General features: G+C 47.1%; 1 non-coding gene and 30 pseudogenes across 1 annotated transcript; all 31 read left to right on the top strand.

The window, feature by feature from the left end:
* Positions 1 to 17833: 17833 nt before the first annotated feature.
* LOC141120675 (5S ribosomal RNA) lies at positions 17834 to 17952 on the top strand (annotated as a pseudogene).
* A 1546-nt stretch (positions 17953 to 19498) lies between these two features.
* LOC141120678 (5S ribosomal RNA) lies at positions 19499 to 19607 on the top strand (annotated as a pseudogene).
* Positions 19608 to 19710: 103 nt separating this feature from the next.
* Positions 19711 to 19819, top strand: LOC141120689 (5S ribosomal RNA; annotated as a pseudogene).
* A 92-nt stretch (positions 19820 to 19911) lies between these two features.
* LOC141120697 (5S ribosomal RNA) lies at positions 19912 to 20030 on the top strand (annotated as a pseudogene).
* A 1919-nt stretch (positions 20031 to 21949) lies between these two features.
* On the top strand, positions 21950 to 22068 carry LOC141120666 (5S ribosomal RNA; annotated as a pseudogene).
* A 99-nt stretch (positions 22069 to 22167) lies between these two features.
* On the top strand, positions 22168 to 22276 carry LOC141120711 (5S ribosomal RNA; annotated as a pseudogene).
* Positions 22277 to 22373: 97 nt separating this feature from the next.
* Positions 22374 to 22492, top strand: LOC141120671 (5S ribosomal RNA; annotated as a pseudogene).
* A 105-nt stretch (positions 22493 to 22597) lies between these two features.
* On the top strand, positions 22598 to 22716 carry LOC141120696 (5S ribosomal RNA; annotated as a pseudogene).
* A 91-nt stretch (positions 22717 to 22807) lies between these two features.
* On the top strand, positions 22808 to 22926 carry LOC141120710 (5S ribosomal RNA; annotated as a pseudogene).
* Positions 22927 to 23236: 310 nt separating this feature from the next.
* On the top strand, positions 23237 to 23355 carry LOC141120687 (5S ribosomal RNA; annotated as a pseudogene).
* Positions 23356 to 24090: 735 nt separating this feature from the next.
* LOC141120685 (5S ribosomal RNA) lies at positions 24091 to 24209 on the top strand (annotated as a pseudogene).
* A 101-nt stretch (positions 24210 to 24310) lies between these two features.
* Positions 24311 to 24429, top strand: LOC141120692 (5S ribosomal RNA; annotated as a pseudogene).
* Positions 24430 to 25674: 1245 nt separating this feature from the next.
* LOC141120632 (5S ribosomal RNA) lies at positions 25675 to 25793 on the top strand (annotated as a pseudogene).
* Positions 25794 to 28525: 2732 nt separating this feature from the next.
* On the top strand, positions 28526 to 28644 carry LOC141120669 (5S ribosomal RNA; annotated as a pseudogene).
* A 580-nt stretch (positions 28645 to 29224) lies between these two features.
* LOC141120708 (5S ribosomal RNA) lies at positions 29225 to 29343 on the top strand (annotated as a pseudogene).
* An 892-nt stretch (positions 29344 to 30235) lies between these two features.
* LOC141120673 (5S ribosomal RNA) lies at positions 30236 to 30354 on the top strand (annotated as a pseudogene).
* A 3094-nt stretch (positions 30355 to 33448) lies between these two features.
* Positions 33449 to 33567, top strand: LOC141120633 (5S ribosomal RNA; annotated as a pseudogene).
* A 409-nt stretch (positions 33568 to 33976) lies between these two features.
* On the top strand, positions 33977 to 34095 carry LOC141120628 (5S ribosomal RNA; annotated as a pseudogene).
* Positions 34096 to 34815: 720 nt separating this feature from the next.
* On the top strand, positions 34816 to 34924 carry LOC141120691 (5S ribosomal RNA; annotated as a pseudogene).
* Positions 34925 to 35407: 483 nt separating this feature from the next.
* On the top strand, positions 35408 to 35526 carry LOC141120569 (5S ribosomal RNA). Its single transcript, XR_012239884.1, has one exon. It is a non-coding gene; the product is annotated as a 5S ribosomal RNA (ribosomal RNA).
* A 1125-nt stretch (positions 35527 to 36651) lies between these two features.
* Positions 36652 to 36770, top strand: LOC141120702 (5S ribosomal RNA; annotated as a pseudogene).
* Positions 36771 to 37694: 924 nt separating this feature from the next.
* On the top strand, positions 37695 to 37813 carry LOC141120700 (5S ribosomal RNA; annotated as a pseudogene).
* A 1231-nt stretch (positions 37814 to 39044) lies between these two features.
* Positions 39045 to 39163, top strand: LOC141120699 (5S ribosomal RNA; annotated as a pseudogene).
* A 1405-nt stretch (positions 39164 to 40568) lies between these two features.
* On the top strand, positions 40569 to 40687 carry LOC141120648 (5S ribosomal RNA; annotated as a pseudogene).
* A 97-nt stretch (positions 40688 to 40784) lies between these two features.
* Positions 40785 to 40903, top strand: LOC141120680 (5S ribosomal RNA; annotated as a pseudogene).
* Positions 40904 to 41584: 681 nt separating this feature from the next.
* Positions 41585 to 41703, top strand: LOC141120695 (5S ribosomal RNA; annotated as a pseudogene).
* Positions 41704 to 42805: 1102 nt separating this feature from the next.
* On the top strand, positions 42806 to 42924 carry LOC141120694 (5S ribosomal RNA; annotated as a pseudogene).
* A 3058-nt stretch (positions 42925 to 45982) lies between these two features.
* LOC141120677 (5S ribosomal RNA) lies at positions 45983 to 46101 on the top strand (annotated as a pseudogene).
* A 678-nt stretch (positions 46102 to 46779) lies between these two features.
* LOC141120693 (5S ribosomal RNA) lies at positions 46780 to 46898 on the top strand (annotated as a pseudogene).
* A 208-nt stretch (positions 46899 to 47106) lies between these two features.
* Positions 47107 to 47225, top strand: LOC141120627 (5S ribosomal RNA; annotated as a pseudogene).
* Positions 47226 to 47331: 106 nt separating this feature from the next.
* On the top strand, positions 47332 to 47450 carry LOC141120645 (5S ribosomal RNA; annotated as a pseudogene).
* Positions 47451 to 65649: the final 18199 nt, after the last annotated feature.

Genomic DNA, 65649 nt, shown 5'->3' with positions numbered 1-65649 from the left:
CTGTCTTAAGTAAAATATGTAATCTTGAAGTCTTCTACACCACGTGCACTTGGTGATTCCACTCCCCTCTGGATAAGCACTCACCAGATGAAGATGCCTTGCACTCTCATGTTCGGCAAAACAGCATCAGCTCTCACAGGGTTAAATATCCACTGATATCCAATCGTGAACCAGATGTCATTAGACTCTCCACATATAATAAAACAAAGTGCTCCAATAGTGCAGTAACGTTGTGGTAAATTTATTAATTAAAACAAAAAACTTCAAACATGGCACACACATGAGAACAGGTAAGTAAATAAGCATGGATATATATCCACTTGCAGCAACAGGTACTGACATGGTATGTGGTATGGTATCGTCACAGCGGACCCAGCATGTGTCATCTGTATCTCACCCACACGAGAACCTCGGAACGCCATCGATATGACATTCGCGGTGATACCTCGCATTGTGCAATTGCTGTTTACATATGACAAAAAGGCCAATGCTTGCGTTTGCCTTTGTGCTCGAGCACGGGGGGACAGGGGTGTTTTAATTTTTATTTTATTTTTAATTATTTATTTTGCTTTTTTATTTTATTTTTACACTGTCTCTTTCATTTTTTTTTCTTTTATTGTTCTCACAGGGAATGTAAATATCCCCCTTTTTTCCCTTTCTTTCTTTTGTTGCTATTTTATTAAAAATTTTCTATTTTTAGTTCTTTTATTCTGTGTGACAGTGGGGGTTATTTACTAAAGGCAAATCCACTTAGCACTACAAGTGCAAAGTGCACTTGATATTGCACTGAAAGTGCACTTGGAAGTGCAGTCGCTGTAGATCCGAGGGGGGCATGCAAGAAATATAAAAAACAGCATTTTAGCTTGCAAATGATTGGATAATAAAATCAGCAGAGCTTCCCCTCATTTCAAATCTACCCCTCAGATTTACAGCGACTGCACTTCCAAGTGCACTTCCAGTGCAATTTTAAGTGCATTTGTAGTGCAAAGTGGATTTGCCTTTCGTAAATAACCCCCAGTGTGTCTCTATGTTATTCTGTACTTGTAAATAAAAAAATCTTAAAAAAAAAAAAAAAATCCCCTATGATAGCAATACGTAGTGACAGGTACACTTTTTGAAAAATTTGGGGTCAATTAGACTCTAGATCTCTCCTCTGCCCTTAAAGCATCTGTCCACATTAAGATAGGTGTGATAAGATGCTTTCCCAATGTAAAAATGGCAAAACCAAAGTCATGAAATGCTCATAGCTTCTGGTTTCTTAGGCCATAGAGATGATTGGAGCCATTCCGGTCTCTGATCAGCTCTATGGTAAGCTGGCATAAGCACTGGCTGCATTCTCGTGTTCCCCGGTGGGAAAGGAGAAAACCTTGGACGTCCCCTCCCACTACTTGCATAAACAGTTTAGCTGCTTATTAGCTGTGTTATGGAATTATTTCTGATTGGGACTCTAAAAACAGAAGTTAATACTGTAGCTACAGGAACAGATTCACTGCATGCAATCACTGTGTTTAAAATGTCCATTCAGTGCCAAAATGTATTATTACATGTTATTTTATACATAGATAAGAAAGGGGTGGTGTGAGATGTTATTAAAAGCTAACAAATAGAAATAATGTTATTAAAAGCTAACAAATAGAAATATATTATTAAAAGCTAGTGAATAGAACAATTGCAAAAGTAAAACCTTGAGAGGGGAGGGGGGAGTAGAGACAGGGAGAGCTTCTAGCAGAAGATGTGTCTGTGTGTTAAGTGAAGGTTACAGAACACATTTCAACAGTGCGAACAAAATGGAGTCTTTTCTGCTTAAATGAACAATATAGTGAATGTCTTTTCCCTCCTTTTGTTTATTTGACACCATTCTTCTCCATGTTACATTCAGCCGATTGCTGGTAACTCCTGTTACATTGGCGCAGAGAGACGGCATCCTGTTCAGCTCTCTCCTAGTTTTTTCACAATATTGGGTTCATGTGGGCTGGTGGACCATTTGTTGGTACAGCGGGTAGTCACACAGAGGCATAGCCTGGTGAGGAAGTAAATAACAAATATGAGAAATAGGAACATCACAATGTAAGCGCCTAGTTTCTGTAACCATGTTGCTGCTATGCCGTATAAAAAGTCACCAAAACCTCTTAAACCCTTAAAGGGGTTCCATCCATCTTTAGCAATATCTCTGGCCATATTCTGTAGTTCTGTTATCCTAGCAAGATGCCCTTTACTAATGTCCTCATTATCAGAAATGCATATACAAGTCAGTGTGAAATACCTTACACATCCCACCTTGAGCTGCAGTGAGATAGTTTAGCGTTAATCTGTGCTCTATTACTACTTTTTTAAGCTGAGCTATTTCTTCACTTAAAGCGGGGTTCCGGCCAGGAAAAAAAAAATGTAAAAGTCAGCAGCTACAAACACTGTAGCTGCTGACTTTAAATAAGCACACTTACATGTCCTGGGTGCCCGCAATGTCGGCTGCCCGAGGCTGACCCGTCCCTCGGCTCTCGGGTCCCGGCACCGCCATCCTAAGGGAAACAGGCAGTGGAGCCTTACGGCTTCGCTGCCCGTTTCCTACTGCGCATGCACGAGTCGCGCAGCGCTTTGTGAATGGGACGCAATGTGTTGTGGGACACACACAGTTCCCATAACACATCGTGTACCATTCCCCAGAAGACAACGCGGGGAGGAGAAGACTGAACATCACTGCTGAGTAGGAAGAGGCAGATGAGGAAGACTGCCTAGCAACAGCCATTCCAGGTGAGTTAATTTTTTTTTTTTTCCTCCATTTTTTTAGAGATTTTTTGATACAATGCAATTTTTTTTTGTGGTGGACCTCCACTTTAATAAACCTTTATCAGTGGTAGTAATGTTAATAATCTCATCTACAATTCTAGTGTAGTTATTTATTCTTTTCATTGCTTCAATTCTTCATCCTGTCCAGGAAGGGAACCATGCCATGTCACCTTCAGTGAACAGCTCTCTTTTGTACACTAAAGGGTATTCTGGACTTTGATCTGGTCGCACTGTATCTTTGCGAACAGCCAAAGCAGGTGCTAACTTCCCAATATAACATGTACCTGTAACATTAGTAGGAAGCCAGGCGTAAACTTTATTTCCACATATATAATATAACCCTCTACGTATGGATGGTATACCTGCTCCTGAAAAACTAGAAGCAATAACAAGGAATCTCAGGTAACCGATATTTTCACATATTAGGAACGGTGAGCAATTTGTACTATAAAGGGTTCTATTTAGTTCTGGATCTGGGATATAATAATATTGACCACAGTTTCCTCCATAAACTGTAATCTTTGCTCAAGTGCAATCTGAATTGCCCAACCGTGTACATTTAGTGTTAAATGGGTATATAATGTTTAAACAAATCTGTGGAGTGTCTATCTGTTTTGAAACCATCAAAGTTACTGTTCTGTAGATTCTTCTCCAAGGTAGCTTTCTTTGAGGAGGGTGAAAACACGGGTCACCTTTTGGCTAAAATAGCAAACTCACAACAGCGATCTCCGGTAATAGGAGCAATTAAAACTGCGGAAGGGAAAATGGTGAGCTCCCCTGATCTGATTTTACAGGAACTGGCAGGATTTTATGAGAACCTGTATCTTCATACTGGACAGCATACTGGGGAGGAACTTATGGGGTATCTACAGGGCATTAATTTCCCGCAGATCACCAATGAGCATAGGAAGGCCCTAGACGCTCCACTTACTGTGGAGGAGTTACAATTGGCGTTGGCTGCATTCCCAAACTGTAAGGCCCCCGGGTCAGATGGGCTCCCCATGGAAATCTATAAGCAGTATGCGGCAGTTCTCCTTCCTAAGCTCCTGGCGCTGTTTAATGCAGCCAGGGAAAAAAGAACTCTGCCCCCCTCCATGTCCACAGCCAATATTGTTCTGAAACTAAAGCCTGGGAAGGACCCTGTCGACCCTGGATCATATAGACCCATTTCCCTGTTACAGAGCGATATTAAGTTACTGGCAAAAGTCCTAGCACTTAGGTTAAATAAAGTCATTATGTCAATAGTACATCCAGACCAGGCAGGGTTTATGCCAAATAAATCAACGGCAGTGAATCTCAGGAGACTTTATTTGAACATTCAGTCTTAGGCTGATAATAAGGGACAGAGGGCTCTGCTCTCGTTGGATGCTATGAAGGCCTTCGATAGCATCGAATGGGAGTATTTATGGGGTGTTCTCCAGAGGTTTGGATTTGGGGAAACATACATCTCCTGGGTCCATTTACTTTACTGCTGCCCGCAGGCAGCCATTAGAGCGTTGGGCAGAATGTCTCCTACCTTTGCATTGGGTAGGGGTACAAGACAGGGGTGCCCTTTGTCTCCCCTGCTCTTTGCGCTAGCCATTGAGCCCCTGGCTATCACAATTAGAGATCACTCGGGTATCACAGGCTTTCGTTATGGGGACAGGCATGAGAAACTGATGCTTTATGCGGATGACACTATGATTTTGCTGGGGGACGTTGATTCTCTTCGGGAAACCATGTCAACCATAACAGAATTTGGTACTTACTCGGGACTCCGGATCAACTAGACAAAATCCTCCCTAATGTTAATAGATGAAGGGGGCAGGCCTCCCATCAACAACTCCATACCCCTGTCTACATTCTTTAGGTATCTGGGAGTCCAAGTGACGCCTATTGTGAGAGAGTACGGGAGATTGAATATCTCCCCATTACTACAGAAATTCCGAGACATGGAACTCACTATGTCTATCGATAGCTGGTAGGGTAAATCTGATCAAGATGATCCTCATGCCCCAGCTATTATATATATATATATTTTTTTAATCCAACAAGATTTGATTAAGTTTGCAGGAAGAACATTACAAAAACATTGTAAGCAGATTTACATATCTCCTCTTATGCAATACATAATCCAGTAAACAATCAACGGTCTCAATATAACACGGCTAAGACCTTGTTCCAATTACAGTCAACCACTATCCATGTCTCACCCGGCATTGATTCCTAGCAACCTGTCATATACCAACTCCATAGGTGCTAATCCCGGTACATCCAACCATGGACCCCATATTTTTTCTCCCAGCTATTATATATACTTCACAACTCTCCAGTGGTGGTCCCTTTGAAAACATTCAGAATTGTAAACTCCCTTTTCCGTCTGTTAATTTGGAAGAATCGCCCTCCCAGAATCAAGCTTCAACACCTACAGCGCCCTAAAGTACCATTTGTTGCATCTTCCTCAATTATAGAAAGAAGAGTAGCTGGATTTAAAGTAACACATCGTTTGATTGTTAAATTGGATGGAGCAAAAAGAGCAGACTGGTACTTGTCAAATCTACTGGCAGGCACATGTCTGGTATTTACTTGATTCCTGATTTCCTGTACTGCATGTGGCACATACAGGATCAGAGCAGAATCTAGTAAAAGCTCAGTTACTTTGTCTAGCAGCAAAATGCAGGATCCTATGGCTCGCATACAACTGGGGGAGCCTTTAATGACAGGGTCTAATGAGGCTGATAAATACATCACAGGCCTCTGTTTGTCTCCATGTAGCTGGGTGAGTACACCTGCAGCAAATCCATTGACTTCATCACAGAACTATGAGAAAGTCTTAGTACAGTCAGGAAGTACAATGGCAGGAGCTTCAGACAAAATTTTAATAAGCTCCTTCATCTGCAATTCATTGTCCCATGTTTGAAAGGGTTTCTAGTGGTAACCTTATATAGAGGAGCCATAAGTTCTGATGCATTTGGAATCCAGTACCCACACTATCCCACTAACCCCAGTAAGGCACGTAGTTGCCGTACATTTCTTGGCTTTTCAAATTTTTGTAGAGTTTTAACTCGATCTGGGGTTAGGTGATGGATTCCATGTGAAATGCAGTGACCCAGTAAGATCACTTTCTCTTGGCAGGGATTGGGAGATTCGTATTAACTAAACTTCTGTCTTTGTCCAAAACCTTCTATCAGTGCAAAAATCTTGGCAGTATTGTAGCTTATGCTAACTTTGTTGTTACTATTATAGAGAAACATGAGAAGGCTTACTGTTTCTCTGTTACAAATGTCCTTTGTATCAGAACAAATAAGCAAATCATCTATGTACTGAAGCAAAACTGTGTTAGGATGTGAGGGGGAAAATTGGTCCAATACTTGCTTTAACACAGTATTATATTCAGAGGGGCTACTCACACAGCCTTGGGGCAATCTTGTCCATGCTAACTTTTGGGCATCATGGGTAAATGAAAAAAGATGCCAGTTATCTGGGTGCGGGGGCACAGAAAAGAAAGCATTTGCAAGATCAATCTCTGTAAAGCAGGTGCTGGAGGCAGGAATTCCACTTAGTAAAGTGCAGGGGTTGGACACCATTGGGGTATCTGCCTCAATTATATTGTTATTGGCTCTCAAATCATGCACCATGCGGTATGTCATCTGCCCACCCTTCTTGTCTGGCTTCTTTGCAATTGGGAACAGGGGTGTATTGGCTTGGGACTTAATTGGTACAACAACCTGTGCTGCTTTCAGTTGAGTGATTTGATCCCTTATCCCCTCAGTCATAGCAATACTTAGTGGGTACTGTTTAATCTGTGGGAGATGGGCTCCTGGTTTAATTTTCATCATGACTGGGATGCAATTCAGCAGACCTACATCATATTTGCTGGTGGACCATAAATCAGCGGGAATCACTTTCAGTTCTGGTGGAAATGGCGGAGTGGAGTCTTGGATTAAAAATACTCCACAGGCAGAATTTAAAACTTCTCCTGACAGACTACTGACCACTTGGACTCCTGTCGGAGTGTAGTCTATGTTTGTTAAAATTTGGTTCAAAATGTCACCTCCAAAAGATTGGTAGGAACTGTGTCTGAAACTAACACTTTAGTGACAATTTCTGTTTGCTGTCCTAGCCTGAGTTTAGGTGGCTTGGACTCAACCAAATCAGTAGAGGTCCCAGTTAGGCCAACACATGAGATAACATTTGTAGATAATAATCCTGGAAGTAAGTCCTCTATATTAAAAACACTTCGGCTTGCACCAGTATCTATTAAACAGGTTAATTCTGTTTCTCAGGATAGGGGAGTTCTTGTAAAAATACTTTTACTCTGGCATCAGGACCATTGTCTCCCCTATTTAACATGATTGATACTGGCATGCCATTTTCCTATGCCTGATCCACTGCTTTTGGCAGAGAACTGGGATCAGCATGAGGTGCCTCTAAGCTCCTTTCTAGTCTACAGTCAGGAAGATGGCAGAGTTTGGCTATGTGTCCTTCCCCATTACAATTGTAGCATATCCCCGATTGCCATGATTTCTGAAATTGCCTTTGCCTCTTCCTCTCTGCTTCTCCATGTACATAACCTTGGGTTTGCTTTTTGGTTAATCCTGTTTTCTATGAATAACAAGATAGGTAGGAGGTCTTGAATAGAAATATTGCCTGCCTCAGGACTTGCTATGAACAACTTTACTTTCAACTGGGGTATTAAACCATCAAGAAACCTTTGTCTCACCAGTTGTGTAGGTGGACTTGCAGTTTCTCTCACCTTCTCTTCCTCTATTATAAGGCCTGCTTCCTCAGCCATATCGCTTAACGGCCTCCACTAAGCCCCTGTGGCTTCCTCTTTCTCTTGCTTAGCATTAATAAATTCAGCATGTCTGGTTTGTCCATATATTTGGAGCAATTTTTCCTTTAATTTCTCACAAACCTCCCATCCACTAGCCATCCTATCTAGATTTTTGATGTCTACACCACATACTTTAAGTATATAGCCAGACACGTTGCTTCCAACTGCTTTAATAAGAAGCTGATGAATGTCAGTAGCAGAAGCCTCTAATGCTTCCTGTGCAGCACTAAGTTTGTTTGCAAACCCAATTGGATTCTTTCTAGGATCTCCCAATCCATCTAATATGGCTCTCATTTCTTGGGGACTAAAAGGTACATGCCATTTAGTTTGAGACTTACTGGAGCATTACCTTCAAAAACTAATTTGGTTCTGACAGGATAAACTGCAACAGTTTGCTCTGTGACAGGGGCAGAAGGGGTGGCGTCTCCCTTCCTTCTCTCTTCATCTTGCTGCCACAATTTGGAAATTATGGTTTGCTCTGGAAGTTCAGACTCTATCTCTCTTTCTCTGGCCAAAGCCTTAAGTTCAGAGAGATCTAGCTTTGCATGTGTGCCTTTTGATTTATGACAATCATCTGTTTCTAGTATACGAGCCAAATCCCTCTTTGTAGATTGATATGTGGCTGTTAAACCTCTGTTCTCTACTATATTGCCCAGCTCATCTTTTGTGTGTTCTATGTAATCTATTTTTTTCTTCTTTTGTGGTTGGACCCCTTAAAGCCAATCTGGCAGCCCCATAAGGTGGGGGGGGGGGTCCTCCTCTACAGAGTCTTCTGGCCAAACGTAGTAAATTTGGGTAGTACTTTTATTAAACATCTCCGTTAAGCCAGTTTAATTTGCTACTTTAGCTTCTGTCTCCCATGTGCAAGCTATTCTCCACGTTCCTTCACTGCACAGTAGTGGGCCATAATCGTGCAGAAAAGTTTGTCATACTTTTAAATCATACTTCAGATTTTACAGGTTTAGCTGTTCCCTTTGTCCATTCTACCCATTTCTCTAGGGGCTCAGTATAGGCGGAACCGTACCTTCGGTTCATATATTCTCTAGCGCTCATCTTGCGCTGGGCATTTTCTGAAGGCCTCTCACCCTTCATTCCCTTATTTAATTTAATGCCCATAATGACTGGCCAGTCTTCTCTACTATGCCTATACCCTCTTGCCTCTAAAACAAATAGTACAGCAAATCTGCAGATTTACAAGAATAGTCTCCACTTATCTACGTGGATAGAAGGGGTTTATGACAATAGACAAAACACTCATTAAGAGACCCTCTTTGTCGCTTTTCTTCTCTGTGGGTTTTATCTGACCCTATCATGCGCCTCTGACCCAGGTCGCCCACAAGGAGTCAATGCAGGGAACTGCAGAGGATTCTCCCTATCCATACACAGTCCAACCCGTGAAGGGGGACACAAACACATTCACGCACACACGTTACCCAACCAGAAAGGTCAGAGAGTGGTCTGGTTTCCTTGAGAACCGACAGATAGGATACATAGGAAAGGCAGAAATATAGCAAGCTTAAGGACAGCTTACCTAGCCGGTATTTAGAGGTCTGCGTTCCTGATGATCCCCATCAAGGCGCGGTTCCTTCTGGAGACTCTGCCAAACTCCTGATATGACTCGCCAACTGTTATGAAATTATTTCTGATTGGGACTCTAAAAACAGAAGTTAATACTGCAGCTACAGGAACAGATTCACAGGACGCAATCACTGAGTTTAAAATGTATGTTCAGTGCCAAAATTTATTATTACATGTTATTTTATACATAGATAAGAAAGAGGTGGTGTGAGATGTTATTAAAACCTAACAAATAGAAATATGTTATCAAAAGCTAACAAATAGAAATATATTATTAAAAGCTAGCGAATAGAACAAGTGCAAAAGTAAGCCCTTGAGAGGGGGGAGTAGAGACAGGGAGAGCTTCTAGCAGAAGATGTGTCTATGTGTTAGGTGAAGGTTACAGAACACATTTCAACAGTGCAAACAAAATGGAGTCTCTTGTGCCTAAATGAACAATACAGTGAATGTCCATGTCATCTACTAGAATTGCTTTTACATGAAAGCCGACCGCCAACTGAAAAAACAATACCAAGATGATGCCAAAACCTGCAGGCATCATCCCGGTATAAGCACTTAGGTCCAGCGATGTACCAGTACATTGCTGGTCCTTGTTGGGTATATATTGCAATGTTCTTTTTTTATGCAGCCTGTGGGCTGAATGAAAAAAGAGAACCTAACAGATTCCTCCATTCACATCAATCGATGTGGACGAAGAAATCTCTGCCAAGAAAAGTGAAAAAAATATAAGCCAAAGCATGGGGGCGATCTGCCCTCTGATCACCCCAGCCCCCATGTTTCGGCATATATGCTATTTTTTTTTAGCTGCGGTGGTGAAATCACATCCTACAGCGCTGTGGTCATGGATTTATGTATTCTGCAAGCAAACCCTGTTGCTGTCAGAATAAACAGATCAGTGCTATACCTGCAAAGCAAACTATGGTTAACAATAAAACATAGTAACAATAAAACATTAACTCAATAAAACAATCCCTTTTTTTTGCAATCTGTGCCAAAAAAGAATAAAAAATACAGTATATACCAAAGCATAGGGGAGATTCACCCTCTGTCCACCCCAGCCCCTATTTATGTATGCTGAAAGCAAACTCTGTCAGAATAAACAGATCAGTGCTGCAGCTAAATGGCGTACCTGCAAAGCAAACAATGGTTAACAGTAAAAATAAAACATTACAGTATATCAGTATAGTATACAGTACAGTAAAACAGTAAGAACAGAACATTACCTCAGTAAAACGACAACTATTTTTGGCTTTTTTTTTAAAAAAAAAATATTTTTTTAAACCTTTTTTACACTTTTTTGTAACTATAAAAACTTAAAAAGTTCCAGGGTAGGGTCTCTCAAAATGCGTCAGTTTCCTAACTATCTAACATCTTTCAAGACCCTGTGTGAATGTGTGCACTAGACCAGTGGTCATCAACCCTGTCCTCAGGGCCCACTAACAGGCCAAGTTTGCAAGATAACTGAAATACAGCACAGGTGATATCATTTGCTGCTCAGTGATTGCAGTGTTCTAGTCTGCACCTCCCCAAGGTAATACATAAAACCTGGCCTGTGACTGTGCCGCGCTGTACCCTATACTAATAATCCACTAGTGTGTGGTAGCCATGGAAACAGTCCTGGATGGAGAGACCAGGTTGGCCAGGACAGGAGGGACAAAAATAGTGGGTGTCTATATCCACGTTTACTACAGGCACAACATCTTTTTTGGGGTGCTCTTTGGGTAGGGGTACCAGGGAGTACTTTCAGAAAACACCACTCATGTAGCCGGCTCACTGCATCTGGATTGGGAAATAGGACACAGCACCTTCTGGAAACAAAAGGGCTATGATGATCTCTTCCTTAAATTTTAGGAAGGATCCAATTTTTCCTGACGCTTTGTGTAGTATATAATCGTTGTACAGAGCCAACTGAAGTAACTATACAGACACTTTCTTGTACCAGTGTCTAGTACAAATCGTATTAAGTATGGCCCCATCATCTGGTCCTTGAAGTCCACCCCTCCCATGTTAAGGTTGTAGTCATGGAGAGAGAGGGGCTTCTCAACAACACCAGTTGCCGTTGCAGTTTCGACTTCATATGCGTGAATGGAAGACAGAACGAAAGTGCTACGTTTGTCCTTCCACTTCACTGCAAGCAATTCATTACATTTTAAACAGGCTCTCTCCCCCATCTAAGTGGGGCACTTGCAAGCTGTTTGGGGGAAGCCCCGGCGATTATGTCACGCGACGCCACATGCGCCAATTCCAAATTCAAAAAGGTGTCTAAAAAGTGTCACGCTTGTGTAATAATTGTCCACATACAAGTGGTACCCCTTTCCAAATAAGAGTGACACCAATTCCCAAACAATCTTACCGCTGCTCTCTATGTAGTCTGGGCAGTTGTGGTGCTCCACCCAGCTATCTATTCCCTCATAAATCAGGAAAGTCCATGTATAGCCTATTGCCCTGTCACAGAGCTTATACATTTTGACCCCATATCTAGCATGCTTGCTTGGGAGAAACTGTTTGAAAAAAAGGCAGCCAGGAAACTTATTTAGGGACTCATCTAAGCAAACAGCTTGTTGGGGCCTATACAAGGCTGCAAATTTTTGGTTCAAGTGATTTAAGAGGGGCATCTCTTAAACCAGCTTGAACTGCACTTATGGGACTTGCCATGGCACCAAGTGTTACTGCAGTGATGATTTGTCTACGACCAGAATGTACCAGGCCGCTGGTGCTCACCAGTTCACCAGAAGGTAGAGCAGTACTAGGAAAATGGGAAGGGGAAGCACTCCTGATGCCACATCCGCAAATTAAGGGAGACAGGAAAGGGTACTAATTGAGTAACCAAAAGTCTGACTTTTAAGGCATGGAAACAATGGAGAAGCAACAGAAAAAATACTTTTCATAGTATTTATTGAAAAAGTTCATCATATATTACAATGTTCAAAAAAGGTTAAAAACATGAAAAAATGATTTGTACAGTGAGCTCTTGTGCGTCTACGCGTTTCGCCCTGAGGCTGCTTCAGGACACGATCAAAGGTTCAGAGACGCAACATAAACACGCAAAGAGCAAATCTCACTATCTGAAATGAGATATATTCCAATTAAAATCAAAGTCAGAAATAATACATAGACATATTGAATCATAATAAATTAAAAAGCATATGCTAGACTATCCATGAGAAACCAGAAGAAACAGAGACACCAACAAAAAGATACCTTCAAATGGACTAGGCCTCCTGTACAAGTTTGCAGTAGCCGGCAGGTTTCAAGAATATAGGATATTTATGGCAAACTGTAAAAAGGTAGATAATGTGCAATTGATTCTAATGAGTAATGTACCAAACAGTGAGTGATTTACATAGCTTAGGGGGCAAAAAAAAGTACCTACTAGTATGTAACCTTAAAGCAATGCTACAGCAGGGGCAAATGACCTCCAGAACAGTGACACTGAAAAATCCAGGATCCAGAGGGGAAAAAACCTTCATAAGGTTCAGCAAAGCTAGTGGCATGTAATACAGCCCAGACTAACATGCACTGCCTGTAGATCAAGGATACAAGAGAGACGACATTAAATACATTGACCAGTTAATAGCCAAAGCCATAGCTGCACAGATATAGGCAAAAGTACTTACATAGAGGTTGGACAGAAAAAGTGTGCCCGTGGGAGACAGACGGGTGCTGTACACCGCATCCCTGTATGAGCACGGGCTATTTATATTCCCCAGCCATGTCCCAGCTGACCGCCAAGGTAGCCTCATATGACGCACTCGCGTCGGGACATCATTAGTAGAATAGATTATGGGGATTGTAGGCAGTCTAACGAGCGGACCTCCGCTCGATTAGCACATGCGCACACTAAAAAAGAGCAAGAGAAGTGGATTATATGAATTGTAGACAGCGTGACGAGCGTAGCTCCGCTCAGATCACGCTGATATACAAGCGATAGGGACAGAAGAGCTTGCAAATGCAGATGCGATGTGTAAACAACATAGGCAAGGAGTACTGTTGCTGAGAGTACCTATATAAAACAACATAAGGCAAACGGAAGATATCTTCTGTGTGGGCACCAGATACTGTCACTAGTGGATCCTGTGGATAAAAAGCATAGGCTGAATAAAACAACAGTACATATGAACATTTGTAGATTAATTACATTCATATTCATACATCTTATTCCATTGTTTAAAGGTGAAATTGGAGTGGTTGGCGTGAAACACTGCCAAAAACAAAACTCGTAGTAAGAATACATTACTAGACATCGTGTGATATCTCGTTGATCCATTAATGGGATCCCTTACTTGTTAGTTAGACAGCCACTGTGAAATGGAGAGAAGATAAATATATCATTATCAAGTAGGCAAAAACATACTGGAAAAAACAGGGTAGGCGACAAGGGAAAGGGAAGGGAGAAGGGGGAGCAGGATGTGCGGGAGGCTGACATGTGTTATGTGGGAATCAAAGACATGAATCTCTTAAAGAAAAGGTCTAAAGCTCATCATGTCATTTAGGCCCGGGTGTATAGTGGCCTGCAAACTATGTATCCATTGGGTCTTTCTTTGAAGGACTCTTTGGTCAAAGATTCCTTCTCGAGGATCTTCATAAATACAATCAAGAGCAGCAAATTTGAAAACCATTGGGTTGTATTTATGTTTGAAAGCTATATGATAGCCCATGGTGGTATTTAAGAGGCCACTGGTGGCATAGTAAACATGGTCCTTTTTTCTCCTCCAGAAGGGACTAATCGTCTTGCCAACGTAAAAGGCTCCACATTGGCAGAGAATGATATATATCACTCCTCTGGTTTGGCAAGTGATATGGTGTTGTAGGGAGTGAGTCTGGCCATTTGGAAAAGAAATAAAGGGTCCCACTAGTAGCAGGTCACAAAAATCACAGGTGCAACACCGAAAGAGGCCCAGTGGATCTTGGGCTTTGACTTCAGTTTTTTGATAATGGCTGCGTACCAGACAATCTCTAAAAGATCCTGAGCGTCGAAAAGTAATTTCAGGTTTAGGCCCTATATACTTATTTAGAATAGGGTCAGCCAACAAAATATGCCAATGTCTTTGGATTACCAAAGGTATTTGCTGATGATGATCGGAGTAAGTGGTTATAAACCTCACTGCGGTAGAGTCAGATTTTTTGGGACCCAGGAAGAGAACGGTATTCCTGGGTTTAGCCATAGCTTTTTTGAAAGCCTTTTTATGGCTAGTTTTACTGTACCCTCTGGCCGGGTCCCAAAAAATCTGACTCTACCGCAGTGAGGTTTATAACCACTTACTCCGATCATCATCAGAAAATACGTTCGGTAATCCAAAAACATTGGCATATTTTGTTGGCTGACCATATTCTAAATAAGTATATAGGAAGTCAGAGCCCAAGATCTTTTGGTGTGGCACCTGTGATTTTTGTGACATGCTACTAGTGGGACCCCCTATCTCTCTTCCAAATGGCCAGACTCACTCCCTACGACACCATATCAGTTGCCAAACCAGAGGAGTGATATATATCATTCTCTTCCAATGTGGAGCCTTTTACGTTGGCAAAACGATTAGGCCCTTCTGGAGGAGAATAAAGGACCATGTTTAATATGCCACCAGTGGCCTCTTAAATACCACCATGGGCTAACATATAGCTTTCAAACTTAATTATATAGGTACTCTCAGCAACAGTACTCCTTGCCTATGTTGTTTACACATCGCATCTGCATCTTAGCAAGCTCTTCTGTCCCTATCGCTATTGTATCCCATAATCCACTTCTCTTGCTCTTTTTAGTGTGCGTATGCGCTAATCGAGCGGAGGTCTGCTCGTTAGACTGCCTACAATCCCCATAATCCATTTTACTAATTATGTCCCCATGCGAGTGCGTCACATGACGCTACCTCGGCGGTCAGCTGGGACACGGCCGGGGAATATAAATAGCCCGTGCTCATACAGGGACGCTATGTAGAGTACCCGACTGTCTCCCAGGGGCACACTTTTTTTGTCCAACTTCTATGTAAGTACTTTTGCCTTTATCCTTGCAGCTATGGCTTTGGCTATTAACTGGTCAATGTGTTTAAGGTTGTCTCTCTTGTATCCTTGAGCTACAGGCAATCCATGCTAGTCTGGGCTGTATTAAATGCCACTAGCTTTGCTGAACCTTATCAAGATTTTTTCCCCTCTGTATCCTGAATTTTCCAGGGTCACTGTTTTAGTGGTCACTATCACCCTTGGACACAAGACGCACATTTGCCCCTGCTGTAGCATTGCTTTAAGGTTACATACTAGTAGGTACTTTTTTTTGCCCCCTAAGCAAAATCACTAAATCTAAATCACTCACTGTTTGGTACATTACTCATTAGAATCAATTGCACATTATCTACCTTTTTACAGTTTGCCATAAATATCCTATATTCTTGAAACCTTCCGGCTACTGCAAACTTGTACAGGAGGCCTAGTCCATTTGAAGGTATCTTTTTGTTGGTGTCTCTGTTTCTTCTGGTTTTTCGGGGATAGTCTAGCATATGCTGTTTAATTTAATATGATTCAATATGTCTATGTAATATTTCTGACTTTGATTTTAATTGGAATATATCTCATTTCAGATAATGAGATTTGCTCTTTTCGTGTTTATGTTACGTCTCTGAACCTTTGATCGTGTCCTGAAGAAGCCTCACGGCTAAACGCGTAGACGCACAAGGGCTCACTGTACAAATAATTTTTTCATGTTTTTAACCTTTTTTGAACATTGTAATATATGATGAACTTTTTTCAATAAATACTATGATAAGTATTTTTTCTGTTGCTTCTCCATTGTTTCCATGCCTTAAAAGTCTGACTTTTGGTTACTCAGTTAGTACCCTTTCCTGTCTGCCGTAGAGCAGTACAAGTACTGGCACTCTACTACATATGAGAATCATCATGTGGTTGCAGCACCTCAGCAACCTGGGAACGGGGGTCGGGTATGCCTGACCTTAGCAGGGGCCATTACTCTGTCATCATAACTATTTGTCAGGGTGCCGCTGCTCTCTACAGGTTCGTATAACTGAGCCTGATTCTGACAGTGAGGACACCCCATCGCTCTCATCTGTCATGCTCAGTATCCTGAAGCCTCTTCACTGGTGTGTACCTTTTGTTTGACATTTTGGCCAATAAATTTATAGGTACCTAGTGTGACTCACAGGTAAAAAAGCATCTGGTTGTCAAGGACTGTTTGAACCACTACAAATAAAATTTACCTGCTAGTGCTAGAAGAGATCCGGCCTGGCTCTGCTAATGCTGCAGTTTGTGTATTGTGTATCAGAAGTGACAGTGATCAACTGACAACTTCATTTGTTGGGGGGGGCAAAGGGGGGCTGATCCTGCTAATGCTACGTTTTTGCGAACACTATACTATTGATGATGCTAGTATAGTTCTGATAAAATTTATTAGTGAATATGTGACAGGCAATCTGACACTGTCTGGGATTGACACTAGCGCTATCTGGCGTCACCCGTGACACTAATACAGTGATCAGAAAAAAGATCTGTACACTGTACTAATGACACTGTGACAGTGAATGAAAGGGTTAACTGTGGGCAATCAGGGGGTAAAACTTTATTAGGGAATATATGATGGGTACCTTGACCCTATCTGGGACTGCCGCTAACACTATCTAACGTCACCAGTGACACTATTACAGTGATCAGTAAAAAATCTCTACACTGCACCTAATGACACTGTAACAGGGAGTAAAAGGGTTAACTGGGGGAGGGGTTACGATCATGGGGTTAAATGTGCCTAATTATGTGATCTGGTGTCAGTGTAGTCCTTTTACTCACAATAAATGTTCTCTTTTCTCACGCTGGTACCAAAAAAGGACTCCAGGCTAGAAGATGACATAATTTCCTGTGCCTGTGTTTATATTACACAGGCACAGGAGGTTCTGTCATTTGTCAGAACCAATCACCAGGTCCAGGCCATAAATCATTGGCCTGGACCTGAAGATTGATAGATTCTGAATGTAAACAGAACAATGCTGATCTGGCAGGGCGCACATGCACCAGGGGCTTCTCCCCTGAGGTAAATTTGATAAACCCTCCCACATTTTAAAGTCCAAGCCCGGAATCATGGGGGGTAGGCTCACTTGCTGGTTGCTGCCTGATCAGTGCCCATCTGCAGCCTCACCAATGTCTATCAATGCTGACCACTAAACTGACATACCTGATTGTTACACTGACCTACCAGCCCCCTACATTAACCCCCCTGACCCCTACACTGACCTACCTGACACCTGCACTGGCCTACCTGACACATACACTGACACCTACACTGACCTACCTCACACCTATAGTCTCCCATCCAGGAGATGGGAACACCAGGTGCTGTAGGCTTCTTTTTTTTTTTCTTTTTTTCTTTTTTTTTTTTGGACTTGACCTATTTTTTGGCTTGTTACCCAAGGTGACCATCTTGGCGTTTCTCAAGAGGGTTGAGAGTGCCAAAGAAAATGGCCATATCACCCTGAAAGCGTCTGATCTCGGAGGCTATCCAGCGTCGGGCCTGGTTAGTACCTGGATGGGAGACCGCCTGGGGATTCCAGGTGCCGTAGGATTCTTTTATTTTTTTGTTTGGACTTGACCTATTTTTTGCCTTGTTTCCCAAGGTGACCATCTTGGCGTTTCTCAAGAGGGTTGAGGGTGCCAAAGGAGATTGCCTACGGCCACATCACCCTGAAAGCGCCAGATTTCATCTGATCTTGAAGGCTTAGCAGGGTTGGGCCTGGTTAGTATCTGGATGGGAGGCTGCCTGGCAATACCAGGTGCCGTAGGCTTCTTTTTTTTTTTTTTTTGGACTTGACCTATTTTTTGGCTTGTTTCCCAAGGTGACCATCTTGGCGTTTCTCAAGAGGGTTGATGGTGCCAAAAGTAATTGCCTACATCACTCTGAAAGCACCCAAACTCTACTGCTCTTGGAGGCTAAGCAGGGTCGGGCCTGGTTAGTACTTGGATGGGAGGCTGCCTGGGAATGCCAGGTGCCATAGGCTTTTTTTTTTTTTGGACTTGACCTATTTTTTGGCTTGTTTCCCAAGGTGACTATCTTGGCGTTTCTCAAGAGGGTTGAGGATGCCAAAGAAGGTTACCTACGGCCACATCATCCTGAAAGCCCACAAGCTCAGAGGCTAAGCTGGGTTGGGCCTGGTTAGTACCTGGATGGGAGACTGCCTGGGAATACCAGGTGCCATAGGCTTCTTTTGTTTTTTTGGACTTGGCCTATTTTTTGGCTTGTTTCATGAGGTGTCCATCTTGGCATTGCTCAAGAGGGTTGAGGGTGCCAAATGAGATTGCCTATGGCGACAACACCCTGAAAGAGCCCGATATCAGAGGCTAAGCAGGGGTGGGCCTGGTTAGTACCTGGATGGTACGACCGTATGGGAATACCAGGTGCCGTAGGTTTCTTTTGTTTTCTTTTTGGACTTGGCCTATTTTTTGGCTTGTTTCACGAGGTGACCATCTTGGCGTTTCTCAAGAGGGTGCCAAATGAGATTGTCTACGGCTAAGCAGGGTTGGGCCTGGTTAGTACCTGGATGGGAGACCGCCTGGGAATACCAGGTGCCGTAGGCTTCTTTTTTTTTCTTCTGGACTTGACCTGTTTTTTGTCTTGTTTCCCGAGGTGACCATCTTGGCGTTTCTCAAGAGGGTTGAGGGTGCCACATGAGTGACTATCTTGGCGCTTCTCAAGAGGGGCTTGCCTGCGGCCACATTACCCTTACAGTGCCTGACCTCAGAGGCTAAGCAGGGTCAAGCCTGGTTAGTAGCTAGATAGGAGACCACCTAGAAATACCAGGTGCCATAGGCCTTTTTTTTTTTGTATTTTTCTGGACTTGACCTATTTTTTGGCTTGTTTCCCGAGGTCACCATCGTGGCGTTTCTCAAGAGGGTTGAGGGTGCCACATGAGTTTGCCTATGGCCACATCACCCTGAAAGTGACTGATCTCGGAGGCTAAGCAGGGTCGGGCCGGGTTAGTACCTGGATTCCGCTTGGGAATACCAGGTGCCATAGGCTTCTTTTTTTTTTTTTTTTGGGGACTTGACCTATTTTTTGGCTTGTTTCCCGAGGTGACCATCTTGGTACTTCTCAAGAGTGTTGAGGATGCCAGAGGAAAATTCCTACAGCCACATCACTGTGAAAGCGCCTGATCCTGTCTGCTCTCTGAGGCTGAGCAGGAGTGGGCCTGGTTAGTACCTGGATGGAAGACTGCATGGAAATACCAGGTGCCGTAGGCTCCTGTATTTTTGGACTTGACCTGTTTTTTGGCTTGTTTCCTGAGGTGACCATCTTGGCGTTTCTCAAGAGGGCTGAGGGTGCCACATGAGATTGCCTACGGCCACATCACCCTGAAAGCACCTGATCTCGGAGGCTAAGCAGGGTCTGGCCTGATTAGTACCTGGATGGGATCCCGCCTGGGAACACCAGGTGCCGTAGGCTTCATTATTTATTTATTTTTTTGGACTTGACCTATTTTTTGGCTTGTTTCCCGAGGTGACCATCTTGGCGTTTCTCAAGGGGGTTGAGGGGGCGAAAGCAGATTGCCTATGGCCACATCACCGAGAAAGCACCTGATCTCAGAAGCTAAGCAGGGTCGCGCCTGGTTAGTACCTGGATGGGAGACCGCCTGGGAATACCATGTGCCGTAAGCTTCTTTTTTTTGGACTTGACCTATTTTTTGGCTTGTTTCCCAAGGTCACCATCTTGGCATTTCTCAAGTGGGTTGAGGGTGCCAAAGGAGATTACTTACGGCTACATCAGCCTGGAAGAGCCGCATCTCATCTGATCTCAAAGGCTAAGCAGGGGCGAGCCAGGTTAGTACCTGGATGGGAGATCGCATGGGAATAACAGGTGCCGTAGGTTTCTGTATTTTTGGCTTGTTTCCTGAGGTGACCATCTTGGAGTTTCTCAAGAAGGCTGAGGGTGCCAAAGGAGACTGTCTACAGCCAAATCATCCTGAAAGCACCCAATCTCGTCTGACCTCGGAGTCAGGCCTGGTTAGTACCTGGATGAGATCCCGCCTGGGAACACCAGGTGCCGTAGGCTTCATTATTTATTTATTTTTTTGGACTTGACCTATTTTTTGGCTTGTTTCCCGAGGTGACAATCTTGGCGTTTCTCAAGGGGGTTGAGGGGGCCAAAGGAGATTGCCTATGGCCACATCACCCAGAAAGCAGCTGATCTCAGAAGCTAAGCAGCGTCAGGCCTGGTTAGTACCTGGATGGGAGACCACCTGGGAAAACCATGTGCCATAAGATTCTTTTTTCTTGGACTTCACCTATTTTTTGGCTTGTTTCCCAAGGTCACCATCTTGGCGTTTCTCAAGAGGGTTGAGGGTGCCACATGAGTTTGCCTATGGCCACATCACCCTGAAAGTGACTGATCTCAGAGGCTAAGCAGGGTCGGGCCTGGTTAGTACCTGGATTCCACTTGGGAATACCAGGTGCCTTAGGCTTCTTTTTTTCTTTTTTTTGGACTTGACCTATTTTTCAGTTTGTTTCCCATGGTGACCATCTTGGCGTTTCTCAAGAGCGTTGAGGGTGCCAAAGAAGGTTGGCTACGGCCACATCACCCTGAAAGCACCAGATCTTGGAGGCTAAGCAGGGTCGGGGCTGGTTAGTACCTGGATGGGACACCGCCTGGGAGTACAAGCTGCCGTAGGCTCTTTTTTTTTTTTTTTTTTGGACTTGACCTATTTTTTGGCTTGTTTCTCGAGGAGACCATCTTGGTGTTTCTCAAGAGGGTTGAGGGTGCCAAACAAGATTGGCTACGGCCACATCACCCTGAAAGCGCCCGATCTTGTCTGATCTTGGAGGCCAAGCAGGGTCAGGTCTGGTTAGTACCTGGAGGGGAGACTGCCTTCCAGTTTCCAGGTGCCCTAGGCTTCTTTTTTTTATTTTTTGGACTTGACCTATTTTTTGGCTATTTTATGGCCACATCACCCTGAATGCATCCAATTTTGTCTGAATTCAGAGGCTAAGCAGGATTGGGCCTGGTTAGTACCTAGATGGGAGACCGCCTGGAAATACCAGGTGCCGTAGGCTTCTTTTTTTTTATTTTTTTGGATTGACCTATTTTTTGGCTTGTTTCCCAAGGTGACCATCTTGGCGTTTCTCAAGAGGATTGATGGTGCCAAAGGAGATTGCCTACGGCAACATCACCCTGAAAGTGCCTTATTTTGTCTGATTTCGGATGCTAAGTAGGGTTGAACCTGGTTAGTAGATGGATGGGAGACCGCCTGAGAATACCAGGTGCCATAGGCTTCAATTTTTTTTTTTTTTTTTGGACTTGACCTATTTTTTGGCTTGTTTCCCGAGGTGACCATCTTGGCATTTCTCAAGAGGGTTGAGGGTGCCAAAGGAGATTGTCTACAGTTACATATCCCTGGAAGCGTTTGATCCTGAAGGCTAAGCAGGGTTGGGCCTGGTTAGTACCTGGATGGGAGACTGCCTGGGAATGCCAGGTGCTGTAGGCTTCTTTTTTTTGGGGGGGGGGGGCTTGACCTATTTTTTGGCTTGTTTCCTGAGGTGACCATCTTGGCATATCTCAAGAGGGTTGAGGGTGCCAAAAGGGATTGCCTATGGCCACATCACACTGAAAGCACCAGATCTGGTCTGATTTTGGAGGCTAAGCAGGGCCGGGCCTGGTTGGGAGAACGCTTGTGAATACCACGTGCCATCGGCGTCTTTTTTTTTTTTTTGGCCTTGACCTATTTTTTGGCTTGTTTCCCGAGGTGACCATCTTGGCGTTTCTCAAGAGGGTTGAGGGTGCCAAGGGGGATTGTCTACGGCCAAATCACCATGAAAGCACCCGGTCTTGTCTGATCTCAGAGGCTAAACATGGTCAGTCCTGGTTAGTACCTAAATGGGAAACCGCCTGGGAATACCAGGTGCCGTAGGCTTCTTTTTTCTTTCTTTTGAACTTGACTTATTTTTTGGCTTGTTTCCCGAGGTGACCACCTTGGCATTTCTTAAGGGGGTTGAGGGTACCAAAGGAAATTGCCTACGGACACATCACCCTGAAAGCATCTGATCTCGGAGGCTAAGCAGGGTCAGGCCTGGTTAGTACCCAGATGGGAGACCGCTAGGGAGTACCAGGTGCCGTAGGCTTCTTTCCATTTTTTTTGACTTGGCCTATTATTTGGCTTGTTTCCCAAGGTGACCATCTTGGCATTTCTCAAGAGGGTTGAGGGTGCCAAAGAGGATTGCCTATGGCGATATCACCCTGAAAGCACCTGATCTCATCTGACCTTGGAGGCTAAGCACCATCGGGCCTGGTTAGTAGCTGGATGGGAGAACGCCTGGGAATACCAGGTGCCATAGGCTTCTTCTTCTTCTTTTGGCTTGTTTCCCGAGGTGACTATCTTGGCATTTCTCAAGAGGGTTGAGGGTGGCAAAGGAGGTTGCCAAAGGAGGTTGCCAAAAGAGGTTGCTAATGGACGCATCACCCTGAAAGCGCCCGATCTCGTCTGATCTTGGAGGCTAAGCAGGGTCCGGCCTGGTAAGTACCTGGATGGTAGATCGCCTGGGAATTACAGGTGCCGTAGGCTTTTTTTTTTGGACTTGACTTATTTCTTGGCTTGTTTTCCGAGGTGACCATCTTGGCGTTTCTGAAGAGGGTTGAGGGTGCTAAAACAGCTTGCCTACGGCCACATCACCCTGAATGTGCTCAATTTTGTTTGATCTTGGAAACTAAGCAGGGTCGGGCTTGGTTAGTACCTGGATGGGGGACAGCCTGTAAATACCAGGTCCCGTAGGTTTGTTCTTTTTTTTGGACTTGACCTATTTTTTGGCTTGTTTGCCGACGTGACCATCTTGGCATTTCTCAAGAGGGTTGAGGGTGCCAAAGGAGGTTGCCTATGGCCACATCACTGTTTAAGCGCCCAATTTTGTCTGATCTCGGAGGCTGAGCAGGGGTAGGCCTGGATAGTACATGGATGGGAGTCTGCCAGGGAATACCAGGTGCTGTAGGCTTCTTTTGTTTTTTTGGACTTAGCTTATTTTTTGGCTTGTTTCCCGAGGTGACCATCTTGGCGTTTCTCAAGAGGGCTGAGGGTGCCAAACGAGATTGCCTCTGGCCACATCACCCTGAAAGCTCCTGATCTCATCTGATCTCAGAGGCTTAGCAATGTCGGGCCTGGTTACTACCTGGATGGGAGATCGCATGGGAATACCAGGTGCTGTAGGTTTCTTTTGTTTTTTTTTGGACTTGGCCTATTTTTTGGCTTGTTTCCTGAGGTGACCATCTTGGCGTTTCTCAAGAGGGTTGAGGGTGCCACATGAGATTGCCTACGGCCACATAACCCTGAAAGCACCTGATCTCGGAGGCTAAGCAGGGTCGGGCCTGGTTAGTACCTGGATTCCGATTGGGAATACCAGGTGCCTTAGGCTTCTTTTTTTCTTTTTTTTTGGACTGGACTTGGCCTATTTTTCGGCTTGTTTCCCGTGGTGACCATTTTCTCAAGAGAGTTGAGGGTGCCAAAGAAGATTGGCTACAGCTACATCACCCTGAAAGCGCCAGATCTTGCAGGCTAAGCAGGGTCGGGGCTGGTTAGTACCTGGATGGGACACTGCCTGGAAGTACCAGCTGCCGTACGTTTTTTTTTTTTTTTTTTTTTTTTGGACTTGACCTATTTTTTGGCTTGTTTCTCGAGGGGACCATCTTGGTGTTTCTCAAGAGGGTTGAGGGTGCCAATCAAGATTGGCTATGGCCACATCACCATGGAAGCGCCCGATCTCGTCTGATCTTGGAGGCAAAGCAGGGTCAGGTCTGGTTAGTACCTGGATGGGAGACTGCCCTTCAGTTTCCAGGTGCCATAGGCTTCTTTTTTTCTTATTTTTTGGACTTGACCTATTTTTTGGCTTGTTTCCCAAGGTGATCATCTTGGTGTTTCTCAAGAGGGTTAAGGGTGGGTAAGGTGATTGCCTATGGCCACATCACCCTGAATGCATCCGATTTTGTCTGAACTCGGAGGCTAAGCAGGGTCGGGCCTGGTTAGTATCTGAATGGGAGACCACCTGGGAATACCACTTGCTGTAGACTTCTTTTTTTTTTTTTGTTTGGACTGGACCTATTTTTTGGCTTGTTTCCCGAGGTGATCATTTTGGCGTTTCTCAAGAGTGTGGAGGGTGCCAAAGGAGGTTGCCTACAGCCACATCACCCTGAAAGCACCCGGTCTCGCCTGATCTCAGAGGCTAAGCAGCGTCGTGCCTGGCTAGTACTTGCATGGGAGACCGCCTGGGAATTCTTGGTGCCGTTGACTTCTTTTTTTCTTTTTCTTTTGAGTTGACCTATTTTTTGGCTTGTTTCCCGAGGTGACCATCTTGGCGTTTCTCAAGAGGCTTGAGGGTGCTAAAATAGATTGCCTACGGCCACATCACCCTGAAAGTGCCCGATCTCGTCTGATCTTGCAGGCTAAGCAGGGTCGGGCTTAGTTAGTACCTGGATGGGAGACCGCCTGAGAATACCTCTTCTTTTTTTTTGGACTTGACCTATTTTTTGGCCTGTTTTCCAAGGTGACCATCTTGGCGTTTCTCAGGAGGGTTGAGGGTGCCAAACGAAATAGCCTATGGCCACATCACAATGAAAGGGTCTGATCTCATCTGATCTTGCAGGCTAAGCAGGGTCGGGCTTAGTTAGTACCTGGATGGGAGACCGCCTGAGAATACTTCTTCTTTTTTTTGGACTTGACCTATTTTTTGGCTTGTTTCCGAGGTGACCATGTTGGCGTTTCTCAAGAGGGTTGAGGATGCCAAAAGAGATTGCCTACAGCCACATCACCCTGAATGCCCTCAACCTCATCTGATCTCGGAGGCTAAACAGCATCAGGCCTGGTTAGTATCTGAAAGGGAGACCGCCTGGGAATTCTAAGTGTCATAGGCTTCTTTTTTTTTTGGACTTGACCTATTTTTTGGCTTGTTTCCCGAGGTGACCATCTTGGCATTTCTCAAGAGGGTTGAAGGTGTCAAAAGAGAATGCCTACAGGCCACATCACCCTGAAAGTGCCTGATCTTGTCTGATCTTGGAGGCTTGGGCCTGGTTAGTACCTGGATGGGAGACCGTAGGCTTCCTTTTTTGGGGGGCTTGACCTATTTTCTGGCTTATTTCCCGAGGTGATCATCTTGGCGTTTCTCACGAGGGTTGAGTTTGCGAAAGGAGCTTCCCTCTGGCCACATCACCCTGACCGCACCTGTTTTTGTCTGATTTCAGAGGCTAAGCATGGTCGGGCATGGTTAGTACCAGGATGGAAGACCGCCTGGTAATACCATGTGCCGTAGGCTTCTTTTTGATTGCAGGGGGCTTGACCTATTTTTTGGCTTGTTTCCCGAGGTGATCATCTTGGCGTTTCTCAAGAGGGTTGAGGGTGCGAAAAGAGATTGCCAGTGGCCATATCACCCTGAATGCACCTATTTTTGTCTGATTTAGGAGGCTAAGCAGGGTCGGGCCTGGTTAGTACCTGGATGGGAGACCGCCTGGTAATGCCATGTGCCATAGGCCAAAGAATATTGCCTACGGCCACATCACCATGAAAGTGCCCGGTTTTCTCTGATCTCGGAGGCTAAACATGGTCGGTCCTGGTTAGTACCTGAATGGGAGACCGCCTGGGAATACCAGGTGCCGTAGGCTTCTTTTTTTTTCTTTTGGACTTGACTTATTTTTTGGCTTGTTTCCCGAGGTGACCACCTTGGTACTTCTTAAGAGGGTTGAGGCTACCAAAGGAAATTGCCTACGGACACATCACCCTAAAAGCATCTGATCTCGGAGGCTAAGCAGGGTTGGGCCTGGTTAGTTCCTGCATGGGAGACCGCATGGTAATGTTATGTGCCATAGGCCAAAGAATATAGCCGATGGCCACATCACCATGAAAGTACCCAGTCTTGTCTGATCTCGGAGGCTAAACATGGTTAGTACTTGAATGGGAGACTGCCTGGGAATACCAGGTGCCGTAGGCTTCTTTTTTTTTCTTTTGGACGTAACTTATTTTTTGGCTTGTTTCCCGAGGTGACTACCTTGGCATTTCTTAAGAGGGTTGAGGGTACCAAAGGTAATTGCCTACAGACACATCACCCTGAAAACATCTGAGGCTAAGCAGGGGTGGGCCTGGTTAATACCTGGATGGGAGACTGCCTGGGAATACCATGTGCCGTAGGCTTCTTTCCATTTTTTTTTTTACTTGACCTATCTTTTGGCTTGTTTCCTGAGGCAACCATCTTGGCATTTCTCAAGAGGGTTGAGGGTGCCAAAGGAGATTGCCTATGGAGATATCATCCTGAAAGCACCTGATCTTCTCTGACCTCGGTGGCTAAGCACCGTTGGGCCTGGTTAGTACCTGGATGGTAGACCGCCTGGGAATACCAGTGCCGTAGGCTTCTTCTTTTTTTTTTTTTTGGACTTGACCATTTTTTTGGCTTGTTTCCCGAGGTGACTATCTTGGCATTTCTCAAGAGGGTTGAGGGTGCCAAAGGAGGTTGCCAAAGGAGGTTGACAATGGCCACATCACCCTGAAAGCGCCCGATCTCATCTGATCCCAGAGGCTAAGCAGGGTCCGGCCTGATAAAGTACCTGGATGGCAGACTGCCTGGGAATGCCAGGTGCCGTAGGCTTATTTTTTTTTTTTTCTTTGGACTTGACTTATTTTTTGGCTTGTTTCCCGAGGTGACCATCTTGGCATTTCTGAAGAGGGTTGAGGGTGCTAAAACAGTTTGCCTACGGCCACATAACCCTGAATGTGCTTAGTCTCGGAAGCTAAGCAGAGTCAGGCCTGGTTAGTACCTGAATGGGAGACCGCCTGGGAATACCAGGTGCTGTAGGTTTGTTCTTTTTTTTTGGACTTGACCTATTTATTGGATTGTTTCCCAAGGTGACCATCTTGGCATTTCTCAAGAGGGTTGAGGGTGCCAAAGGAGGTTGCCTATGGCCACCATCACCCTGAAAGCGCCCGGTCTCGTCTGATCTCAGAGGCTAAGCAGCGTCGACCCTGGTTAGTTCATGGATGGGAGACCGCCTGAGCATACTTATTTTTTGGACTTGACCTATTTTTTGGCTTGTTTCCGAGGTGACCATCTTGGCATTTCTCAAGAGGGTTGAGGGTGCCAAAGAAATTGCCTACAGCCACATCGCCCTGAAATTGCCCGATCTCATCTGATCTTGGAAACTATGCAGGGTTGGTCCTGGTTAGTACCTGGATGGGAGACGGCTTGTGAATACCAGCTGCCGCAGGCTTTTTTTTCCTTGGACTTGACCTATTTTTTGGCTTGTTTCCCGAGGTGACCATCTTGGCATTTCTCAAGAGGGTTGAGGGTGCCAAAGAAAATTGCCTACGGGCACATCACCGCGAAAGCGCCCAATTTCATCTGATCTCGGAAGCTAAGCAGGGTCGGGCTGCTTAGTACCAGGATGGGAGACCTCCTGGTAATACCAGGCGCCGTATTCTTCTTTTTTTTGGACTTGACTCGTCTGGTATCGGAGGCTAAGCAGGGTCGGGCCTGGTTAGTTGAGGGTTGAGGGTGCCAAAGGAAATCATCCTGAAAGCGCCCAATCTCGTCTGAACTCGGAGGCTATGCAGGGTCGGTCCTGGTTAGTATCTCGATGGGAGATGGGAGCCTGGGAATACCAGGTGCCATAGGCTTCTTTTTTTTTTTTTTTTTGGACTTGACCTATTCTTTGGCTGGTTTCCCGATTTGACCATCTTGGCGTTTCGCAAGAGGGTTGAGGGTGCCAAAGCAGACTGTCTACAGTCAAATAGTCCTGAAAGCGCCTAATCTCATCTGATCTCGGAGGCTAAGCAGAGTCAGGCCTGGTTCGTCCCTGGATGGGACACTGCCTGGGAATACCAGGTGCCGTAGGCTTCTTTTCTTTTTTTGGACTTGACCTACTTTTTGGCTTGTTTCCCGAGGTGACCATCTTGGCGTTTCTCAAAAGGGTTGAGGGTGCCAAAGGAGATTGCCTACAGCCACATCACCCTGAAAGCACCCAAACTTGTCTGATCCCGGAGGCTAAGCAGGGTCAAGCCTGGTTAGTACCTGGATGGCAGACTGCCTGGGATTGCCATGTGCCGCAGGATCGTTTTTTTTTTTTTTTACTTGACCTATCTTTTGGCTTGTTTCCTGAGGTGACCTTCTTGGCGTTTCTCAAGAGGGTTGAGGGTGCCAAAAGAGATTGCCTATGGCCATATCACCCTGAAAGCCCCCGATCTCGGAGGCTAAGCAGGGTCGGGCCTGGATGGGAGACTGCCTGGGAATACCAGGTTCCGTAGGCTTCTTTTTTTTTTTTATTTGGACTCAACCCATTTTTTGGCTTGTTTCCCAAGGTGACCATCTTGGCGTTTCTCAAGAGGGTTGAGGGTGCCAAAGGAGATTTCCTGTGACCACATCACCCTGAAAGCGCCCGATCTCATCTGATCTCGGAGGCTAAGCAGGGTCCGGCCTGGTTAGTACCTGGATGGGAAACCGCCTCGGAGTACCAGGTGCCGTATTCTTCATTTTTGGACTTGACTCGTCTGGTATCGGAGGCTAAGCAGGGTCGGGCCTGGTTAGTACCTGGATGGGAGACCGTCTGGAAATGCCAGGTGCCGCAGGCTACTTTTTTTTTGGACTTGACCTAGTTTTGGTGTTTTTCAAGAGGGTTAAGGGTGCCAAAGGAGATTGCCTACAGCCATATCACCATGAAAGCCCCCGATCTTGGAGGCTAAACAGGGTTGGGCCTGGATGGGAGACTGCCTGGTAATACCAGGTTCCATAGGCTTCTTCTTTTTTTTTTTTCATTTGGACTTGACCTATTTTTTTGTTTGTTTCCCGAGGTGACCATCTTGGTGTTTCTCAAGAGGGTTGAGGGTGCGAAAGGAGATTTCCTGCGGCCTTATCACCCTGAAAGCGTCCAATCTCATCTGATCTCGGGGGCTAAGGCCTGTTTAGTACCTGGATGGGAGACTGCCTGGGAATACCAGGTGCCGCAAGTTTCTTTTTCTTTTTTTTTTGGACTTGTCCTATTTTTTGGCTTGTTTCCCGAGGTGACCATCTTAGCATTTCTCAAGAGGGTTGACGGTGCTAAAGGAGGTTGCCTATGGTCACATCACCCTGAAAGCGCCCGATCTCTTCTGATCTTGGAGGCTATGCAGGGTCGGGCCTGGTTAGTACCTGGATTGGTTTCCGCCTGGTAATGCCATGTGCCATAGGCTTTTTTTTTTGGATGTGACCTATTTTTTAGCTTGTTTCCCAAGGTGACCATCTTGGCGTTTCTCAAGAGGGTTGAGGGTGCTAAAGGTGACTATCTACTGCCATATCACCCTGAAAGCCCCTGATCTCAGAGGCTGAGCAGGGTCGGGCCTGGATGGGAGACCGACTGGGAATACCAAGTGCTGTAGGCTTCTTTTTTTTTTGGACTTGACCTATTTTTTGGCTTGTTTCCCGAGGTTACCATCTTGGCGTTTCTCAAGAGGGTTGAGGGTGCCAAAAGAGATGGCCTACGACCACATCACCCTGAAGCGCCGATCTCATCTGATCTCGGAGGCTAAGCAGGGTCAGGCCTGGTTATTACCTCGATGGATGTGCCGTAGGCTTCTTTTTTATTTATTTTTTTGGACTTGACCTATTTTTTGGCTTGTTTCCCGAGGTGACCATCTTGGCGTTTCTCAAGAGGGTTGAGGGTGCCAAATAAGACTGCCTATGGCCACATCACCCTGAAAGCGACCAATCTTGTCTAATCCCGGAGGCTAAGCAGGGTCAGGCCTGGTTAGTACCTAGATGGGAGACTGCATGGGATTGCCATGTGCCGCAGGATCATTTTTTTTTTTACTTGACCTATCGTTTGGCTTGTTTCCTGAGGCGACCATCGTGGAGTTTCTCAGAAGGGTTGAGGGTGCCAAAAGAGATTGCCTATGGCCATATTACACTGAAAGCCCCCGATCTCGGAGGCTAAGCAGGGTCGGGCCTGGATGGGAGACCGCCTGGGAATACCAGGTTCCGTAGGCGTCTTTTTTTTTTTATTTGGACTCAACCCATTTTTTGGCTTGTTTCCCAAGGTGACCATCTTGGTGTTTCTCAAGAGGTTTGAGGGTGCCAAAGGAGACTGTCTACAGCCAAATCATCCTGAAAGCACCCAATCTCATCTGACCTCGGAGGCTAAGCAGAGTCAGGCCTGGTTATTACCTGGATGGGAGACCGCCTGGGAATAACAGGTGCCGTAGGCTTCTTTTCTTTTTTTGGACTTGACCTACCTTTTGGCTTGTTTCCCGAGGTGACCATTTTGGCCTTTCTCAAGAGGGTTTAGGGTGCCAAAAGAGATGGCCTACGACCACATCACCCTGAAGCGCCAATCTCATCTGATCTCAGAGGCTAAGCAGGGCCGGGCCTGGTTATTACCTTGATGGGTGTGCCGTAGGCCTCTTTTTTATTTATTTTTTTGGACTTGACCTATTTTTTAGCTTGTTTCCAGAGGTGACCATCTTGGCGTTTCTCAAGAGGGTTGAGGGTGCCAAAAGAGATTGCCTATGGGCACAAAAGCGCTAGATCTCATCTGGCATCGGAGGCTAAGCAGCGTCAGGCCTGGTTAGTACCTCGATGGGGGACTGCCTGGGTGTGCCGTAGGCTTCTTTTTTTATTTTTTTTTGGACTTGACTTATTTTTTGGCTTGTTTCCCAAGGTGACCATCTTGGCGTTTCTCAAGAGGGTTGATGGTGCCAAAATTAATTGCCAACGGCTACATCACCTTGAAAGCGCCCAATCTCATTTCGTCTCAGAGGCTAAGCAGTGTCGTGCCTAGTTAGTGCCTCGATGGGAGACCGCCTGGGAATACCATTTGCCGTAGGCTTCTTTTTTTTTTTTTGGGACTTGACCTATTTTTTGGCTTGTTTCCCGAAGTGACCATCTTGGCGTTTCTCAAGAGGGTTGAGAGTGCCAAAGGAGATTGCCTATGGGCACATCAACCTGAAAGCGCCAGATCTTGTCTGGCATTGGAGGCTAAGCAGCGTCAGGCCTGGTTAGTACCTTGATGGGAGACCGCCTGGGAGTGCCGTTGGCTTCTTTTTTTATTTTTTCTGGACTTGACCTATTTTTTGGCTTGGTTCCCGAGGTTGCCATCTTGGCGTTTCTCAAGAGGGTTGAGGGTGCCACAGGAGATTGCCTACGGCCATATCTCCCTGAAATCGCCTGATCACAGAGGCTAAACAGGGTCAGGCCTAGATGGGAGACCGCCTGGTAATACCAGGTTCCTTAGGTTCTTCTTTTTGTTTTTTTTGGACTTGACCTATTTTTTGGCTTGTTTCCCGATGTGACCATCTTATCGTTTCTCAAGAGGGTTAAGGGTGCCAAAGGAGATTGCCTACGGCCATATCACCCTGAAAGCCCCTGATCTCGGAGGCTAAACAGGGTCAGGCCCAGATGGGAGACAGCCTGGTAATACCAGGTTCTGTAGGTTCTTCTTTTGTTTTTTTTGGACTTGACCTATTTTTTGGCTTGTTTCTCAAGAGGGTTGAGGGTGCTAAAGGACCTTGCCTATGGTCACATCACCCGCCTGAGAATACCAAGTGCTGTAAGCGTCTTTTTTTTTTTTTTGGACTTTACCTATTTTTTATCTTGTTTCCCGAGGTGACCATCTTAGCATTTCTCAAGAGGGTTGAGGGTGCTAAAGGAGGTTGCCTATGGTCACATCACCCTGAAAGCGCCCAATCTCTTCTGATCTTGGAAGCTAAACAGGGTCGGGCCTGGATGGGAGAAAGCCTGGGTATACCATGTGCCGTAGGATTCTTTTTTTTTTTTTGGACTTAACCTATTTTTTGGCTTGTTTCCCGAGGTGACCATCTTGGCGTTTCTCAAGAGGGTTGAGGGTGCCAAAGGTGATTATCTATTGCCATATCACCCTGAAAGCCCCTGATCTCGGAGGCTGAGTAGGGTCGGGCCTGGATGGGAGACCTCCTGGGAATACCAGGTGCTGTAGGCTTCTTTTTTTTTTGGACTTGACCTATTTTTTGGCTTGTTTCCCGAGGTTACCATCTTGGAGTTTCTCAAGAGGGTTGAGCAAGCCAAAGGACATTACCTGCAGACCACATCACCCTGATCTCATCTGATCCCAGAGGCTAAGCAGGGTCGGGCCTGGTTAGTACCTGGATGGGAGACTGCCTGGGAATACCAGGTGCCGCAGGCTTCTTTTTTTCTTTTTTGGACTTGACCTATTTTTTGGCTTGTTTCCCGAGGTGACCATTTTGGCGTTTCTCAAGAGGGTTTAGGGTGCCAAAAGAGATGGCCTACGACCACATCACCCCGAAGCACCAATCTCATCTGATCTCGGACGCTAAGCAGGGTCGGGCCTGGTTAGTACCTCGATGGGTGTGCCGTAGGCTCCTTTTTTATTTATTTTTTTGGACTTGACCTATTTTTTGGCTTGTTTCCCGAGGTGACCAGCTTGGCGTTTCTCAAGAGGGTTGAGGGTGCCAAAGAAGGTTGCCTATGGCCACATCACCCTGAGAGCGCCCAATCTTGTCTGATCCCGGAGGCCAAGCAGGGTCAGGCCTGGTTAGTACCTGGATGGGAGACTGCCTGGGATTGCTATGTGCCGCAGGATCGTTTTTTTTTTTTTTTGACCTGACCTATCTTTTGGCTTGTTTCCCAAGGCAACCATCGTGGTGTTTCTCAAGAGGGTTGTGGGTGCCAAAAGAGAGTGTCTACAGCCAAATCATCCTGAAAGCTCCTGATCTCGGAGGCTAAGCAGAGTCAGGTCTGGTTAGTACCTGGATGGGAGACCGCCTGGGAATACCAGGTGCCGTAGGCTTCTTTTCTTTTTTTGGACTTGACCTACTTTTTGGCTTGTTTCCCGAGGTGACCATCTTGGCATTTCTCAAGAGGGTTGAGGGTGTCAAAGAAGATTGCCTACGGCCACATAACCCTGAAAGCGCCCAATCTTGTCTGATCCTGGAGGCTAAGCAGGTTCAGGCCTGGTTAGTACCTGATTGGGAGACCGCCTGGGATTGCCATGTGCGGTAGGATCTTTTTTTTTTTTTTTTTTTTTGACTTGACCTATCTTTTGGCTTGTTTCCCGAGACGACCATCTTAGCGTTTCTTAAGAGGCTTGAGGGTGCCAAAAGAGATTGTCTACGGCCATATCACCCTGAAAGCCCCTGATCTCGGAGGCTAAGCAGGGTCGGGCCTGGATGGGAGACCGCCTGGGCATACCAGGTTCCGTAGGCTTCTCATTTTTTTTTTTATTTGGACTCAACCTATTTTTTGGCTTGTTTCCCAAGGTGACCATCTTGGCGTTTCTCAAGAGGGTTGAGGGTGCCAAAGGATATTTCCTGCGGCCACATCACCCTGAAAGCGCCCAATCTCATCTGATCTCGGAGGCTAAGCAGGGTCTGGCCTGGTTAGTACCTGGATGGGAAACCACCTGGGAATACCAGGTGCCGTATTCTTCTTTTTTGGACTTGACTCGTCTGGAATCGGAGGCTAAGCAGGGTCGGGCCTGGTTAGTACCTGGATGGGAGACCGCCTGGGAATGCCAGGTGCCACAGGCTTCTTTTCTTTTGAACTTGACCCATTTTTTGGCTTGTTTCCCGAGGTGACCGTCTTGGCGTTTCTCAAAGGGGTTAAGGGTGCCAAAGGAGATTGCCTACAGCCATATCACCCTGAAAGCATCCAATCTCATCTGATCTCAGGGGCTAAACAGGGTCGGGCCTGGATGGGAGACCGCCTGGTAATACCAGGTTCCGTAGGCTTCTTCTTCTTTCTTTTTTTTATTTGGACTTGACCTATTTTTTGGCTTGTTTCCCAAGGTGACCATCTTGGTGTTTCTCAAGAGGGTTGAGGGTGCGAAAGGAGATTTCCTGCGGCCTTATCACCCTGAAAGCATCCAATCTCATCTGATCTCGGGGGCTAAGCAGGGTCAGGCCTGTTTAGTACCTGGATGGGAGACCACCTGGGAATACCAGGTGCCGCAAGTTTCTTTTTTTTTTTTTTTGGACTTGACCTATTTTTTGGCTTGTTTCCCGAGGTGACCATCTTGGCGTTTCTCAAGAGGGTTGAGGGTGCCAAAAGACATTGCCTACAGCCACATCACCCTGAAAGAGCCTGATCTCGTCTGATATTAGAGGCCAAGGAGGCTTGGTTCTGGTTAGCATCTGGATGGGAGACCGTAGGCTTCATTTTTGGGGGGGCTTGACCTATTTTATGGCTTGTTTCCCGAGGTGATCATCTTGGCGTTTCTCACGAGGGTTGAGGGTGCAAAAGGAGTTTACCTGTGGCCACATCACCCTGAACGCACCTGTTTTTGCCTGATTTCGGAGGCTAAGCATGGTCAGGCGTGGTTAGTACCTGGATGGAAGACAGCCTGGTAATACTATGTGCCATAGGCTTCTTTTTTTGGGGGGGGGGCTTGACCTATTTTTTGGCTTGTTTCCCGAGGTGATCATCTTGGTGTTTCTCAAGAGGGTTGAGGGTGCAAAAGGAGATTGCCAGTGGCCATATCACTCTGAATGTAACTATTTTTGTCTGATTTCAGAGGCTATGCAGGGTCGGGCCTGGTTAGTACCTGGATGGGAGACCGCCTGGTAATGCCATGTGCCATAGGCTTTTTTTTTTTGGACGTGACCTATTTTTTGGCTTGTTTCCCGAGGTGGCCATCTTGGCGTTTCTCAAAAGGGTTGAGGGTGCTAAAGGACCTTGCCTATGGTCACATCACCCTGAAAGCACCTGATCATAGAGGTTAAGCAGGGTCGGGCCGGGCTAGTACCTGAATGGGAAACCGCCTGAGAATACCAGGTGCTGTAGGCTTCTTTTTTTTTTTTGAACTTGACCTATTTTTTGTCTTGTTTCCCGAGGTGACCATCTTAGCATTTCTCAAGAGGGTTGGTCACATCACCCTGAAAGTGCCCGATCTCTTCTGATCTTGGAGGCTAAGCAGGGTCCGGCCTGGATGGGAGAAAGCATGGGAATACCATGTGCCGTAGGATTCTTTTTTCTTTTTCTTTTTTTTTTGGCCTTAACCTATTTTTTGGCTTGTTTCCCAAGGTGATCATCTTGGCGTTTCTCAAGAGGGTTGAGGGTGCCAAAGGTGATTATCTACTGCCATATCACCCTGAAAGCCCCTGATCTCGGAGGCTGAGCAGGGTCGGGCCTGCATGGGAGACCGCCTGGTAATACCAGGTGCTGTAGGCTTCTTATTTTTTTTTTTTGGACTTGACTTATTTCTTGGCTTGTTTCCCGAGGTTACCATCTTGGCGTTTCTCAAGAGGGTTGAGGGTGCCAAAGGACATTTCCTGCGGCCACATCACCCTGAAAGCGCCCGATCTCATCTGATCTCAGAGGCTAAGCAGGGTCGGGCCTGGTTAGTACCTCGATGGGAGACTGCCTGGGAATACCAGGTGCTGCAGGCTTCTTTTTTTCTTTTTTGGACTTGACCTATTTTTTGGTTTGTTTCCCGAGGTGACCATTTTGGCGTTTCTCAAGAGGGTTTAGGGTGCCAAAAGAGATGGCCTATGACCACATCACCCTGAAGCTCTGATCTCATCTAATCTCGGAGGCTAAGCAGGCTCAGGCCTGGTTATTACCTCGATGGGTGTGCCGTACGCTTCTTTTTTATTTATTTTTTTGGACTTGACCTATTTTTTGGCTTGTTTCCCGATGTGACCATCTTGGCGTTTCTCAAGAGGGTTGAGGGTGCCAAAGAAGACTCTCTACGGCCACATCACCCTGAAAGGGACCAATCTTGTCTGATCCCGGAGGCTAAGGAGGGTCAGGCCTGGTTAGTACCTAGATGGGAGACTGCATAGGATTGCCATGTGCCGCAGAATCGTTTTTTTTTTGACTTGACCTATCTTTTGGCTTGTTTCCCGAGGTGACCATCGTGGCGTTTCTCAGAGGGGTTGAGGGTGCTAAAAGAGATTGCATACGGCCATATTACGCTGAAAGCCCCCGATCTCGGAGGCTAAGCAGGGTCAGGCCTGGATGGGAGACCGCCTGGGAATACCAGGTTCCGTAGGCTTCTTCTTTTTTTTTTTTATTTGGACTCAACCCATTTTTTGGCTTGTTTCCCAAGCTGACCATCTTGGTGTTTCTCAAGAGGGTTGAGGGTGCCAAAGGAGACTGTCTACAGCCAAATCATCCTGAAAGCACCCAATCTCGTCTGACCTCGGAGACAAAGCAGAGTCAGGCCTGGTTATTACCTGGATGGGAAATCGCCTGGGAATACCAGGTGCCTTAGGCTTCTTTCCTTTTTTGGACTTGACCTACTTTTTGGCTTGTTTCCAGAGGTGACCATTTTGGCATTTCTCAAGAGGGTTTAGGGTGCCAAAAGAGATGGCCTATGACCACATCACCCTGAAGCGCCGATCTTATCTGATCTCGGAGGCTAAGCAGTGTCGGGCCTGGTTATTACCTCGATGGGTGTGCCGTAGGCTTCTTTTTTATTTATTTTTTTGGACTTGACCTATTTTTTGGCTTGTTTCCCGAGGTGACCATCTTGGCGTTTCTCAAGAGGGTTGAGGGCACCAAAGAAGACTGCCAACGGCCACATCACCCTGAAAGCTACCAATCTTGTCTGATCCCGGAGGCTAAGCGGGGTCAGGCCTGGTTAGTACCTGGATGGGAAACCGCCTGGGAATACCAGGTGCCTTAGGCTTCTTTTCTTTTTTGGACTTGACCTACTTTTTGGCTTGTTTCCCGAGGTGACCATCTTGGCGTTTCTCAAGAGGGTTGAGGGCACCAAAGAAGACTGCCAACGGCCACATCACCCTGAAAGCTACCAATCTTGTCTGATCCCGGAGGCTAAGCGGGGTCAGGCATGGTTAGTACCTGGATGGGAGACCTCCTGGGACTGCCATGTGCCGCAGGATCATTTTTCTTTTTTGACTTGACCTATCTTTTGGCTTGTTTCCCGAGGCGACCATCATGGCATTTCTCAGAGGGGTTGAGGGTGATAAAAGAGATTGCATACGGCCATATTACGCTGAAAGCCCCCGATCTCGGAGGCTAAGCAGGGTCAGGCCTGGATGGGAGACCGCCTGGGAATACCAGGTTCCGTAGGCTTCTTCTTTTTTTTTTTTATTTGGACTCAACCCATTTTTTGGCTTGTTTCCCAAGCTGACCATCTTGGTGTTTCTCAAGAGGGTTGAGGGTGCCAAAGGAGACTGTCTACAGCCAAATCATCCTGAAAGCACCCAATCTCGTCTGACCTCGGAGACAAAGCAGAGTCAGGCCTGGTTATTACCTGGATGGGAAATCGCCTGGGAATACCAGGTGCCTTAGGCTTCTTTCCTTTTTTGGACTTGACCTACTTTTTGGCTTGTTTCCAGAGGTGACCATTTTGGCATTTCTCAAGAGGGTTTAGGGTGCCAAAAGAGATGGCCTATGACCACATCACCCTGAAGCGCCGATCTTATCTGATCTCGGAGGCTAAGCAGTGTCGGGCCTGGTTATTACCTCGATGGGTGTGCCGTAGGCTTCTTTTTTATTTATTTTTTTGGACTTGACCTATTTTTTGGCTTGTTTCCCGAGGTGACCATCTTGGCGTTTCTCAAGAGGGTTGAGGGCACCAAAGAAGACTGCCAACGGCCACATCACCCTGAAAGCTACCAATCTTGTCTGATCCCGGAGGCTAAGCGGGGTCAGGCCTGGTTAGTACCTGGATGGGAAACCGCCTGGGAATACCAGGTGCCTTAGGCTTCTTTTCTTTTTTGGACTTGACCTACTTTTTGGCTTGTTTCCCGAGGTGACCATCTTGGCGTTTCTCAAGAGGGTTGAGGGCACCAAAGAAGACTGCCAACGGCCACATCACCCTGAAAGCTACCAATCTTGTCTGATCCCGGAGGCTAAGCGGGGTCAGGCATGGTTAGTACCTGGATGGGAGACCTCCTGGGACTGCCATGTGCCGCAGGATCATTTTTCTTTTTTGACTTGACCTATCTTTTGGCTTGTTTCCCGAGGCGACCATCATGGCATTTCTCAGAAGGGTTGAGGGTTCCAAAAGAGAATGCCTACGGCCATATTACGCTGAAAGCCCCCGATCTCTGAGGCTAAGCAGGGTCGGGCCTGGATGGGAGACCACCTGGGAATACCAGGTTCCGTAGGCTTCTTTTCTTTTTTTGGACTTGACCTACTTTTTGGCTTGTTTCCCCAGGTGACCATCTTGGCGTTTCTCAAGAGGGTTGAGGGTGTCATTGAAGATTGCCTATGGACGCCTCACCCTGAAAGCGCCCAATCTTGTCTGATCCTGGAGGCTAAGCAGGGTCAGGCCTGCTTAGTACCTGATTGGGAGACCGCCTGGGATTCCCATGTGTCGCAGAATCATTTTTTTTTTTTGACTTGACCTATTTTTTGGCTTTTTTCCCGAGGCGACCATCTTGGCGTTTCTTAAGAGGGTTTAGGGTGCCAAAAGAGATTTCCTGGCCACATCACCCTGAAAGCGCCCAATCTCATCTGATCTCGGAGGCCAAGCAAGGTCCGGCCTGGAGAGTACTTGGTTTGGAAACCACCTGGGATTACCAGGTGCCGTATTCTTCTTTTTTGGACTTGACTCGTCTGGTATCTGAAGCTAAGCAGGGTCGGGCCTGGTTAGTACCTGGATGGGAGACCACCTGGGAATGCCAGGTGCCGCAGGCTTCTCTTTTTTTTGGACTTGACCTATTTTTTGGCTTGTTTCCCGAGGTGACCATCTTGGCGTTTCTCAAGGGGGTTAAGGGTGCCAAAGGAGATTGCCTACAGCCATATCACCCTGAAAGCCCCTGATCTCGGAGGCTAAACAGGGTCGGGCCTGGATGGGAGACCACCTGGTAATACCAAGTTCCGTAGGCTTCTTCTTTTTTTTTTTTATTTGGTCTTGACCTATTTTTTGGCTTATTTCCCGAGGTGACCATCTTGGTGTTTCTCAAGAGGGTTGAGGGTGCGAAAGGAGATTTCCTGCGGCCACATCACCCTGAAAGCGTCCTATCTGATCTGATCTTGGGGGCTAAGCAGGGTCAGGTCTGTTTAGTACTTGGATGGGAGACTGCTTGGGAATACCAGGTGCCGCAAGTTTATTTATTTATTTATTTTTTGAACTTGACCTATTTTTTGGCTTGTTTCCCGAGGTGACCATCTTGGCGTTTCTCAAGAAGGTTGAGGGTGCCAAAGAAGATTGCCTACGGTCATATCACCCTGAAATCGCCCAATCTCAGAGGCTCAGCAGGGTTGGGCCTGGATGGGAGACCGCCTGAAAATACCAGGTGTCGTAGGCTTCTTCTTTTTTTTTGGACTTGACCTAATTTTTGGCTTGTTTCCCGAGGTTATTATCTTGGCATTTCTAAAGAGGTTTGAGGATGCCAAAAGTAATTGCCTACGGCTACATCACTCTGAAAGCACCCAAACTCATCTTGGAGGCTAAGCAGCATTGTGCCTGGTTAGTGCCTTGATGGAAGACCATTTTTTTTTTGGACTTAACCTATTTTTTGGCTTGTTTCCCGAGGTGACCATCTTGGCGTTTCTCAAGAGGGTTGAGGGTGTCATTGAAGATTGCCTATGGCCACATCACCCTGAAAGCGCCCAATCTTGTCTGATCCCGGAGGCTAAGCAGGGTCAGGCCTGGTTAGTACCTGATTGGGAGACCGCCTGGGATTGCCATGTGCCGCAGGATCATTTTTTTTTTTTGACTTGACCTATCTTTTGGCTTGTTTCCCGAGGCGACCATCTTGGCGTTTCTTAAGAGGGTTGAGGGTGCCAAAAGAGATTGCCTACGGCCATATCACCCTGAAAGCCCTCGATCTCGGAGGCTAAGCAGGGTCGGGCCTGGATGGGAGACTGCCTGGGAATACCAGGTTCCGTAGGCTTCTTATTTTTTTTTTTTATTTGTACTCAACCCATTTTTTGGCCTGTTTCCCAAGGTGACCATCTTGGCGTTTCTCAAGAGGGTTGAGGGTGCAAAGGATATTTCCTGCGGCCACATCACCCTGAAAGCACCCAATCTCATCTGATCTAGGAGGCCAAGCAAGGTCCGGCCTGGTTAGTACTTGGTTGGGAAACCACCTGGTATTACCAGGTGCCGTATTCTTCTTTTTGGGACTTGACTCATCTGGTATCTGAGGCTAAGCAGGGTCGGGCCTGGTTAGTACCTGGATGGGAGACCACCTGGGAATGCCAGGTGCCGCAGGCTTCTTTTTTTTTTGGACTTGACCTATTTTTTGGCTTGTTTCCCGAGGTGACCATCTTGGCGTTTCTCAAGGGGGTTAAGGGTGCCAAAGGAGATTGCCTACAGCCATATCACCCTGAAAGCCCCCGATCTCGGAGGCTAAACAGGGTCGGGCCTGGATGGGAGACCACCTGGTAATACCAGGTTCCGTAGGCTTCTTCTTTTTTTTTTTATTTGGTCTTGACCTATTTTTTGGCTTGTTTCCCGAGGTGACCATCTTGGTGTTTCTCAAGAGGGTTGAGGGTGCGAAAGGAGATTTCCTGCGGCCACATCACCCTGAAAGCGTCCTATCTCATCTGATCTTGGGGGCTAAGCAGGGTCAGGCCTGTTTAGTACCTGGATGGGAGACCGCCTGGGAATACCAGGTGCCGCAAGTTTCTTTTTTTTTTTTTGGACTTGACCTATTTTTTGGCTTGTTTTCCGAGGTGACCATCTTGGCGTTTCTCAAGAGGGTTGAGGGTGCCCGAGGAGATTGCCTACGGTCACATCACCCTGAAAGCACCTGATTTCATCTGGTCTCAGAGGCTAAACAGGGTCGTGCCTGGTTGGTATTTTGATATGAGACCGCCTGGGAATACCATGTGCCGTAGGCTTCTTTTTTTTTTTGAACTTGACCTATTTTTTGGCTTGTTTCCCGAGGTGACCATCTTGGCGTTTCTCAAGAAGGTTGAGGGTGCCAAAGAAGATTGCCTACGGTCATATCACCCTGAAATCGCCCAATCTCAGAGGCTCAGCAGGGTTGGGCCTGGATGGGAGACCGCCTGAAAATACCAGGTGCCGTAGGCTTCTTCTTTTTTTTGGACTTGACCTATTTTTTGGCTTGTTTCCTGAGGTCATTATCTTGACGTTTCTCAAGAGCTTTTAGGATGCCAAAAATAATTGCCTATGGCTACATCACTCTGAAAGCGCCCAATCTCATCTTGGAGGCTAAGCAGCATTGTGCCTGATTAGTGCCTTGATGGAAGACTGCCTGGGAATACCATTTTTTTTTTTTACCTATTTTTTGGCTTGTTTTCCGAGGTGACCATCTTGGCATTTCTCAAGAGGGTTGAGGGTGCCAAAGGAGATTGTCTACGACCACATCATGCTGGAAGCGCTTGAACTTGGAGGCTAAGCAGGGTCGGGCATGGGTAGTAACCTACTGGGAAACAGCCTGTAAATACCAGGTTCCGTAGGCTTTTTTTTTCTTTTTTGACTTGACCTATTTCTTGGCTTGTTTCCCGAGGTGTTCATCTTAGCGTTTCTCAAAAGGGTTGAGGGTGCCAAAGGAGGTCGCCTATGGCCATATCACCCTGAAAGCACCTGATTTTGTCTGATCTCGGAGGCTAAACAGGGTCGGGCCTGAATAGTACCTAGATGGGTGACCGCCTCTATATACCATGTGCTTTAGGCTTCTTTTTTTTTTGGACTTGACCTGTCTTTTGGCTTGTTTCCCGAGGTGACCATCTTGGCGTTTCTAAAGAGGGTTGAGGCCGCCAGAGGAGCTTGTCTACGCTCACATCACCCTGAAAGCACCTGATCTTATCTGATCTCAGAGGCTAAGCAGGGTCAGGCCTGGCTATTACCTGGATGGGAGACAGTCTGGGTATATCAGGTATATAAATAAACGTGCCTGCGCTGAAAAAACATATATCCCAATAGTTGGGAGGTGCATATATAGTGTAAACCTATACTACAATATTTCAATAATAAAAAAAAAAAAAATGCTAGTAATATATAAAATAAATACAATCCTTATATAAAAATATCCCATGAAGTTCAACATGCAAGAAAACAAAACATATATGTGGTTATAAATATAAGATCAAAGTGCAAAATCAAGTGTCCACATTTAAAGGAGAGGAAGGCACGTGATCCCTGTGCCGAATACGCGTCGGGGAGGGGTAGGACGGAGCTGTCAGCAACAGAGGTAGATGAGGAACGACACACCGCACGCCATTAAGGAGGAGCATGAGGAACACTGTTTTCTGTGGACACTACTTACTTGCACTTTATGTGTTAATATCAATGAATTGAACTTTTTAAATGTGGACACTTGATTTTGCACTTTGATCTTATATTTATAACCACATAAATGTTTTGTTTTCTTGCATGTTGCACTTTATGGGATATTTTTATATAAGAATTGTATTTATTTTATAATTTATATATTACTAGCATTTTTTTTTTTTTATTATTGAAATATTGTAGTATAGGTTTACACTATATATGCACCTCCCAACTATTGGGATATATGTTTTTTCAGCGCAGGCACGTTTATTTATATACTTTTTGGTTTATGCACGCAATGAAACGTGGTTAGTGTTTGCAGCTTATCTATATTTGTTTCACCTCACAGAGGCTTCAGTCCATCTTTGGCTCACAAGACCCCCACATAATGGGTATATCAGGTGCTGTAGGTTTCTTTTTTTTTCGACTTGACCTATTTTTTGGCTTGTTTCCCAAGGTGACCATCTTGGCGTTTCTCAAGAGGGTTGAGGGTGCAAAAGGAGATTGCCTATGGCCACATCACTCTGAATGCACCCGATTTTGTCTGACCTCGGAGGCTATGCCGGGTCGGGCCTGGCTAGTACCTGGATGGGAGACAGTCTGGAAATACCAGGTGCTGTAGGCTTCTTTTTTTTTTTCGACTTGACCTATTTTTTGGCTTGTTTCCCGAGGTCACCATCTTGCCCTTTCTCAAAAGGGTTGAGGGTGCAAAAGGAGATTGCCTACAGACATGTCACCCTGAGAGTGCCCTATTCCATCTCATCTCGGAGGCTAAGCAGGGTTTGGCCTGGTTAGTACCGGGATCGGAGACCACTTGGGATTACCAGGTGCCGTAGGCTTCGTTTTTTTTTTTTTTTGGACTTGACCTATTTTTTGGCTTGTTTTCCGAGGTGACCATCTTGGCGTTTCTCAAGAGGGTTGAGAGTGCCAAAAGAGATTGCTTACAGCTACGTCACCCTCAAAGCGTCCAATCTCGTCTGATCTCGGAGGCCAAGCAGTGTCGGGCCTGGTTAGTACCTGGATTGGAAACCGCCTAGGAATACCAGGTGCCGTCGGCTGCTTCTTTTTTTTTTTTTTGGCTTGTTTCCCGAGGTTAACATCTTGGCGTTTCTCAAGAGGGTTGAGGGTGCCAGGGGAGATGGGGCCACATCACCCTGAATGCGCTCAAACTCATCTGATCTCAGAGGCTAAGCACCGTCAGGCCTGGTTAGTACCTGAAAGGGAGACTAGCTGGGAATTCTAGGTGCCCTAGGCTTCTTTTTTTTTTGACTTGACCTATTTTTTGGTTTGTTTCCCGAGGTGACCATCTTGGCGTTTCTCAAGGGGGTTGAGGGTGCCAGGGGAGATCAACTACGGCCACATCACCCTGAATGTGCTCAAACTCATCTGATCTCAGAGGCTAAGCAGCGTCAGGCCTGGTTAGCACCTGAAAGGGAGACCACCTGGGAATTCTAGGTGCCATAGGCTTCTTTTTTTTTTTTTTTTTTTTGGACTTGACCTATTTTTTGGCTTGTTTCCCGAGGTGACCATCTTGGCCTTTCTCAAGAGGGTTGAGGGTGCCAAAGGAGATTACCTAAAGCCACATCACCCTGAAAGTGCATGATCTTGTCTGATCTCAAAGGTTAAGGAGGGTTGGGCCTGGTTAGTACCTGGATGGGAGACCGTAGGCTTCTTTTTTTGGGGGGGCTTGACGTATTTTTTGGCTTGTTTCCCGAAGTGATCATCTTGGCGTTTCTCACAAGGGTTGAGGGTGCGAAAGGAGATTGCCTGTGGCCACATCACCCTGAACGCACCTGTTTTTGTCTGATTTTGGAGACTAAGCAGGGTCGGGCCTGGTTAGTACCTGGGGTTTCCCGAGGTGACCATCTTGGCGTTTCTCAAGAGGGATGAGGGTGCCAAAGGAGATTGCCTACGGCCATTTCACCCTGAAAGCCCCCGATCTCAGAGGCTAGACAGGGTTGGGCCTAGATGGGAGACCACCTGGTAATACCAGGTTCCGTAGGTTCTTCTTTTTTTTTTTGGACTTGCCTACGGGCACATCACCCTGAAAGTACCAGATCTCATCTGGCATTGGAGGCTAAGCAGGGTCATGCCTGGTTAGTACCTCAATGCCTCAATGGGAGACTGACTGGGTATGCCGTGTGCCGTAGGCTTCTTTTTTATTTTTTTTGGACCTGTTTTTTGGCTTGTTTCCCGAGGTGACCATCTTGCCGTTTCTCAAGAGGGTTGCGGGTGCCAAAGGTGATTGCCTACGGGCACATCACCCTGAAAGCGCCAGATCTCGTCTGGCATTGGAGGCTAAGCAGCGTCAGGCATGGTTAGTACCTCGATGGGAGACTGCCTGGGTGTGCCGTAGGCTTCTTTTTTTAGTTTTTTTGGACTTGACCTATTTTTTGGCTTGTTTCCCGAGGTGACCATCTTGGTGTTTCTCAAGAGGGTTGAGGGTGCCAAAACTAATTGCCAATGGCTACATCACCCGGAAAGCGCCCAATCTCGTCTCGTCTCAGAGGCTAAGTAGTGTCGTGCCTGGTTAGTGCCTCGATGGGAGACTGCCTGGGAATACCATGTGCCGTAGGCTTCTTTTTTTTTTTTTTTTGGACTTGACCTATTTCTTTGGCTTGTTTCCCGAGGTGACCATCTTATCGTTTCTCAAGAGGGTTAAGGGTGCCAAAGGGGATTCCCTACGGCCATATCTCCCTGAAATCGCCTGATCTCAGAGGCTCAGCAGGGTCGGGCCTGGATGAGAGACTGCCTGGGAATACCAGGTGCCATTGGCGGCTTCTTTTTTTGGACTTGACCTATTTTTTGGCTTGTTTCCCGAGGTGACCATCTTGCCGTTTCTCAAGAGGGTTGCGGGTGCCAAAGGTGATTGCCTACGGGCACATCACCCTGAAAGCGCCAGATCTCGTCTGGCATCGGAGGCTAAGCAGCGTCAGGCATGGTTAGTACCTCGATGGGAGACTGCCTGGGTGTGCCGTAGGCTTCTTTTTTTCGTTTTTTTGAACTTGACCTATTTTTTGGCTTGTTTCCCGAGGTGACCATCTTGGCATTTCTCAAGAGGGTTGAGGGTGCCAAAACTAATTGCCAATGGCTACATCACCCGGAAAGCGCCCAATCTCGTCTCGTCTCAGAGGCTAAGCAGTGTCGTGCCTGGTTAGTGCCTCGATGGGAGACTGCCTGGGAATACCATGTGCTGTAGGCTTCTTTTTTTTTTTTTTTGGACTTGACCTATTTTTTGGCTTGTTTCCCGAGGTGACCATCTTATCGTTTCTCAAGAGGGTTAAGGGTGCCAAAGGGGATTGCCTACGGCCATATCTCCCTGAAATCGCCTGATCTCAGAGGCTCAGCAGGGTCGGGCCTGGATGGGAGACTGCCTGGGAATACCAGGTGCCATTGGCTTCTTCTTCTTTCTTCATTGCCATCTTGGCGTTTCTCAAGAGGTTTGAGGATGCCAAAAAGAATTGCCAATGGCTACATCACCCTGAAAGCGCCCGATCTTGTCTCATCTCAGAGGCTAAGCAGTGATGTCCCTGTTTAGTGCCCCGATGGGAGACTGCCTGGGAATACCATGTGCCGTAAGCTTCTTTATTTTTTTTTTTTTGGACTTGACCTATTTTTTGGCTTGTTTCCCGAGGTGACCATCTAGGCGTTCCTCAAGAGGGTTGAGGGTGCCAGAGGAGGTTGCCTGAGGCCACATCACCCTGAAAGCACCAGATCTCTTCTGATCTTGGAGTCTAAGCAGGGTCGGGCCTGGTTAGTACCTAGATGGGAGACCACCTGGGAATACCAGGTGCCATACACTTCTTTATTTTTTTTTGGACTTGACCTATTTTTTGGCTTGTTTCCCAGAGGTGACCATCTTGGCATTTCTCAAGAGGGTTGAGGGTGCCAAAGAAGATTGTCTACGGCCACATCACGCTGGAAGCATTTGATCTTGGAGACTAAGCAGGGTCGGGCATGGGTAGTAACTGGCTGGGAAACAGCCTGTGCATGCCAGGTGCCGTTGGCTTCTTTCTTTTTTTTTTTGGGACTTGACCTATTTTTATGCTTGTTTCCCAAGGTGACCATCTTGGCATTTCTCAAGGTGGGTTGAGGGTGCCAAAGGAGATTTCCTACGCCCACATCACCCTGAAAGCGCCCGATCTCGGCTGGTCACAGCGTCAGGCCTCCTGGTTAGTATCTCGATGGGAGACCGCGTGGGAATACCAGGTGCCGTTGTTTCCCGAGGTGACCATCTTGGCGTTTCTCAAGAGGGTTGAGGGTGCTAAAGGAGATTACCTACGGTCACATCACCCAAAAAGCACCTGATTTCGGAGGTTAAGCAGGGTCGGGCCTGGTTAGTACCTCAATGGGAGACTGCCTGGGAATGCTGTGTGCCATAGGCTTTTTTTTTTTTTTGGACTTGACCTATTTTTTGGCTTGTTTCCTGAGGTGACCATCTTGGCATTTCTGAAGAGGCTTGAGGGTGCAAAAAGAGATTGCCTATGGCCACATAACCCTGAAAGCGCTTGATCTCATCTGATTTTGGAGGCTAAGCTGGGTTGGGCATGGTTAGTAACTGGATGGGAAACCGCTTGGGAATACCAGGTGCTGTAGGCTTTTTTTGTTTTGGACTTGACCTATTTTTTGGCTTGTTTCCCGAGGTGACCATCTTGGCGTTTCTCAAGAGTGCACTATTCGACAGCGAGCATTTCATATCAATAGAATACCTGTCACAAGAGAGCTGAGGGTGCCAAAGGAGATTGCCTACAGCCACATCAACCTTAACGCGCCCTATCTCGGAGGGTTGAGGGTGCCAAAGGAGTTTGACTACAGCCACATAACCCTGAAAGCACCTGATCTCATCTGATCTCGGAGGCTAAACAGGGTCGGGTTTGATTAGTACCTAGATGGGAGACCACCTGGGAATACCATGTGCTGTAGGCTTCTTGTTTTTTTTTTCTTTGGACTTGACCTGTCTTTTGGCTTGTTTCCCGAGGTGACCATCTTGGCATTTCTCAAGAGGGTTGAGGGTGCGGTGCCAAAGACAATTGCCTATGGCCACATCTCCATGAAAGCACCCGGTCTTGTCTGAGCTCGGAGGCTAAACAGGGTCGGTCCTGGTTAGTACCTGGATGGGAGACCGCCTGGGAATACCAGGTGCCGTAGGATTCTTTTTTTTTTCTTTTGGACTTGACCTACTTTTTGGCTTGTTTTACGAGGTGACCATCTTGGTATTTCTCAAGAGGACTGAGGGTGCCAAAGGATATTACCTACGGACAAATCACCCTGAAAGCGTTTGATCTCAGAGGCTAAGCAGCGTCAGGCCTGGTTCTGGTTGGGATTTCGACTGGGAATACCAGGTGCCGTAGGCTTCTTTTTTCTTTCTTTCTTGGTCTTGACCTATTTTTTGGCTTGTTTCCCAAGGTGACCATCTTGGCGTTTCTCAAGAGGGTTGACGGTGCCAAAAGAGATCACCTACGACCACATCACCCTGAACGCACCTGTTTTTGTCTGATATCGGAGGGTAAGCAGGGTCGGGCCTGGTTAGTACCTGGATCGAAAACCGCCTTGTAATACCATGTGCCATAGGCTTCTTTTTTTGGGAGGGGGGCTTGACCTATTCTTTGGCTTGTTTCCCGAGGTGATCATCTTGGCGTTTCTCAAGAGGGTTGAGGGTGCCAAAGGAGGTTACCAGTGGCCACATCACCCTGAAGTATTTATGTCTGATTTCTGAGGCTAAGCAGGTTCGGGCCTGGTTAGTACCTAGATGGGAGACCGCTTGGTAATGCCATAGGCTTTTATTTTTTTGGACTTGACCTATTTTTTGGCTTGTTTCTCGATCTCGGAGGCTAAGCAGTGTCGGGCCTGGATGGGAGACCGCCTGGGAATACCAGGTGCTGTAGGCTTTCTTTTTTTTTTAGACTTGACCTATTTTTTGGCTTGTTTCCCGAGGTGACCATCTTGGCGTTTCTCACAAGGGTTGAGGGTGCTAAAGAAGATTACCTACGGCCACATCACCCTGAAAGCACCTGATCTTGTCTGATCTCGGAGGCTAAGCAGGGTCGGGGCTGGTTAGTACTTGGATGGGAGACTGCCTTGGAATACCAGGTGACCTTCCTGACCTTTGCACCGACCTGCCTGACACCTGACCCCTATACTGACATACCTGATGGAGTTGTGTGAGTTATAAAATCTGCCTAACAGAATTTTACAATGATTCTTTAGTTTAGTTTAGATTACATGTATGTGTTTAACCTGCATGATAAGCTTCTTGGAAAGAGTTTTGCTTTAAAAGTCCTATAAATGTGTTAGCATCCAATGATGTGTGCGGGAGCTCTTAGGTTGGTCAAAAGAAAACTGTCAAGATAAACCTATAAGAACTGCCATTGCACAGGATAGTGCAGATTTCACCATTGCTGGCCTATCATCCTACTGGTCCACACACTGTCTCCCAACCGTGTACAGTGTGTGAGATCAGATATCTGATCATCAGCACACATGAGACTTCATGTGACCTCTGATCTCTTGACACACCTGCAGCTCAGCCTTACCTGTATTGTGCGCCCATCCCATTCATGACCACTCAGGCAGCCAGAGCCAGGACAGGAGAGCTGCCCGGCAATTTACACAGAGCGAGTGGGGATCTCGCAAGTGCGCAGTGCGGCCGCAGTGTCATTCCAACCTTCTGGACCCAGAAGCACCTATGATAGACATCCCACGTCCCGCGGTCCCGGCATTGGACCAGTGTGAAATCCATCATAGGCGCTGGGACCAGGAGACGGGACTCGGCTGCGTTGGGTAAGCGGGAGATCGCTCCCTGCTCTCTGCGTAAATGGCTCGGGGCTAATAATTATTTTATGAATTCCGATACCTGGGTTTTTTGGGGGCCCACTCGGGGCTATAGCTCCGGTCAGCCCCTCCCCCTCCCGACGCCACTGGGAGCCAGTCTGTATGATGAGGCCACAATTTAGTGCACTTGGAACAAGATTAGAGATTTTTTGGATAAATTCTTGTGTCTCTGGCAGACTTTGGATGGAAACTTTGGCACCACAGTGAGCATGCCTCATGAAGAAGCCAAATTATAGTACACTCAGGCCAACATTACCATTTTTTTAAATAAAGTCTGGTGTTTCTTTGGATAGAAGTAATAGGTGCAGAAAAATTGGGCTTTGAATGTTGGTGGCGCCTTCACATCGTAACCCTATAGGGTACTCTTGATGAAAGCAAGAATTGGCCTTGCTGTAAAACATTTAAATTTGATGCTCCTGTCAAACAGTTGTGGAAAAATTGGTCTTTGGGTGCTGTTGGTGCCTTCAACCCATAATCTTCTAGAGGTTACTCTTGATGAAAGCAAGAATTGGCCTTGCTGTAACATAATAATTTGATGCACCTGTCAAACAGCAGAAAAATTGGTCCTTGTGCCCATGATATAGCAAAAAAAATCAATACCCACAAAGCTAGGCAGCCTAGACAGTCTTGCAGAGATTTGGGATCCCAATAACACTTAATCATCTAATCCGGGACTGATTCATTTTGACAAATGTCAGCTGGTCAACGGAGTCTGTGGACAGATTTGCTTTTTTATCTGTCACAAAACCTCTGGCAGCACTGAATGCCCATTCAAAAAGCATGCTGGATGCAGGGAAGCCCAGCAGCTCAATTGCATACTGGGCAAGTTCTGGCAGTGGTCTATTGTCATGACCCAGAAACCCAGTGGATCGCCTACTGGAAAGCTCTCCATTTCTGTTTGCCCCCAGATAATCTTCCACCATATGATGAAGATGCTGCCGATGGGCGCAGAGGACTAAAACAATTTTGAAATGCATCTCCACCTCATTTGACCAACAGAAGCCTTAAAACTAGCTTTTTCATGAGACTGTAACCTACCAGAGTCTCGAAAGGCATTACATAATCTCCTCTTTAAAGTGTCCTCAAGATATTTAATCCTGTGCTCCCTCTGCGAAGGGCAGCATGAGTTTCGAGACTTTCCCCTTGCAACAGTGGTCAAGTAGGGATGCCAACCAATAATGATCCTTATCCTTGATGCCACAAATTCTCGGATCCTTTTGCAGGTTTTGAAGACTAAGGGAGACCATGCACCGCAGGTTTGTGGAGGCAGGAGAAGCAAAGTCCTCTGGGTCACTGAGAACTACAGTATTACAGTATCTGGAACTGCCTCCTCCCAGCTACGTACTACTCCCAAGGTTCCTGGGGACTGAAAACTATCTCTTAAGGTTTGACGTGTGTCTTTCTCGGCTTCTATGCCTCCAAAACTGCCAGAATCCTCCTTCTCGTCTTGTGTGTTCTGTGGTGTTGCAAAAATGGTGTCTGCATAAAGCGGGCCTTGAGTACCCTGTCCATAATGCCATGCAGAGTCTGCTCCAGCAGGAACACAAGAGAGATTGTGTCACTGATGCATGCATGCAGTTGTGTATATTCTATATCATCTGCCATGCTGCAGTCTCCTTCTTTCTTTCCTTTTTCCCTCCTTTCCCCCCATTTTCCCTATTCCTTTCCCCTTCTTCCCCTTCCCCGTCACTTTGTCATCCCCCACATACTACCTATGGTCTGTTTGCCCTGAGCAAAGGTGGTTTACCACAATCTCGGTATTTAATATCTGCCGGTGTATCACTTTTCTATCATCCTTAAACTGCCAATCATGTCTCTGACCTACGCTGTTGGATCCAACCGGCGGTATTTATACGAGCAGTGTCCTTTGCTGCCCGCCGCCTATTGGGTGGAGGGGAAAGACGCACGCCCACTGATTGGGGCATGTCAGCTGCCATTGCGTCTCCCCTCCATCCATGGGTCGCGGTGCAGTATGGACACTGTAGTATTCCCACCCGATGACGCTTTGCACATGCGCCGTGTCCTCTGTACTTTTGCGATCGGCTGGTGACATCAGACGCCGGCTGAGCGGCGTGCAGTTAAAAGACACACACTGCTATGGCTGTCAGATATTCCAAGGGTGACCATGCTGGTGAATCATTCTACTTAACCACTTCAATACCGGGCTATAGTCATACGACGTCCACAGATGGGTCCCAATAAAAAATTGCTCTTTACCACGTGACCGGCTGTGTCCAATCACAGCCGGTCACATGTACTGCCCACGTGCACGGCGATCGGGGATGAGGCTTGTCACCCTGACACAGCCCAACCCCGATCGCAGTAAAGAGCCAGTGATATTGGCTCTTTACCACGTGGCTGGCTGTGTCCAATCACAGCCGGTCACAGAATGTCAACAAACCGCGGTGACATCTAATTACCGCTCACAGTGTACACCAACCACACTGCACCCCCTAATAAAGAGGACCTGTCACCACCCATCAAAGTAACTGTCACCAGCCATCAAAGTACCTGTCACCAGCCATCAAAGTGCCTGTCATCACCCATCAAAGTACCTGTCACCACCCATCAAAGTACCTGTCACAGCCCATCTGAGTACCCGAGTACCTGAGTACCTGTCACAGCCCATCTGAGTACCCGAGTACCTGTCACAGCCCATCTGAGTACCCGAGTACCTGTCACAGCCCATCTGAGTACCTGAGTACCTGTCACAGTCCATCTCAGTACCCGAGTACCTGTCACAGTTCATCTCAGTACCCGAGTACCTGTCAGAGCCCATCTGAGTACCCGAGTACCTGTCACAGTTCATCTGAGTACCTGAGTACCTGTCACAGTTCATCTGAGTACCCAAGTACCCCAATACCTGTCACAGTCCATCTGAGTACTTGAGTACCTGTCACAGTCCATCTGAGTACCCGAGTAACTGTCACAGTTCATCTGAGTACACGAGTACCTGTCACAGCCCATCTGAGTATCTGTCACAGTTCATCTAAGTGCCTGTCACAGCCCATCTGAGTACCTGAGTACCTGTCACAGCCCATCTGAGTACCTGTCACCACCAATCAGAGTACCCGAGTACCAGTCACCAGCCCATCAGAGTACCCGAGTACCTATCTGTAGCCCATCAGAGTACCTGTCAGAGAGATTACCTGGTTGGGCGCTGGTGCATGTTGGCTTGCGCGTTGGTGTGCGCGCTCCTGTGGGCACTGGTGTGCATGTTCCGGCTGACTCTGGTGTGCGCGGTGGTGCCCGGTTGCGCGCGCGTGTGCCTGTGGGCACCGGTCTGCATACTTCTGTAGGCGCTGGTGCGCGCGCCGGTGTTCAGGGGCATGCGGGTGCGCGCGCGCCTGTGCTTGTCGGCGCACACACGTGCGTGCCGTTTGGCACCAATCGGCCTATTTAAGCCTGATTCACACTCTGCTCGGTGCTGCCTGCTGCCTGCAACAGCTCTTCCGTGCATTGTTCCTGTTTCCTGTATCTGTGCTTTGATCTCCTGACAACCCGGCTTGTTTCCTGGATTCCTCTGAACTCTGCCCACACCTGACCTCTGCCTGTTTTGACTACTCTTGACTAACACCTGTTGCCAGTGTTCCCAATTTCTGCCTGCTGTTTGAAGTACACTTCTCTTCCGGCATCTGGACTCCTGCACCAGGCTCCCATACCACTCCGCACTCCTGTGCTTCCTGTATACTCTACCAGGGGCCGCGAGTCGGACGCGTAAGGGAGTCTACCCTCTGCCCAAGCGGACTCACTGGTCTGGTAAGTAGAGGTCTGACAGTATCAGGCAGCTATGACCGAGTCCGGGCAGGGGGCCTCCCCTATGGATGAACTCTGTAGGCACCTAGCAGGCCTTACTCAAGCTGTAAAGAGCCTACAGGAAGGCTACTCCAGATTAGAGGAACAAGTTCAAACCCTCTCTGCATCTCCTCACTCCCAGGGAGCATCTGCTACTGGACTCTTCCAAGCACCCTCCGTAGTAATGCTTCCTCCTGAGCCTAGGGTGTCCGCGCCCAAAAGGTTTACAGGAGAACGTTGCAAGTATCGGGCCTTTCGCAATGCCTGCAAACTCAATTTTGCTCTACAGCCTTGCACCTTTTCCTTGGAAGCTACTAAGGTGGGTTTTGTCATCTCCTTACTAGCCGCTGAGCCTCAAACCTGGGCTCACTGCCTTCTGGAGCAGAAATCTGGGTCCCTAGATTCCCTGGATGCCTTCTTCCTAGCCATGTCACAATTGTATGAGGACCCCCAACTAATGGCGACCGCGGAAGCCGCATTGTACTCCCTGCAACAAGGTCGCAGAGCGGCTGAAGATTATGCAGTCGAGTTCAGACGCTGGAGCTCTGATACAGAGTGGAATGACGCTGCCCTGCGTCACCAATTTCGGATGGGGTTATCAGACCCTCTTAAAGACGAGTTGGCACGCGTAGGAATACCTCAGACCCTGGATGAACTTATCAACTTGTCCATCCAAAGTGATCGCCGTCTAAGAGAGACGCTCTGAGAGGTCTACTAGTCACTCTCGTCCTATCTGGATGCTCCCTAAGGTCCCCAGTTCTTCTAGTCAATTTCCTTCTGCCTCCTCTGCTCCGGGCGCAGAAGTGTCTGAACCCATGCAACTTGGTCTGCTCCGTCTATCCCTTACTCCAGAAGAAAATGTAATAATGTCGCCTACGAACTTGACCTGCCTAACTCTCTGAAGGTGCATCCAGTCTTTCACGTGTCTCTCCTGAAACCCGTTACTCCAAATTCCTTTGCTGGCCATAGTACCGGCCCACCCAAGCCTATTATAGGTAACAACGAGGAGGAATTTGAAGTGGAAGCAATTCTAGATTGCAGGAGGAGATGAAATCAAACCCAATATCCCATGAAACCCAATATCCCATGAGCCCGAGAGTAACCTTCATGCCAGAGAACTCTTACAGGTTTTCAAGGACTCGCCACCAAATTAGATCAACTGGGCATCCGGAGTCTGCCCTTGAGGAGGGGGCACTGTCAGAGAGGTTACCTGGTTGGGCGCCGGTGCGCACCGGTGCACGTTGGCGTGCGTGTTCCTCTGCGTGCTGGTGTTCGCACTCCTGTGGGCACTGGTGTGCATGTTCCGGATGACTCTGGTGTGCGCGGTGGTGCCCGGTTGTGCGCGCGTGTGCCTGTGGGCACTGGTCTGCCTACTCCTGTAGGTGCTGGTGCGCGCCGGTGTTCAGGGGTGTGCACGTGCGCCTGTGCACACACGTGCGTGGCATTGGCGCCAATCAGCCTATTTAGGCCTGCTTCACACTCTGCTCGGTGCTGCCTGATCAACAGCTCTTCCGTGCCTTGTTCCTGTTTCCTGTATCTGTGCTTCGATCTCCTGACAACCCGGCTTGTTTCCTGGATTCCTCTGAACTCTGCCCGCACCTGACCTCTGCCTGTTTTGACTACTCTTCTGCCTGCTCCATTGTACCTCGTTGCCTGCCTGTTGCCGAACCCAGCTTGTACCCGGCCTTCCCTGCTCTGCTCCTGCTTAGCACCTGTTCCCAGTGTTCCCGATTTCTGCCTACTGTTTGAAGTACACTTCTCTTCCGGCATCTGGACTCCTGCACCAGGCTCCCATACCACTCCGCACTCCTGTGCTTCCTGTATACTCTACCAGGGGCTGCAACGTCGGTCGGGTAAGGGAGTCTACCCTCTGCCCAAGCGGACTCACCGGTCTGGTAAGTGGAGGTCTGACAGTATTAGAGTATCTGTCTCCAGCCCATTAGAGTACCCGAGTACCTGTCACCAGCCCATCAGTGTAACCGAATACCTGTTACCAGCCCATCAGAGTACCCGAGTACCTACCTGCAGCCAATGCCTCATAGAATATACGCTGGGGTATTTGCTTTCCAAAATGGGGTCATTTTGTGGGTAATTCCACTGTCCTGGTGCTCAAGGACTTTCAAAAGTGTGGTAGGAATGAAATGAGATGTGTAATTTATGCTCCTAAAACACCTGAAGGTACTACTTCAATGTTGGGCCTCTGTATGTGGACTGGCTGTGGAAAGGTCTCACACATGTGGTATCACTATACTCAGCATGTATATATAGCAAAAATTACACCCCAAAACACATTCTGCTACTCATCCTATGTGTTAGAAATATCTTATAAATTGGCAACTTTGTGTAAAAAAAAAAAAATGTCATTTTCTTTCCACGTTTTCTGAAGACTTGTGTAAAAAAATTAACCCTTTAAAAGACTCATAATGCCTCATAGAATATAGGTTGGGGTGTTTGTTTTCCAAAATGGGGTCATTTTGTGGGCAATTCCATTGTCCTGGTACTCCAGGGCCTTCAAAAGTGTGATAGTGCGACCGCGGAAGCCGCATTATACTCCCTGCAACAAGGTCGCAGAGCGGCTGAAGATTATGCAGTCAAGTTCAGACGCTGGAGCTCTGATACAGAGTGGAATGACGCTGCCCTGCGTCACCAATTTCGGATGGGGTTATCAGACCCTCTTAAAGACGAGTTGGCACGCGTAGGAATACCTCAGACCCTGGATGAACTTATCAACTTATCCATCCAAAGTGATCGCCGTCTAAGAGAGAGACACTCTGAGAGGTCTACTAGTCACTCTCGTCCTATCTGGATGCTCCCTAAGGTCCCCAGTTCTTCTAGTCAATTTCCTTCTGCCTCCTCTGCTCCGGCCACAGAAGTTCCTGAACCCATGCAACTTGGTCTGCTCCGTCTATCCCTTACTCCAGAAGAAAAATTAATAATGTCGCCTACGAACTTGACCTGCCTAACTCTCGGAAGGTGCATCCAGTCTTTCACGTGTCTCTCCTGAAACCCGTTACTCCAAATTCCTTTGCTGGCCATAGTACCGGTCCACCCAAGCCTATTATAGGTAACAACGAGGAGGAATTTGAAGTGGAAGCAATTCTAGATTGCAGGAGGAGATGAAATCAAACCCAATATCTCATGAAATGGAGAGGGTACGGTCCTGAAGACAACTCGTGGGTGCCCGAGAGTAACCTTCATGCCAGAGAACTCTTACAGGTTTTCAAGGACTCACCACCAAATTAGCTCAACTGGGCATCCGGAGTCTGCCCTTGAGGAGGGGGCACTGTCAGAGAGGTTACCTGGTTGGGCGCCGGTGCGCACCGGTGCACATTGGCGTGCATGTTCCTCTGCGTGCTGGTGTTCGCGCTCCTGTGGGCACTGGTGTGCATGTTCCGGATGACTCTGGTGTGCGCGGTGGTGCCTGGTTGTGCGCGCGTGTGCCTGTGGGCACTGGTCTGCCTACTCCTGTAGGTGCTGGTGCGCGCGCAGGTGTTCAGGGGCATGCACGTGCGCCTGCGCGCATCGGCGCGTACACGTGCGCAGCGTTGGTGCCAATCAGCCTATTTAGGCCTGCTTCACACTCTGCTCGGTGCTGCCTGATCAACAGCTCTTCCGTGCCTTGTTCCTGTTTCCTGTATCTTTGCTTCGATCTCCTGACAACCCAGCTTGTTTCCTGGATTCCTCTGAACTCTGCCCGCACCTGACCTCTGCCTGTTTTGACTACTCTTCTGCCTGCTCCATTGTACCTCGTTGCCTGCCTGTTGCCGAACCCAGCTTGTACTCGGCCTTCCCTGCTCTGCTCCTGCTCAGCACCTGTTCCCAGTGTTCCCGATTTCTGCCTACTGTTTGAAGTACACTTCTCTTCCGGCATCTGGACTCCTGCACCAGGCTCCCATACCACTCCGCACTCCTGTGCTTCCTGTATACTCTACCAGGGGCTGCAACGTCGGTCGGGTAAGGGAGTCTACCCTCTGCCCAAGCGGACTCACCGGTCTGGTAAGTGGAGGTCTGACAGTATTAGAGTATCTGTCTCCAGCCCATTAGAGTACCTGTCACCAGCCCATCAGTGTAACCGAGTACCTGTTACCAGCCCATCAGAGTAACTGAGTACCTGTCTCCAGCCCATCAGAGTACCCGAGTACCTACCTGCAGCCAATGCCTCATAGAATATACGCTGGGGTATTTGCTTTCCAAAATGGGGTCATTTTGTGGGTAATTCCACTGTCCTGGTGCTCAAGGACTTTCAAAAGTGTGGTAGGAATGAAATGAGATGTGTAATTTATGCTCCTAAAACACCTGAAGGTACTACTTCAATGTTGGGCCTCTGTATGTGGACTGGCTGTGTAAAGGTCTCACACATGTGGTATCACTATACTCAGCATGTATATATAGCAAAAATTACACCCCAAAACACATTCTGCTACTCATCCTATGTGTTAGAAATATCTTATAAATTGGCAACTTTGTGTAAAAAAAAAAAAAATGTCATTTTCTTTCCACGTTTTCTGAAGACTTGTGTAAAAAAATTAACCCTTTAAAAGTCTTATAATGCCTCATAGAATATAGGTTGGGGTGTTTGTTTTCCAAAATGGGGTCATTTTGTGGGCAATTCCATTGTCCTGGTACTCCAGGGCCTTCAAAAGTGTGATAGTGCGACCGCGGAAGCCGCATTGTACTCCCTGCAACAAGGTCGCAGAGCGGCTGAAGATTATGCAGTCAAGTTCAGACGCTGGAGCTCTGATACAGAGTGGAATGACGCTGCCCTGCGTCACCAATTTCGGATGGGGTTATCAGACCCTCTTAAAGACGAGTTGGCACGCGTAGGAATACCTCAGACCCTGGATGAACTTATCAACTTGTCCATCCAAAGTGATCGCCGTCTAAGAGAGAGACACTCTGAGAGGTCTACTAGTCACTCTCGTCCTATCTGGATGCTCCCTAAGGTCCCCAGTTCTTCTAGTCAATTTCCTTCTGCCTCCTCTGCTCCGGCCACAGAAGTTCCTGAACCCATGCAACTTGGTCTGCTCCGTCTATCCCTTACTCCAGAAGAAAAATTAATAACGTCGCCTACGAACTTGACCTGCCTAACTCTCGGAAGGTGCATCCAGTCTTTCACGTGTCTCTCCTGAAACCCGTTACTCCAAATTCCTTTGCTGGCCATAGTACCGGCCCACCCAAGCCTATTATAGGTAACAACGAGGAGGAATTTGAATTGGAAGCAATTCTAGATTGCAGGAGGAGATGAAATCAAACCCAATATCTCATGAAATGGAGAGGGTACGGTCCTGAAGACAACTCGTGGGTGCCCGAGAGTAACCTTCATGCCAGAGAACTCTTACAGGTTTTCAAGGACTCACCACCAAATTAGCTCAACTGGGCATCCGGAGTCTGCCCTTGAGGAGGGGGCACTGTCAGAGAGGTTACCTGGTTGGGCGCCGGTGCGCACCGGTGCACATTGGCGTGCATGTTCCTCTGCGTGCTGGTGTTCGCGCTCCTGTGGGCACTGGTGTGCATGTTCCGGATGACTCTGGTGTGCGCGGTGGTGCCTGGTTGTGCGCGCGTGTGCCTGTGGGCACTGGTCTGCCTACTCCTGTAGGTGCTGGTGCGCGCGCAGGTGTTCAGGGGCATGCACGTGCGCCTGCGCGCATCGGCGCGTACACGTGCGCAGCGTTGGTGCCAATCAGCCTATTTAGGCCTGCTTCACACTCTGCTCGGTGCTGCCTGATCAACAGCTCTTCCGTGCCTTGTTCCTGTTTCCTGTATCTGTGCTTCGATCTCCTGACAACCCAGCTTGTTTCCTGGATTCCTCTGAACTCTGCCCGCACCTGACCTCTGCCTGTTTTGACTACTCTTCTGCCTGCTCCATTGTACCTCGTTGCCTGCCTGTTGCCGAACCCAGCTTGTACTCGGCCTTCCCTGCTCTGCTCCTGCTCAGCACCTGTTCCCAGTGTTCCCGATTTCTGCCTACTGTTTGAAGTACACTTCTCTTCCGGCATCTGGACTCCTGCACCAGGCTCCCATACCACTCCGCACTCCTGTGCTTCCTGTATACTCTACCAGGGGCTGCAACGTCAGACGGGTAAGGGAGTCTACCCTCTGCCCAATCGGACTCACCGGTCTGGTAAGTAGAGATCTGACAGTACCCAAGTATCTGTCTCCAGCCCATCAGAGTACCTGAGTACCTGTCACCAGCCCATCAGTGTAACCAAGTACCTGTCTCCAGCCCATCAGTGTAACCGAGTACCTGTTACCAGCCCATCAGAGTAACCGAGTACCTGTATCCAGCCCATCAGAGTACCCGAGTACCTACCTGCAGCCAATGCCTCATAGAATATACGTTGGAGTATTTGCTTTCCAAAATGGGGTCATTTTGTGGGTAATTCCACTGTCCTGGTGCTCAAGGACTTTCAAAAGTGTGGTAGGAATGAAATGAGATGTGTAATTTATGCTCCTAAAACACCTGAAGGTACTACTTCAATGTTGGGCCTCTGTATGTGGACTGGCTGTGTAAAGGTCTCACACATGTGGTATCACCATACTCAGCATGTATATATAGCAAAAATTACACCCCAAAACACATTCTGCTACTCATCCTATGTGTAGAAATATCTTATAAATTGGCAACTTTGTGCAAAAAAAAAAAAAAAAATTTCATTTTCTTTCCACGTTTTCTGAAAAGAAAAAATTAACCCTTCAAAAGACTCATAATGCCTCATAGAATATAGGTTGGGGTGTTTGTTTTCCAAAATGGGGTCATTTTGTGGGTAATTTTTTATTGTCCTGGTACTCCAGGGCCTTCAAAAGTGTGATAGGTTGTTAGGAAATTTGAGGTGTAATTTATGCTCCTAGAACGCCTGACGGTGCTCCTGCATGTTGGGCCTCTGTATGTGGCCAGGCTGTGTAAAAGTCTCACACATGTGGTATCGTCATAATCAGGAGGAGTAGCAGAATGTGTTTTGGGGTGTCATTTTTGCTATATACATGCTTTGACTTAGAAATATCTTATAAACGGAATTCTTGTGTAGAAAAAAATACATTTTAATTTTCTTTCCACATTTTCCGAAGACTTGTGGAAAAAAATGAACCATTTAAAAGACTCATTATGCCTCATAGAGTAGACATTGGGGTGTTTGCTTTCCAAAATGGGATTATTTTGTGGGTAATTCCACTGTCCTGGTGCTTCAGGGCCTTCACAAATGTAATAGGTCGTTAGGAAATTAGATGTTTAATTTATGCTCCTAGAACCCCCAATGGTGCTCCCTGCATGTTGGACCTCTCTGTGCGGCCAGTATGTGTAAAAGTCACACGCATGTGGTACCGCCATACTCGGGAGGAGTAGCAGAATGTATTTTGGGGTGTAATTGGAAGTATGCAAATGCTGTGTGTGAGAAATAACTTGTTATGACAATTTTGTGAAAAAAATTCTTAATTTTCCCAAGAATTGTGGGAAAAAATTACAACTTCAAAAAACTCACCATGCCTCTTAATAAATACATTTGACTGTCTACTTTTCAAAAAGGGGTCATTTGGGGGGTATTTGTACTTTCCTGACATTTCAGGGCCTCCAGAAATGAGATAGGTCGTCAGTGCATCAGGTGTGATCAGGTGTGATCAATTTTCAATGATTTTCACCATAGCTTGTAGACTCTATAACTTTCACAGAGACTAAATAATATCCACTAATTTGGGTTATTTTTTGGGTTAGTTTTATTTTTTATTGTAGCAGTATAAATTTTGGCCCAAATTTATAAAAAAAATTTACTTATTTGCAAAATTTTATCATAGAAACTTAAAAAAAAGTGTTTTTTTTTTTTCAAAATTTTCGCTCTTTTTTCACTTATGTTGCAAAAAATAAAAAACCCAGCGGTGATCAAATACCACCAAAAGAAAGCTTGATTTGTATGAAAAAAATGATAAAAACTTTGTTTGGGTACAGTGCTGCATGACTGTGTAATTGGCATTCAAAGTGTGAGAGCGCTGAAAGCTAAAAATTGGTCTGGGCAGGAAGGGTGTATAAATGTCCTGTTTTGAAGTGGTTAAGGTATATGCCAATGAACTAATTCTCTGACCTTTTTCTGCAATATTTAGCACTTTACTCTACTCTTTATAAAATCTGCTTCAATAATCTTCAGCTATGTATATACCTGCTGCCACCTGCTTTAAAAAGCTCCCCTAGGGGACAGATGATTTTCAGCAGCAACTTCTCTCTCTGTTCTGTGTAACATTTGACCTAGATCTCTCTGATTTTGACTCTCTTTGTAATAGTCATTTTCTTCTTTAAACCTCAGTCTGTGCAGTCTGGACCTAAACAGACGTTCCACTACCCTAGTTTTGCAGCCTTTTCATTGTATGCCTTCACAAATTACACTACTGTCTGTAACTTGGCACCCTTGGCTTAGCCTCATTTTAGCAGCTTTTGATGCAAGTATGCCATACTTACGTATGGTTTATATCTACATATTTATGCATATAATAATTTTGCACTCATTTGATGTTTTTTCACATGTTCTCTATATACCCTTTATATCGTTACACTTTTTATTGGCTATCCTTTTAGTCAACAACTAATCCAAATTGATTTACACATTATACTGATATACACACAGATCCCAGCCTGGTCCGTTCGGGCACTGATTGGCCTACACGTGTGCTACCTAGTGATTGCCATCTTATTTCCTGGCATCCAGCTATATGCAGAAGAGACCTTATGTGGATGAGCGACAATGAATAAGCATGGCAGTTGCTATTGTAATGAGTCATTGCATTGTTCTTAATTATGTTTTGTTCTATGCAGTGCTACATCCTTTGTCTTTAAATATATCCCCTGAGGAAGCCCTGGGTGGCGAAACATGTCGGGATAATCACTTTACTGTCACCCTGTCAGAGGACGTCTCCTGCCTCCGCTCGCCGGGCTCCTGTGCGCATGCGCAGTGGACTGACGCTTCGGCGCACACCCGTACGCGGCCCGATGGTGCAGCGCAATGCACGCACTGTGGTGGGGCTACTTTAGATGGCTCCAGCGCCCAGACGGGTTGCTGGTTTGTCGTCAGCTTCCCGTAGTTCCTGCTTACTGTGTTGCTTCTTCTGATCACCTGTTTGACCCGGATTGTTGTACTTGACTTCGCCACCTCTCCCCTCGATCTGACCCTGGGCTATCCAAACGGACTCTGCTTGATCTGATTACCTGTGCTTGACCCCTGGCTACCCAAACGGACTCTGCTTGATCTGATTACCTGTGCTTGACCCTCGGCTTACTCTAAACGGACTCTGCTTTGATCTGCTTACCAGTGCTGACCCCTGGCCTGTCTTACGGATTTACTTGTCTGCTCACCTGGTTTTTGACCCCTGGCTAGTTTCACGGACTGGCATTACCGAACTCTTACAGAATTCATCCTGTCTTTCATGCATCCTTGTTGAAACCTGTTGTGTCCAGCTCTTTTCCCAGGAGAAGGGAACTTCCTCCCCCGCCAATTATTGTGGACGGGGAAAATGAGTTTGAAGTGGAGTCCATTTTGAACTGCAGAAAAAGGGGCAGGCAGCTTCAATACCTGATCCACTGGAAAGGATACCCTCCTGAGGACAATTCTTGGGAGCCCGCTAGAAATCTGCATGCTCCACGTTTAATTCAAGCCTTTCACCGAGAGCACCCAGAGTTGATGTCCAGCTTGGGCGTCCAGTGTCCGCCCCTAGGGGGGAGGCACTGTCAGAGGACGTCTCCTGCCTCCGCTCGCCGGGCTCCTGCGCGCATGCGCGGCGGACTGGTGCTTCGGCACACACTCATATGCGGCCCGATGGTGTGGCACATGCGGGTGCACAACGGTCCCTGGGTGCGCGCGGTCGCTCGTGCGGGTGCACGGTAGCGCGTCACGCCGACGCACGCACAGTGGTGGGGCTACTTTAGACGGCTCCAGCGCCCAGACGGGTTGCTGGTTTGTCGTCAGCTTCCCGTAGTTCCTGCTTATTGTGTTGCTTCTTCTGATCACCTGTTTGACCCGGATTGTTGTACTTGACTTCGCCACCTCTCTCCTCGATCTGACCCTCGGCTATCCAAACGGTCTCTGCTTGATCTGATTACCTGTGCTTGACCCCTGGCTACCCAAATGGACTCTGCTTGATTGGATTACCTGTGCTTGACCCTCGGCTTACTCTAAACGGACTCTGCTTTGATCTGCTTACCTGTGCTGACCCCTGGCCTGCCTTACGGATTTACTTGTCTGCTCACCTGGTTTTTGACCCCTGGCTAGTTTCACGGACTTCTTTGTTTATCCTGCACCTGATCCTCTGGCCCAGTATTAGTACCTCCAGACAGCTCTTGAAACTTAACCACCCTGCATACAGTCCTTCTAACCCTCTGGAGAACTCACCTGCTGGTGGCCCGTGCCTCTGCGTGCCCCCTGCTCCCTGTATCATCTCTGGGGGACAGGGTGCGCGTGGTGGTAGGGCGAGCCGTTCTCGGCATCTTGGCCTCGGTAAGTACTAGTCGTGACACACCCTGAGTGATTAGTTTTTAACTTCTTTGAAGACAAGATGTTTTCATGCACTCATGTACCAAAAGCACAATAAATGTTTTATCCATGTATTGTATGTAATAATAAAATCCTTGTTATATTTTTTATACATATCTTAGTACTTGTATTTTATATTTGCTGGCACCCTCAAAAATCCCCCAAAACCTCCCCTGTCTCTATCTCCACTGATGCATGCATTGTCACAGCTCACCATCCTTGTCGGCTCCTCAAATGGTGACAGTACAGTGCATGAATTCTTTATCAGAAGCCATTGGCCTGGGGAAAATAAGCTGAGGTGCCCTGGGCCTGTCCTTGTGCCATACTCACACAAGTACTCTTTGATGGCCCTTTGCTGCATGTGCAGCTGCTGCAGCATTGCCAAAGTTGTGTCCACCTGGAGGGCATGTCACAAATCAGGTGATTTATGGGCAGATGGAATTCCCGCTCAATTTCAGCCAACTCAACATTGGCTTTGTATGACCACCTGAAATGGCTACAGACTCTTCTGGCCTGCTTTACAAGATCTTGCAAAACTGGGTACCTGTTTAAGAAACGCTGCACCGCCAAATTCAGGACATGTCCCAGGCATGGCACGTGTCAACCTTCCTTGTTGTGGGGTGGACAGAAGGTTAGTGCCATTATCACACACCACCAATCCTGGTACAAGCTTCCATAGTGTGAACCACCTCTGGGCCTGCCCCTGCAGAGCTGAAAGAATCTCTGCTCTGGTGTAGCTCCTGTCCCCTAGACAGACCAGCTGAAGCACTGCATGGCATCTTTTAGCCTGAATCATTGAATGGCCCCTTGAACGCCTAGGGGGTACTGGTGGTTCATAGGACAAATCAGCAGAGCAGGGTGAGGAGGAGGAGGAAGGAGTGGAGCTGACAGATCTCACATCATTACCACCAGCTATATGGAGACTTGGCGGCAAAACAAGCTCCAGCACTGAGCCCTGTCCTGCATCCTTCCTAGTTGCAAGCAGAGTTATCCAGTGTGCTGTGAACAAAATACATTGTCTCTGACCATGCTTGCTGGACCACGGTTCAGCAGTAATGTGGACCTTGCTGCTGACTACCTTGCCCAACTATGCCAAAACATTGCCTTCCACGTGATGGTACAGAGCTGGAATGGACTTATGTGCAATGAAATAGCGACTGGGAACCTGCCATTGTGGTACAGCACATTCTGCAATTTCACTGAAGGGGCAAAATCCACCAGACAGAAAGGCAGGAGTTGTAAAGCCAGCAGTTTGGACAAGCTGGAATTTAGACGCTGGGCATGTGGGTGGCAGGGAGTGTATTTTTATTGTGTGCTGCAGCAGCTGGTGCAGAAAAATGTGCCTGCAATACTCTACAGGTGGTGGTGTGCTGCTAGCAGACGTGTTGCAAGTACCTGTGACACCCTTTGCTATACCATCATCCCTGTCAGTGGAGGCTGCTGAGAGGTCATGAGATATAGCGGGGGTAGACAAGTGAGGAGGAGAAGATTTGTGTCCCTCGTGTGTGGCTTTCAGGTGCCCTTGCCAACAGGCTGAGTGGTGGGAGGTTAAATAACTTCTCAAGCATGAGGTACCCAAATGGCTGGTGTTCTTGCCACGCTTGATCTGCTTGTGGCAGAGATTGAAAATTTCAACAGTGCCATCGGCTGCACATATGCTAAAAAAGGCCCACACAGCTGAGCTGTGGGAAGTGGGCCGGGAGATAACAGCTGCACAATTTGATGGAATAGGGTGGCTGCTTTCTACTCTTCCATGACGGCTGCCTCTGGAGGACATCCTGCCTCATTGGGGTTGTTTCTCCCTCTCACTTTTCTCCTCTGCTCTATCCGGCACCCAAGTTGCGTCAGTGACCTCATCATTATCCTCCCCTCCATCCTCATCATCACTGGAGCCAACATGCCAATACGCTGTGGCTGGGGACTGCCAATTTGTTTTTATCAGTGTTCTCCCCTCTCGGCAGGCTCATGTTACTCCCTTCCTCTACCTTAGAACCAATATCAGAATCAAGTAATGTCTGTGCATCCTCAAGAAGAAAGTGGCTGATGCTGTATTCAAATAATTCAGTTGACCCCTCTGTGCATAATTCTGGGGCTATGGAAGGAGTAGATGTGGACAAGGAGGCAGAATAAGCTGCTCTGGCAGCTGCAGTGGACTGCAAACTAATGTCAGCTTGGGTCATAGAGGATGAGGAGGATAAGGATGGTTTAGTAAGCCAGTC

This window comes from Aquarana catesbeiana, linkage group LG13 (genome assembly GCF_042186555.1).
Source record: "Aquarana catesbeiana isolate 2022-GZ linkage group LG13, ASM4218655v1, whole genome shotgun sequence".
Taxonomy (NCBI): Eukaryota; Metazoa; Chordata; class Amphibia; order Anura; family Ranidae; genus Aquarana; species Aquarana catesbeiana.
This window is presented reverse-complemented; position numbering and strand designations above follow the sequence as displayed.